Below are 72,089 nucleotides of genomic sequence, written 5' to 3'. Positions count from 1 at the left end.
AAAGCTGAAATATTTTTATAAGGCTGTCATTATATCTCCAGTAAAAGGTTATGGAAATTAAGATATAATATTCCATTTTTCTTTGCTTGAAAAACTGATGACAGCCAGAGAATGTGTTCCTCCTCTATTTCCTTCTGCCTTGATGATCTGCTCAGTACCCTGTCAGTCTGCATATTTAAATGGCCTGTGTGTTTCTAAAGCCTCATCTAGATGGTTCAGAGAGTGCATCAAACCGTCCTAACAACCCTGTCCTTCTCTGTTTTCTGGTGTGTTCTTTGCAGAATGTGAGCCAATAGAAGCAATAGCCAAGTTTGACTATGTTGGGCGGTCGGCCAGAGAGCTGTCCTTCAAGAAGGGCGCTTCCCTGCTGCTGTACCACCGCGCCTCCGAGGACTGGTGGGAAGGCAGGCACAACGGGGTGGACGGGCTCGTGCCTCACCAATACATAGTGGTGCAGGACATGTGAGTATTCCAGGGAGGAGGGCGCCCACGCTGGCTCCTAAACTCACACAGTCTCATTAGGCAAGATCTCCTAACTGGACCAAGTTCTTCACCTTCCTAGTGGCTCTTTGCTAACGGTACTTCAGGACCAGCAGCTATTCATTTCCCAGACTCTTACCGGGAGGGTTGGAACAAGAACTGGTGAGAGAGAGCTTTTGAAGCTTTCAGGTTATTAGGAAGATAACCTGTGCAGAGAAAATGATTCTAAGAACTGAAGTGACACTGGTAGCTCCCAAACAGTGCTGTTCTTCCCTCGATGTTGACCTTTTCAATCCCAGGTTCCCAAGAGGGGAGAGACTTGATGGTCTAAGGGAACCACTTCTGGGCTTTTGTTGTTTTCATTTTATAGAAGAGAAAGCTATAATTTCACAAGTATATAAGAACATGGGAACCCTGGTCATAACATATTAAGTAAAAGAAACAGGACACAAGGTGTATAGTATAATCCCTGTTTTCTAAGTACAGTATTTAACCACACATTATCAATTTAATAGCAGCTTTTTTTCCCAAGGAAAAGAGAAATAGACCATTTGAAGTGTATATGATGATTCAGCATAGTTTTAGAAATGTTAAGCCAGGCATGGTGTTGCATGTGTGTAATCCCAGTACTTGGGAGGCTGAGACAGGAGGATCCAGGTTCATGGCCAGCCTCATCTACTTAGTGAGGCTCTCTGCAACTTAGACCCTGTTTCAAAACCTAAAAGAAAAAGAATAGAAAATAAGAATGGGGGGGTAGCTCAGAGGTAGGATGCCCCTAGATTTAATCCCCAGTACCACAAACAAAAGAAAAAAAAAAGAAATATTAAAATGTGTAGGTCAGAATCCAAGAACCAGTGTGTGCATCTATAGATAGCAGTCATATATCTAAACTACCTAAGCATGGCTATCCATAGTAGCACACACCATGCATAGATACACACAGTCATTGATATGCATTCCTGACATAAGAAAACAGTGCAGAAGAATATTTCCTAAAAATCCAACAGTGGTTTTCTCTGGATATTACATTATAGGTGATTATTATTTCCCTTTTTGTTTTATGTATTTTGAAAAGGCTATCACTTACTTGTTGTTCTTGCTCATCTAGCAAAAGATCCTTACTCTTGATTCTCGCTGTTTTAGGGATGATACATTTTCAGATACTCTGAGCCAAAAAGCCGACAGTGAGGCCAGCAGCGGGCCCGTCACTGAAGACAAGTCTTCATCCAAGGACATGAACTCCCCGACTGACCGTCAGACTGATGGCTACTTAGCCAGGTGAGCCAAGTCTGCTAATCAGGCTCATAATCCTCCCGTTCTCCGAGGGCTATAAGGAGCTACCACACCCTCAGCCTCGTAGGACTTTCTTGTGTGCTAAGCTCTCCTATTTTTTCTTTTTATGATTATCTAGACAAAGAAAAAGAGGAGAGCCACCCCCTCCGGTAAGGCGTCCTGGCAGGACCAGCGATGGCCATTGCCCCCTCCACCCCCCGCACGCTCTTTCCAACTCCTCAGTTGATCTGGGGTCCCCAAGCCTGGGGAGCCACCCCCGGGGCCTGCTGCAGAACCGCGGCCTCAACAATGACAGTCCTGAGAGGAGGCGCCGGCCCGGCCACGGCAGCCTGACCAACATCAGCCGGCAGGACTCCCTCAAGAAGATCGACAGCCCTCCCATCCGAAGGTCCACGTCATCGGGGCAGTACACGGGCTTCAACGACCACAAGCCACTGGACCCCGAGACCATTGCTCAGGTACAGTGCTTATAACGGAATGTTGCATTTTAAGTCCCTGAAGGATGTGTATTTGGCAGCTGTGTTTTTGTATAAAGCCAGCTGAAGGAAACAGAAAGGCAATTTACTCACTCTTTAAGGCCAGGCTGGAGTTGCTTCTGAAGAACCATTTGTTACTGGAAGGACCCAGGCATATTAAGTTCATATTGATTCTAACAGAGACAAGGCAAAGCGTAGAAGCCAGGATGGTCAAACCCATCTTGGGCAAATCACCAGGAAGCTTTTGAAAAAGAAGAATTGGAAGGACTAGCCCTAATGCATTCTATAGCTAGGAAAATGGGAAAATGGATAGAACATAATGAAGAGCCCAGAAAGAGAAAAAAAAATTGGTATATGACAAAAGATAACATTTTCAACTTGGGAAACAATGAATTTGACAATAAATAATGTGAGCAACAATGGTTAGTCATTTGAGAAACAGTGAAACTGGATCCTCTGTACCTCCTCAACACACACATCTCTTCTCAACACCGGCTATGGAGAGGCGCTCCATAGTTTGTTTCTAATGATTGGAATTGAGAAAGTAAAAGTAGAACAATATTAATGAATTTTACCACTGTCCCACCATTTTTTCCTCTGGCTCTTTTTATAGCACAGGACATCAGGAGATATGTTTCTAGTAGTGACAGGAGGTTAAATGGATTCAGGATTTGACATTTGAGTAATCTAAAGCATCTCCCAGCTATCACTGAAGCTTACAAAACCAAATAGATAAAAGAGAGAGAATATAAATTAGAAATGGGTGGAACAAATACAGGCAAGTAGTAAACATGAATGATTCGTAACAGAAAGCACCCAAGGAAACCTGCCCTGAAAGGAGAAATTTCTTAGCTATTTTGAGTGCTGCACTAAAAAAGAATTTTGTATAGCAAATTAGATTGTGTGAGGAGTTTAATATGTTTTTGAAAAAAATTAATTTTAAGTGCACAACAGTTTCTCAGCAAAAATCAAAAAGGCTTTGGGAATTTTTTGTTTTTTCTACTTAAAGTGTTATGCCAGGCCCTTTGAGACATATTTAGAACTGGGGATACTTGATTATAGCTGAATTTAATACTTGATTATAGCTGAATTTAATCATTTGAGAAACTCATAGCATCGCTGCTGGTAAGAAGCAGGTGGAAGATGATTTGGGTTAGGGAGACAAAGATTTCGGAGCCTGGGGGGCAGGAAGACATGATAAGGTCTGTGCATCTAGAACCAAGAAATTCTTTTATTATAAATCATAAAAATAAAGACTCTCTCTAGATAAACCAGCTCTACCTATTTTCTCTGGGGTAAATACTTGTAAAAAAAAAATCCATATGTTTAGCAGCAAATGGAAATCACATATGAGAGTAATCACTTGAAAAGTGATGTCACCCTCATGAAACAGCTTCGTCTTTTGTTTATCTTTCCATCTCCCGTCTCCAGATTTCCCCTTGAGAACAAGTGAGCCTGCCATCGCGGTAATCATACAAAAACATGCAAATAAGTTGGTGGAATCCCTGATGGAGATTTTTTTTTTAAGGGACACAGTATCGGTATGCGATCATCATGTTTTGACTTACTCATCTACCAAGCCCTATTGAGCACTTAACTGCATACCAGGTCCCTTGCTAGGCTTTCTAGATGGAGAAAACTAAACAAAAGCTGCTTCCTCAAGGCACCTGTGCTACCGTGGGGGAGAAGGGTATGGAAAGCGATTGCCGTTGTGAGGTGGTATAAAGGATTTGGTGCCAAGTGAATAGAAGAAGCCCTAGGAATACAGGGAAGAGACATTTCAATCAGACCAGGGCAGGTTTTCTACCCATCTTACATAAGACTCTGCCTTTTTCTTAAATTGTCATAAAAAAACTCATATAAAATTTATCATCTTAGTTGAGCATGAGGGCACATATCTGTAATCCCAGTACCTGAGAGGCTGAGACAGGTGGATTGCAGGTTCAAGGCCAGCCTTGGCAACGTAGTAATACCCTGTTTCAAATTAAAAAGTAAAATCAGACTGAGGTATACATCAGGGTCAAAATGCCTTTGGGTTCAATCCCCAGTACCATATAAAAAGGAAATTGCCATCTCAACCACTTTTAATTTATATAGTTTAATAATAAAGTATATTCCCACTCTTAAAAATAGCTCTCCAGCAAGTTTTTATCTTGTAAAACTGAAACTCTCTCCCCATTAAACAGTTCTCCCTTCCTCCAGCCCCTGGCAGCCACCACTCTGCTTTCTGTTTCTTGGATTTCACTACTTCAGATGCTGCATACGAGTGGAATTCTATTTATATATTTTGGGGGACTGCCTTCCTCCTCGAGAGCCGGCTACATAGCCTGCAATGCCTGCATGTTCCACAGCTACCAGCCCACAGTGCCTGCTTGTGCCTATACCCTGGGAAACAGTAAGCCAGGTGGTGGCCCCAACCTCAACAAAACTGTCACACCACTCCAGTAGCACCAACTGCAGCCCAGGACAATGATGCAGCCACAGGAACTACACAGAAGTCATTCTTACTGAGTTCATCTAAAATCAAAGCACCTATCCATACAAAACTCAATCTCTCTAAAAAAAAAAAAAGGTGATTTTTGCAATAGATACACAGATATTGACATAGAAACAAAAGAAACAGCACAATAATTCTATAGTAGCAGACCCTAAAGAGAAGGAAATTTATAAAATGCTTAAAAACAAAATAATCCTAAGGAAGCTCAGTGAGATACAATAAACAAAAATTCAGTGAAATTGGGAAAATAATTCATGATCTGAATGAGAAATTCAGCAAAGAGATCATAACTCGTGCTGCTATGGGCAAATTCAATGAAAGAAATTAAATACAACTGAGAGCCACAATAAGAGAATAAATGAAACAGAAGAAGGAATTTCTAAACTTGAAAATAGGTCTTTCAATCAACCCAACCAAAGTTAAAGAGAGAGAAAAAACAACAACCAAAAAAGTAAAAAAATCCATGAACCTTTGGGACACAAGTAAATGAACAGACACATTATGTGAATTCCAGGAAGGTAAGACATAGAAAAAGGCACAGAAATCATATTTAATAAAATAATAGGTGAAAACTTCCCAAGTCTTGAGAGAGAGTTGGATATCCAGATCCATGAAGCTCAAAAAACACTACTTAGATACAACCTAAAAGTCCCCTCTAAAGTACATTGTATTCAAGTGTTCAGATAAAGACAAAGAATTCTAATTGTGGCAAAAGATAATGTCAAGACATATAGGAGGCTACTTAGTGAGGCCCTTTGCAACACAGTGAGACCCTGTTTCAAAGTAAAGAATAAAAAATAGGGCTGGGAGTGTAGCTTGAAGGTAGAATGTCCCTGGGTCCCATCCCTCGTACCACATTAAAAAAAAAAAGACATATAGGAGGGAATCCCCATTATACTATCAGATTTCTCAGCAAAGACTTTGTAAGCCAGGAAGGAATAGGATGATATATTCAAAATACTGAAAGAATAAACTTCCAGACAAGAATAATATACCCACCAAAGCTGGACTTCAAAAAATAAAAGAGAAATATAATCTTTCTCAGATAAGCAAAAACTGAGGGAATTATCCAAACATAGTGGTACACACCTGTAATCCCAGTATTTGGGAGGCTGAGACAGGTGGATCATAGGTTTGAAGGTAGCCTCAGTAATTTAGTGAGATCCTTCACAATTTAATTAGATCCTATTTCAAAATTAAAATTAAAATAGAGCCGGGGGATAGCTTAGAGGTAGAATGCCCTTGTTTTCAATTCCCAGTAACACATACCCCCCAAAAAAACAGAGGAAATTCATTATGATTAGACCATCCTTACAAGAAATACTTGAGAAAGTCTTACATCTCTAAGTAAAAGGTAGATAACTACCATCATGTGAAAATCTAAAATTTAGTAATAGCATAGATACACAAATGAAAAAAGAAATCAAACTTCATCACTACAGACCACTACCAAACCACAAAGATTAATAATAAAGGAGGAAGAAAAATAAGGATATACAAAACAACCAGAAACCAATTAAAATGATAGAAATCCTTACCTATTGATAACAACCTTGAATTTAAACAAATTATATTTCCCAATTAAAAAGAGATAGACTGGCATAATGGATTAAAAACAAACAAAACAAAAAACAATATGCTGCCTACAAAAAACTGACCTCCCCAGTAAAGATATGCAGACTATAGGTGAAGGGATAGAGGAAGATATTCCATGCAAGCAGAAACCAACAGCAAGCCTGGCATGGTAGTGCCCACCTGTAATACCAGTACTTGAGAAGCTGAGACAAGAGAATTTCAGGTTACAGGCCAGCCTTATCAACTTAGTGATACCCTATTTGAAAAAAATAGGGCTGGGGTTGTTGCTCAGAGATTGAATGCCATTGGATTCAACCCCCAGTATAAGAATAAAGAAGGGAGGGAGGGAAGAAGGAAGGGAGGGAGGAAGGGAGAGAGGGAGGAAAGAAGGAAGGAAAGAAGGAAGGAAGGAAGGAAGGAAGGAAGGAAGGAAGGAAGGAAGGAAGGAAGGAAGGAAGGAAGGGTGAACAAGTAGGAGCATCTATACTCAGATAAAAACAAACTACATCAAGAACTGTAAAAAGAGACAAGGTCATTATATAATGATAAAAGGGTCAACTCAGCAAAAGGACATAATGCCTGCAAATATATATGTACCAAAAATTAGTCCACTTAAATATATAAAACAAGTATTATTATATATAAAGGATAGAATACAGTGCAATCATAGTTGGGGACCTCAGTACCCACTTCCATAAATAGACATCATCCAGACAGAAAAACCAACAAAGAAACAGCAAAGTTAAACCATACTATGTATGGCCTAATATACATTTGTAAAACATTTCATCAATAGCTATAGAATACACATTTTCTCATCAGCATGTGGAACATTCTCCAGGATAGGCCATATGTAAGGCAAAGAAGTCTCAACAAATAAAAAAAAAATGAACTCATATGTTTTCTCTGGCCACAATAGAATAAAATTAAAAATCAACAAAAAGAGGAACTGTGGTTATTATATACATGCATTATTTTGAAATGAAACAACATGCTCTTGAATAAGCAATGGATCAGTAAAGAAGTAATTAGGGGAATTAAAAATGTCTTGAAACTAATGAAAATGGACTACAAAATATGAAAAGCTAAAGGATACAGTAAGACAGCATAGCAGTAAATGTCTACATCAAAAAAGTAGATTTCAAATAACTTAACAGTGTGTTATGGTAGATCAAAGTCTCATGTGTTGAAGGCTTTGTCCTAATGCAGCAATGTTCAGAGGTGGGCTTTGGGGGAAGTCGTTGGATCCTGAAGGCTCTGACCCTGAAGTTGGATCGGTGGATTAATGAATTACTGGAACGTAGTAGAAACTTCAGATTGGGGGGTGGGCATGGTTGGAGGAAGTAGGTCACTGGCTGCATGCCCCAGAAGGGTGTTTCTTGTCCTCGTCCCTTCCCTCTCCCTCTCCCTCTCCCTCTCCCTCTCCCTCTCCCTCTCCTCCTTTTTCTTCCTGGCTGCCATAAGCTGAGCAGCTTTCCTGTGATGCTCTTCCACCATGATGTTCTGCCTCAGCCCAGGTCCAGAGCAATGGAGCCCGTGAACCAAGAACTAGAACCTCTAAAACCATTAGCCCTCCTCTAAGTTGCTCTTATCAGGTACTTTGGTCACAGGAATGAAGAACTGACTGACGCACCATGGAACTCAAAGAACTACAAAACCAAAAACAAACCAAACCTAAAATTAGCAAAAATAAAAGAAATTGAGACTACAAAGGAAGAGAGAAACAAAAATTCTTATTTTTTTTATTTATTTATTTATTTATTTATTTATTTATTTATTTATTTATTTTTGGTGGTACTGGGGTTCCTGGAAGCCCTTCTAGCTCTGGGCTACACTCCCAGACCTATTTTTACATTTTTATTTGGAAACAGGGTCTCCTAAGCCAGCGCCCACGGCTGGCTTCGAACCTGTGCGATCCTCCTGTCTCTGCCTCCCAAGCACTGGAATTACAAGCATGCGCCACCACGCCCGGCCAAAAATTCTTATTTTTAAAAAACATAAAATCAACAAATCTTTAGCTAGGTTGAGGAAAAAAGAGAGCAGAACCAAATAAAATCAAAGATGAAAAAGGAGACATTTTAACGGACACCAAAGAAATACACACAATTGTTAGGAAGAGTCAACCAACAACTGTACAACAACAAACTGGAAAATCTAGAAGTGGATAAATTCCTGGATGCAAAATATCTGCCAAGGTTGAACCATGAAGAAATAGGAAATTCAAACAAGCCAGAAATGAGTTACGGGATTGAAGCAGTAAGTAAAGTCTCCCATCAAAGAAAAGCCCAGGACTTGATAGTTTCACTACTGAATCCCACTGAACGTTTTAGAGAATTAATACCATTTCTTCTCAAGTTATTTCAGAAAATTGATGAGGAAGAAATTCTTTCAAACTCATTCTATAAAGCCAACATTACCTGAATATCAAAATCAGACAAGGACACAAAAATAAAAATACAGACCAATTTCTCTGATTAACATAAATGCAAAAGTTCTCAACAAAATACTAGCAAACCATATTTAGCACATCAAAAAAAGATTATGTACAACTTGATCAAGTGGGATTTATCCCAGACATTCAAGAATAATTTACTATATACTAATCAATGTGATATAGCATGTCAATAGATTGAAGGACAAAAACCATATGAACCTCTGAGTAGACACAGTAAAAGCAGGTATCCCTTTATGATAGGAACTCTCAACAAGCTTAGTAGAAGAAACATAGTTCAACACAATTAAAGCCATATAAAGGGGGAGGGACAGGAAGGTGGATCATTGGGTATTAAGGTTAGACAAGAGAGAAGTCCTGGTGTGCTATTGACTGCAGATGACTATGGATAAAGGTAATGTAGTATACATTGCAGAAGGCTAAAAGAAAGAATTTTGAAAGTTTTTGCAAGGTATGGTGGCTCAAAATTGTAATACCAGTATTTGGAAGGCTGAGACAGGAGAATTCCAGGTTTGAGATCAGCCTCAGCAACTTAGTGAGACCATATTTCAAAATTTAAAAAAATAAAAATCAGGCTGGGGGTATAGGTTGGAGGTTGAATGTCCCTAAGTTCAATTCCTAGTACCCCCTCAAAAAAGAAAGTTTTCACCATAAAGAAATGATAAATGGGCCAGGCGTGGTGGCACACACGTGTAATCCTAGTACTTGGGAGGCTGAGACAGGAGAATCACAGGTTCACAGCCAGCCTCAGCTACTTAGTGAGGCCCTCTGCAACTTAATAAGACCCTGTTTCAAAATAAACAATTTAAAAAATAGGGCTGGAGGTATAGCTCAATTGTACAATGCCCCTGGATTCAATCCCCAGTACTGCAAAACAAAAAAAGAGAGAAAGAAATGATAAATGTTTGAGGAGATACATATATTTAAACTGATTTGAACATTACACAATGTATACATGTACTGAAACCTTACATGATACCCACTAGTATTATAATTTTTACATTTTTGTATCAGTTAAAAATAAATAATTGCTGGGCGTGGTGTTACACACTTGTAATCCCAGTACATCGGAGGTTGAGACAGGAGGATTGCAAGTTCAAAGCCAGCCTTGACAATTTAGTGAGGCCCTCCACAATTTAGTGAGACCCTGTATCCAATAAGAAATAAAATTGGGCTGGGGGCTTAGTGCAGAGGTAAAATGCCTCTGGGTTCATTCCCCAGTGCCACAGTAAATAAATACATACATACATACATACATACATACATACATGCCTCACCTGGGCACTGTAGTATGTGCCTATACTCCCAGTTCCCAAGAGGCTGAGACAGGAGGATTGCAGGTTTGAAGACAGCCTCAGCAACCTTGTAAGGTCCTCCAAAACTTAGCAAGACCTTGTTTCAAAATAAAAAAAAAATAATAATCTGGGTGTAGTAGTGCATGCTTGTAATCCCAGTAGTTGAGAGGCTTAACTAGGAATATTGCAGATTTGCGAACAGCCTCAGCAAATAGTGAGGCTAACATGAACCTAATGAGACCCTGTTTCAAATAAAAATAAAATAATAGGGAATGGAGCTGGGGATGGAGCTTGGAGGTAGAATGCCCCTGGGTTCAATCCCCAGTATCACAAAACAATAAAAATAAAAAATAAAATAGGACTGAAGGTGTAGCTCTGAGGTAGAAAGCCTCTGCATTCAATCCCAGTACCACGGGGGTGGGGGCAGGCCTCAGCTATATCCTCCCACCCTTTTTCATTTCCTTATTTTTTATTCTTAAACAGGGGTTCATTAAATTGCCAAGACTGACCTTGAACTTGCCTCCTAAGTGCTGGGATTAAAGGCATACACCACTGCATCCAGTACACTATGTTTATGCCCTACGCAGATTATATTCTTTGCCGGCCTGTTTGCTTTAAAATGAAGTATCTGGGTTTCCGTGTATTAGTATTAATTATCAGTCTGCTCTTTCCCTCTGGTTCTTTTTCAACAGGATATTGAAGAGACGATGAACACTGCTTTGAATGAACTCCGAGAACTGGAGAGACAGAGTACAGCAAAGCATGCCCCCGATGTAGTGCTGGATACCTTGGAACAAGTGAAAAACTCTCCCACCCCTGCCACCTCCACGGAGTCTCTCAGCCCTTTGCACAACGTTGCCCTCAGGAGCTCCGAGCCTCAGATTCGACGCAGCACTAGCTCCTCCAGTGACACCATGAGTACTTTCAAGCCGATGGTGGCACCCAGAATGGGCGTGCAGCTGAAGCCCCCGGCCCTTAGGCCAAAACCTGCTGTTCTTCCAAAAACAAATCCAACCATAGGACCTGCCCCGCCTTCCCAGGGTCCCACAGACAAGTCTTGCACCATGTAAAACCAGCTGAGCCAGGTCATGAGGGGAGGCAATTTAAGAGAGAAACAAACGGATTCACGACAAAAGTCAGTGATCCATGGCGTTCCTTAGTTTTGTGCTTATAACTGGAGATCCCTTGGCTTTTCTATGTCGTCGAATGTAATGTCTGAGACTAGCTAAATTAACACGGGCATTTGTATTTTGTAGTTGTTTTTTTTTTTTTAAGTAACTGGACATATGTCATTTTAAAGACAATAGAAACATGTAGACTTACTTGAAAATCAATGCTGCACCGTTTGTAATGAAGGCAACACCGCTCCCTGCATTGCCCAGTGCTTCGGACTTAGCGGAGCCCAGACGAGTCTCCTGAGAGCAGGAGAAGCCGAGTGCCAGGCGTGCTGTAGTAGAACCAGTGTCGGTCTGTGGCACTTGGGGTGAGAGCTGAGAGGTGATCGTGGCACTGTTTGGCAGCTGACAGTGAACACCTCCAATTCCATCCAGAGTGGGGGCCCAGCTCCTGCTAAGACTGACAGCTGTCACATTGGGACACTTCTGGTGGGACCTTCGGCTCTTGGTTGGATGGGTTGAATTGTTGCCTCTTCCTCTACCAACCTTTCTTTGAGTCCAGGTTAAAGACCAGTGAAGGGGTAGAACCTTACAGTCATTGCTTAAACTGAACTTGAGGAAGGAGGAGGAGACCCTGTCTCCAAAGCTATGATGTTAATCTACCCATGAGCACATTCAGGCCCCAGAGATTTCCAAGTCCATTCCCTGAATTTACAAAGGACTCCAACAGCCTAACTTTAAAGACTTTCTAGTTACCCCCACAAACTCCCACAATGATCTATTGTTCAATAACTGCCTAGAAAATATTTCTATCTCTTCTAAATCCCTGTTCCCCTCTGTGGAAATGGAGAACACAAAAAGAACACAAATCCTTGATTCGCTTAGTATTTTCCTCTGACTAAAGTACCTTAGTTCCTTTAAATATGCTATATAGGTGATCCTGAATTTGAAATCTCAGCTCTTCTTCTCTCCATTTCTGTCTTTGAGCCAATCCAGAACTCTCTATGGTACTTAAGCAAGAGCCATGCTGGACCATCGTGGGAAGATTATCCCATGGCCCCAGGATGATCTTTTCACAATTTTGTATCTTGGAACCATGTCTCTTTTTTTTTTTTTTTTTTTTTTTTGCATGTGGTTTCTACATAACTCACAAAGTCAACTGATCTCAACTAGGGACCTTCTTTGTCATCCTATCACAGAGACAATTTCTCCTTAGCCCATATTTTTACTCTATTTCTCTATTTTAAAATTCAATTTTTGGGGTTCTGTGTTTTGGTTTTGGTGCTGAGGATTAAACCTAGGGCCTCATGCATGCCAATCGCCTACTTTACCACTGATTTATAACTTTGCCCTCACCCCCAAAACTGTCTCAAATGCAACTGTTTTTGCTAAGGTACAAATCACCATTATCCTAGCATCTAACACCCTCTTCAGACCTATGAGCATTTTATCTACACTATTATTGAACTTTCTGATGAAGAAAAATGGATGCTTCACAATAGACCCCTCTGGGCCACTGTCGATTTCCTTCTAGGTTTAGTTTCAAACTGGCAGCCAATTGCATGCCCACCAGAGCTGCACAGCATGGACGTCAACTCATCAGCCCAGCGGTGAATGTGTCCTGCAGAAAGGAATCAGGATCTGTACTAAAGTCAAGAGCATTACTTTGATCTCTACCTCAGTTTGCCAGCCTGGTCAATTCTGCTGCAGAAAGAGATTAAATTAATGAAATACTACCTTTCAAAGTCATACTACTAGTAGTTTGCCTGAGGCCTAATTTCACAAATGAATTTAATGGTATGCCCCCTCCCAGTTACTTCCAGGTGTGGTAAAGCTTTTGTTGTTGTTGTTGTTATTGTTTTAAGTTATTTTTCTCAGAAAATCTCCACAGGCATTCTTTTTGGCCACTTTGTAAAGTAAGCTCCACTCACCAGGCATGGTGGTGCACGCTTATAATTCCAGCATTTCGGAGGTGGAGACAGGAGGATTGTGGTTCAAGAACAGCCTCGGCTACTTAGTGAGGCCCTTTGCAACTCAGTGAGACCCTGTTTCAAATAAAGAATAAAAAAATAGGGCTGGGGGTGTCTCTTAGAGGTAGAATGCACCTGGATTCCATCCCTAGTACCACACACACACAAAAATTTTTTAAAGAAAAAGAAGCTCCACTCAACATCCATTCAACCCTGACCATTTCTCTTGAGTTCTGTGGTCAATCAGTCCTTTGGACACCATGGAGACACTGCCAGGACTGAGCTTTGAATACCACCAACTTTTTTAAAACAGTTTTCCTCAATTTCCCCGAGAAGCTTAAGCCTTCCTAAATAATTCCCCAGTTCTTTGAAATAATTATTCAGAAAACATTTTCTCTTTTTTGGGGGGAAGGAGTGCTGTGGATTGAACCCAAGGTCATTCTACCACTACACTATACCCCCAGTCCTTTTTGTTTTTATTTTGAAACAAAATCTCACTAAGTTGCCCAGGCTGGCCTGGAACCTGCCACCCTCCTGTCTCAGCCTCCCGAGTACTGAGGTGACGGGTGTGCACCACCATGCTCAGCCATTTTCCTTCTTTAATGGAAAAGCAAGATGTTAACAGAAGGCATGAGAAGGAAAGAGGTATTCTGAATTTATTTTTAAATGCCTTTTACAAGCTTTAACGTTAGCTTTTCAGGTCTTATTCCTGCAAGCTCACTCCTTAGACATCTCCCTGTTCACACTTAACAGGGTCTCCTCTCTTGCCTTTCTGCCGCCCAAATCAGGACTCTGCATCCCTGGGTGACAGAAGACACGCTGCTGTAGGTCTCAGAGGCTGTGCCTTCTTTCAGAAAACAGCTATTAATACACTCCCAGCACTCCCTCGCTTCACCTGCCTCCATCTTTTCTCCCTGTGCACCAATTGTCACCTCTAGACTTTTTTTCTGAATGGCAGGTAAAGAGTGTGGCCTCCGACTTAGTAAGGACTCAGTAAGTACTTACCTCTCCTCACTTTGTTTAGAAAAAGTCTGCTGATTCCAGGAACTGGACAAAGCGGCTACATCACAGCGGACCCAACATAACATCGAGTAAAGCTCAGTAAAAGCTGCAGCAGCTAAGAAGGGTGAACCTGGTACACCGCCTTCTGAGGGCCCCAGGACAGAAGGCAGGCACGGGGAAGAGGGAGAGAGAAAAGGAACTGAGTCCCAAAGATGCTCTTCCCCTCCGCTCCATTTCAAGGATTTAGCAGCCCTCATGTACAGTTTGGGAAGGGGGTCATTTGGATGATAAGTATATTATGATTCCATAAAGATTACCTGACTCTACCTACACATAAATGTGTTCACAGCTGAAATAACTATATGTTCAGATCCTATCCATAGAACTCACTGAAGTGGATTTACCAAGCTGGCCTTTTGGTTTGGCTTTGGGGAGCAGACTTTTAGGAGAGAGAGAAAGGTACTTGGTACATTTTCTGACGAGTGTCATATAAGCTGTTTCAGCCGGTTGAGTGGCACTCTGTAGAGCTTCATGTTTACATTTAATGTCAACACCACCTTTCAACAGTTTTACACATCTTTATGCAACATGATCTGATTTTGGTGCCCCATGAGCCATCCACAGAATAACGTACAACAGGGTCCCACTTAATCTACCACAGAGGTCACGAACATCATCCGCAGACATAAAGCTCCAAGGGCCAAACTGTGTCCTTTAAGAGTTTTCTATGTATTTTTGCCGTTCCCAAAATGGGCTTATAAATTAAGGACAAAAGGGGGTGGGTTGACAGCGCTGCCCTTAATATTTAGGAATGACATAGCCTCCGATGACTGCAAACCGAAGAAACTATAATAACGATAGCCCCTGAAATCCAAAGTGAAAGCGCCCATGGTCTGTTGAGGGGGTTAGAAGACTTCAGACATGGGTTGAAATGTGTTTCTTCCTGACCATAGCCATGAGAGGCCGTGTATGCAGGAAATGCATTTGGGACTCAGCCATGCTCTCAGTTATCCAGTCCCTGAGACACAGCAGCATAGAAGTGAAGGCTCTATACATGTGGAGAGCTCCCCTACCCAGACCACCTCCAGCTGGGCTGGAGCATCGGGCTTGGTTCAGGGTGACTTTGGCACAGATGGGTAAAACAAGCTGGAATTTGAGCTTTCCTTTTTACCCTAGTATACTTTCTTTAGAAAAGAAAATGAAAATAGTCTATGTGGTATAATCGAGATGGGTACCTGTATCATTAAATTACGTAGGAAATTTTATATGTTTAAATAATTGTACTGGGTTCCATAATGATTATCTTAGCAATTGTTTAGTAAAAGAAAAATATATAAACCGTGCATTTGTGAATGCCCCCCTTAGAGCATTCATCCAAGTTCAATGTGTAGTGTGATGGTTATTATAGATATTTAAAGTATAGTAAGTGGCTGTGTAACAAGAGAGACTGCTATTTACCTGCGTACTTAAGGGGTAGCTAATTAAATCAGTATTGTCCTTTCCTGTCGGTTTGACCAATTGCAGTACTGGTAGCTTCCTGCTCGTGACTGTTACCTAATTGTGTCAATGTACATCTGTAGTATGTACATGTGAAAGTGCCTTTCTATTTTAGAGGACTTTAGCCTTGCTCTGGTACTGTTGCCCCGCCTGCCCGCTGCCCTCCCGAGTGTTCTGAAACTTTCTCCACTCCTTCCCAGCCCCCTCTCCACCCCCACCTTCCTGGGCCTCAGTGTCTTGTGTCCTTGTCCGTCATAAGACTGTCTCGTTTTCCTCGTAGACGTAGACGTGAGCGTGCCTTTCTCGCCCAGCAGTGACCCCCAGTGTCCCCCTGTCCCACGGGTCCGCGCCCAGCTCCCAGCTGCTGCCCACCCACCGTCGTTTCGCCCCACGCACCGTGCAGCCTCTCACCGTCGCATCCCCTCCTCTCTGCGGTGAAAATAAGGGGAGATGTTTTTACAGTTCTGGAAGAAAAAAAAAATGTTTGTTAATCTGTTGTGACAATGCACTTTTATGTATAGTACTGTACATTTTGGCATGTACCATTACAGGCTTCAGTATACAGTTGGGTTTGTTCTTCACGGTGTATCTTTATAATAAATAAGATAGTTCTGGCTGCCTTTGTCTGCTTGCAATTTGGTGTGATTATCCGTGGTATCGTTATTCCTTTCGTTTCTCCCCCTCCCCCTTTTCACCTCCCCCTCTCACCTCTGCAGAGAGCTGGGTTGCATTAAATAGTGAGTTTTGTTGTTTTTTTTTTTTTTTTTTTTTTTTTGGTACTGAGACTTGAACCCAGGGGCATTCTACCTCCAAGCTACACTCCCAGCCCTACTTTATTTATTTTTTTTTAATTTTGAAACAGGATTTCACTAAATTATGAGGGCCTTGCTAAATTGCTGAGGCTGGCTTTGAACCTGCAATTCTCCTGTCTCTGCCTCCCAAGTACTGGGATTACAGGCCTGCATCACCACTCCTGGCAATGTAAAATGTTAACATTTAAAAAGTTTTGGAGGTTTTGTTTTTGTTTTTGTTTTGCAGTACTGGGGATGGAACCCAGTTTTTTTTAAAATCTCACTTTCATCTTTGTTTATGCATTTTCATGTGTTTTATGCTTTGAAGATGAAGCATCATACACAAGACCTTGTCTAAGAAACCGTAGTTTTCAGTCATGGTTTAGGGGCTCCCACCTAGCAAAGGAAAAGGCATTGGAGGGTCTGAACTGAGAGCCTGAGATTACAGTTCTCCTAAACATGCACCACAGTGAAATTGTCTCTTTGAGGACTTATTGGCATAATAGAAGTTGTCAGGCTGATCTTTTGTTTTATTTGCATATACTGAAACACAACACTTAGGTATTAACGCTATGTAGAATTTCCCAGGGTGTTTGTTTGGTTTTGTTATGTAGCATTGGGGATTGAATGCAGGAGCATTCTACCTCTGAACTACACCTCTAGCCCTACTTTTGATTTTGAAACAGGGTCTAAGTTGCCAAGGGGCCTCACTAAGTTGATAAGGGTGGCTGCAAACCTGCTCCCAGTACTGGGATGGCAAACACCTGGCTATATTTTTTTCTTAAACACAAAAGCTAACCTTTGAAGTAAAACAACACATAATAGTTTTGTCAAACTACACTAGTGGTGTGCCCGATTTTTTTTTTTTTTTTTTTTTTTTTACGGTACTGGGGATGGAACCCAGGAGCATTCTACCTCCAAGCTACACCCCCAGCCCTATATTTTATTCTTTATTTTTTTTTGAAACATGGTCTCACTGAGTTGCAAAGGGCTTCACTAAATAGTAGCTGAACCACGATCCTCCTGTCTCAGCCTCCCAAATGCTGGAGTTGCAAGCGTGCACCACCACACCCGGCTCAGATTGAATGTTTTTAAGAGATGTAAAGTTTTAAAAACTAACATATAAGTCAAAAGTAACTTTTGATTTGAATGTAAAATATATGAAGAAAATTGCACAAATCACTAGTGTAATAATTTTCACAAAATAATATACTAGGACTGATGGTATAACTCAGTAGTAGAAAGTACATGCTTAACTCAGAAAGTAGAAAGTACATTCTTAGTATGTGTAAGGCCTTGGAATCAATCCCCATCAGCAAAGAAAAAGTTAATACACTGATGTATCTACTACCCAGATCAAAAAATAGCACATCAACAGATCCCAGTAACTACTTTGCTCACACTTCTCCAAAGTCGATCAGTATCCTGAGGAATCACACCATGTTTGGTTTTCCTATCATTTTAACTTTATATAATCACACACGTGTAGTTTTTGTGTTTGACAGGTTTGGTTGAAATTTATGTTTGGGGCTATATAATATAATGTGTGTGTGTGTGTGTGTGTGTGTGTGTGTGTTTGAGGCTGATATATCAGTGATAGAGCACTTGTCAAGGGCAAGACTCTGGGTTCAATCTGCAGTACTACAGAAGAAGGAGGAGGAGGAGAAAGAGGAGGAGGAGGAGGAAGAGGAGGAGGAGGAAGATGAGGAGGAGGAGGAAGATGAGGAGGAGGAGGAGGAGGAGGAGGAAGAAGCATCCATCGTCAGGTATGGTGGTGTACAGCTATAAGTGCAGTATCTAGGAGGCTGAGATAGAAGGATCACAGATTTAAGACCAGCCTTGGCCCTTAGCAAGACCCTCAGCAGCTTACTGAGACTGTGTTTAAAAATTAAATACAGATAAGAGGTAGAATGTTCCTGGGTTCAATTCCCAGTAACACACACACACACACACACACACACACACACACACACACACACGAAATATGTTTATGAGAGTCATCATTGTTAATCTAGCAATTTTTCCATTTTTATTGCTTCGAGAAATTCTATCTCAGGAATATACTCAATATTATATCTTTTAGTATTTTTAATTAAACTTTGAGTGCTGTATGTATAAATATTTAAACCTAGAAAAATGATTGAAAAAACAACAATAATCCCACCTATTCAGCTAAGCCATTGACAGAAAGATCTACATGAAGGTGAGGTGCATTGCTTTTATTTCCTCCCCACCCAATCCAAAAAGAAAAAAAATATTGTCCATTCTGGAGGCAAGAAATATTTTCAGATGACACTGAAACTAGTATAAGTTTTATTCGATACTACAAATTTGGGACCAAAGTTGGGTTTAGAGGCTGCCCACCAGGAACAAATTCCCAAATCAGACTGTAGAATTGTCCCAGTAAAAGCCCCACTCTTCCCCATCTCCTTCCTGTTACGTTCCAATCCAGAGCCTCAGCTTGCCACCACCTGCGTGTGCACCTGCATCCTCACATCTCTGGATTCGGAGCTGCTCTGGTTGGGTCTGGTTATGTGCACCCAGAGTTCATATGCCTGCACCTGGCAGGAATTGTAGGGAAGCAGGGGAAGGAATTTGGGTCTATTTTATGCATTTGGGACTCCTATGAATAAAAATTCCTCACGTTTGATCTAGAGTATCAAAAAGTCCTGGAAGCCGAGCCTGGTAGTGCATGCTTGTAATCCCAGCATTTGGGAGTCTGAGACTGTAGGATCACGGTTCGCAGACAGCCTCAGCTACTTAGTGAGGCCCTTTGCAACTCAGTGAGATTCTGTTTCAAAATAAAGAATAAAAAATAGGGCTGGGGTGTAGCTTGGAAGTAGAATGCCCCTGGGTTCCACCCCCAGTACCACAAAAAAAGAAAGAAAGAAAGAAAGAAAGAAAGAAAGAAAGAAAGAAAGAAAGAAGAAAGAAAGGAGAAAGAAAAGAAAAAGAGAGAGAAAGAAGGAAAGAAGAAAGAAGAAAAGAAAAGAGAAAGAAAGAAGAAAGAAAGGAGAAAGAAAAAGAAAGAAAGAAAAGAAAGGAGAAAGAAGAAAAGAAAGGAGAAAGAAAGAAAGAAGAAAGAAAGAAAAGAAAGGAGAAAGAAAGAAAGGAGAAAGAAAGAAAGAAAGAAAGAAAGAAAGAAAGAAAGAAAGAAAGAAAGAAAGAAAGAAAGAAAGAGAAAAGTCCAGGAAAGCCCAAACTCCAAATTCCATTCCACAAGCCTTCTATCCCCATTTGGATTTTGGAACATTTGGTCACTATACCTTGGGAAACAATCACCATGAAGTTCATCAATTCTTTATTCACCTTTTATCTGTTCTTACATGGGAGATAGAAAACTTGCTTTCCACGGTAAAGACCACTGGTTTTCTCAAGGTCAAGCCTGACTCTCTTGCTGGGACTGGGCTGAATATCAAGCGTGGACATGTGTGCACAGGTGTGAAAACAGGGGGAGAAGGAGAGAGAGTGTCCCTCCCAGAGCCTGAAATAACATGCTTCATCCAGCATTGATACCTTAAAGAAAATTATGCATGGCCCAGCAGATCTCCTGCTCCGGGGTATTTGCAATCCAACCATGGCAGGTGGGTCCTCTCCCAGTACCCATCAGCTTTCTAGCAGAAGAGCTCCTGTGCATGAATGGCTTCCTTTAAGCTGCCTGGTGCACAGCTGAAGGGAAGACTGTAGGTGAAATGCCCTCTCAACAATGATGAGTTGTACTGTTTTATTTATTTTTTTTTTTTGGCTTTGACATATCTAGGAAATCCCTTGTGTGAAAAGCCATTTATTTATTTATTTATTTATTTATTTATTTATTTATTTATTTATTTTTGGTGGTACTGGGGTTCCTGGAAACCTTTCTATTTATGGGCTACTCTCCCAGACCTATATGTGTGTGTGTGTGTGTGTGTGTGTGTGTGTGTATTTTTTTTTTGGAAACAGTGTCTCCTAAACCAGCAAGGCTGGCTTCGAACCTGCGCGATCCACCTGTCTCTGCCTCCCAAGCGTGAGGATTACAAAACGTGCGCCACCATGCCCAGAAAAAAATCCCTTTAAATGAAAGTAGATTGTCATGTCTATAAGCTAGAGAGGGAAGCATCACCAATAATCTTGTGGAATATTCAAAACCATGTAATTATAGGACATTACCTACCTTGAAAATTAAGTTGGAGGTGTTGAGCCTTTAATAGATTGCAACCATGAAAATAAAAAAGCAACTTGTTCTCTTTCAAATCTTGGTCAAGATTTGAAATACAAATCACAACTTGAATTTTGGTCTATGAGACAAAGATTATTATTGCATTAGTAAAAGAGTATTAGTAGATGTATTAGGAAAAGAGAGAAAAGAAATTTTAAATAAGCCAACATCTATTATCTGGCCCTCATTTGAACTCAAACTCAGTTACTAGACTTTAACAAATTACCAACCCATACCTCAATTTCCCGAACAGACACTCCATAGGGACATTTTTACTAAAATTATCTTCTAATCCTTACACTGTATTTATTTTTAGAGTTATACTCATATGTGGTATGTAAGTGTGTATCCTTATTGGGTTTTTCTTCTTCGCAACAGTTCACATTAGAAGTCTCAGTATATGGGATTTTTTTTTTTCAGTGCAAGTACTTGAACCTAGGACCTTGTGCATGCTAGTCATTAAGCACTCTCCTACTAATGAGCTACATCCCCAACCCAAGAAACTTTTTTTGGAAATTGGGGATTGAACTCAGATGAATTCTACCTCTAAGCTACTCCCCCAGCCCTTTTATTTTTTATATTAAAATAGGGCCGGGCTAAGTTACTGAGGATCTTCCTAAGTTGCTGAGGCTAGCCTCAAACCTGAGATCCTGTCTCAGCTTCCCAAGTACTGGGATTATGGGTGTGTGCCACCATGCTGGGCTCTAGGAAAAAGAATTTTAATGGCTTCACAGTATTCTAACATATGAACAAACCATAATGCATCAATTTTCTCTCATTGAGAAATGCCTGTTTTCAGGTTTTTTTTTTTTTTTGGTTGAATGTTTATTGTAAGCAGGACTATACAGAATAATTATCTGCATTTAGATCATTAGGTTAGTATTGACTCCAAAAGTGAAGACACTAGATTAGAAAATAGGAAAATCTCTAGGGCTCATGACAAATAATTGCCAAGCTGTTTTCCAGAAAGATCACAAAAATTCATGCTCCTGCCTGAAATGTATAATAGTCTGCTAGAATAAAATATTGTCATATGTCTCTTTGCCGATGTAACAGGAGAATGAGTCCAACTTAAATCCTTGGTAGTCTTTGATAATGTGCACACTGCATTTACAAAATGCAAATCCATGTTTTGATCACCTTGGTGCCCTGGCCCTCAGACGTTTACCTATTTCCTCATCTGAACATCAGTGAATACAAATTTTCATCCGGCATCAAAATCAAGAGATCCAAACACTAAATCCATTTTCCTTCGTTCCAAAATATACTGGGCACCCTCCACACCCAGCCTGTTCCAGGTTGTTTTTTTTTTTTTTTAACCTCCACTATGACCTAGTTTTTCCTTCCTTCACTTTTGCCTCAACTACTGCAGTGACCTAGATAGCATCCCTGAGCCCATCATGCTCCCCTTGCAATTACTATCTACACTCTTGCTAACCATCTTTCTGAGAAAAAATGCCAGGGGCAATGGCACATGCCTTGAATCCCAGCAACTCCGGAGGCTGAAAACAGAGAAAGTTCAAGGCCAGCCTGGGCAATTTAGAAAGACTCTGGCTCAAAATAAAATGGGCTGCAGGTATCGCTCTGTGGTAGATCTCCCCTGGGTTCAATTCCAGTAGAAAAAAGGGAGGAAGGGAAAAAGGAAAGGAGAGAGGGAGAAGAGAGAGAGAGAGAGAGAGAGAGAGAGAGAGAGAGAGAGAGAGAGAGAGAGAGAGAGAGAGAACACCCCCCCAAAAAAACACCTTACAATCCTGGGAAATACAGGAGGAGAGACATTGTTGTAAACATGTTACATATTAAAAGCAATACAGAAAAGCAAGCATGTATTGAGGGACAGATCTATGCTACTAAGTTGATGAACTTAATATTCACAAGAAAAACTAGAGAGAGCTACAATTAAAATTATCATCCTTGCAAAGGAGAAAATTATAGCCACAGAGGGGTGCAGAACTTGTGGTCAAAGAGCAAGTCAGTGGCACCTCCAGGATTTGATGCAAGCTTCCGGAGGCCATGCTTGTTACCACTGCTGTATCCTGAGCCTGTAAGGTGCTTTTGCCATTCCTCTGCTCAAAAGCCATGCATGGCTCTCCACTGCTGCAGGCCCTGCACTGTCTCTTTCATCTTTTTATCCTCCAACCAAATGCATTCCTGGGTAACTAGAGAATCAGTAGAATAGAATAAACACAAAGTCTCTACCACCCCAGAGCCCTACCTGTCATCTCAGCCTGCTTATCCCCACTTCCTTCTGTATTTTTAGTTTCAGTCACACTTGTTCATTTTTCCCTAAACACCCTGGGCTGCATGTTCCCTCAGTGTATTCACTGCTCATCCTGAAATGTCCTCTGTCTCCTCCCGGTATCTGCTTGTAGATGGAATATTCATCCTTCAAGCCCCAACTAAAATGTTACATCCTGCAGGAAGTGGTCTCCAAACGTCCCATCTGGCGTTAATTGCTCCTCCTTCACGCTTCTGTCGCATTTCCTTTCCATTCAATCAGGCTCTCTTCTGGAGATAAAGCTGGGAACAGGACACATGGGACTCCTGGTCTCATGAAGTGTACTTCCTAGTGAGATAAAAAGCACTAAACAAGACAACAACTAAATCGATCACTCCAGATGCCAACGACTGCTAAAAAAGCAAAACTGAGACAAAACAGGGTAATGCAAGTTAGGGTTGTCTAGGATGGGACTTCAGATGGGACAGCTCATGTGACACCTCTGAGGCTGTAGAATTTGAGCTAAGATCTGAGTGATGAGAAGAAACCAGCCGTGTGAAAATGAAACTCAGCCAGGCAGAGAGAACTGCACGTGCAGTTAATGCCACTCTCAGAGTGGTTAAGGAGTCAAAAGAATTTCAGTGAGACTAGAGCACCACAGGCAAGAAGAGCTGGGGATAAAAATGAAGGGCTCCAGAGTGGACAGAGTCAAGACAGACTCCAGATATAGATGTCATTCTAAGTGCAAAGAAAGTTACTGGGAGGCTCCAAGCAGGAATGTGACATCCTCTGTGTTTTTAAAAGATCATGCTACCAAACTAGAATAAGATACCACCTCAAATCCATTTGGGATGGCCGCTATCAAATAGACAAAAAAAAAAAAAAAAACCTAGAAAATAATAGTCTGAGTAAGGATGTGGAGAACTTGGAAACTTTGTGCACCATTAGTAGAAATAGAAAGTATCACAATCAAGCCAGGAGTGGTGGCACACGCTTGTAATCCCAGCATTTGGGGGGCTGAGACCAGAGGACCGTGGTTCGCGGACAGCCTCAGCTACTTAGTGAGGCCCTCCACAACTCAGTGAAACCCGGCTTCAAAATAAAAACTAAAAAATAGGGCAAGGGGTGTAGCTCGGAGGTCGAATGCCCCTGGGTTCCATCCCCAGACCCACACCAAAAAAAAAAAAAGTATCACAATCATTATGGGAAAAAGTATAGAAGGTCCTCAAAAATTAAAAATAGAATTATTATATGATCCAACAATCTCACTTCTGTATACATATATAGAAATATGTATAATAATATATTTCAATAATAAATATATATTTTATATATAATTTGAAAATAGAATCTAGAAGAGGTATTCACACATAATCTCATAATGTTTACTGCCACATTATTTACAATAGCCAATGAATGAAACAACCCAAGTGCCTATTAATAGATGGATATATTTTTAAAATGTGATGTAAGGCCAGGCCTGGTGGCACACGTTTGTAATCTCCATGCTTGGGTGGCGGAGACAGGAGGATCACGCAGGTTCGAAGCCATCCACACTGGCTTAAGAGACCCTGTTCCCCCACACACACACCGAAAAAAATGTATAAAATAGGTCTGGGAGTGTAGCCTGGGGGTAGAAGGGTTTCCAGGAACCCCAGTACCACTAAAAAGGTGATGTATACATGTAATAAGATAGTATTCCACCTTTAAAAAGAAAATCTTGCCAGGCATGGTGGTGCATGCCTGTAATCCCAGTACTTAGGAGTCTGAGATAGGAGGATCCCAGATTTAAGATCAGCCTCAGTAATTTAGCAAGGCTCTCAATAACTTAGTGAGACTCTGTTTCAAATAAAAAATAAAATAGGAGTGGGAGTGTAGCTTAGAGGTAGAATGCCATTGGGTTCAAGCCCTAGCACCAATAAAAAAAAGGAGGAGGAAATATTTTCATATGCTCTGACATGGATGAACATTGATATTATGCCAAGTGAAATGAGCCAGTCATGAAAATGTAAATACTGTATGATTCTTATATGAGGCATAAAACATAGCCAAGCTCTTAGAAACAGAAAATAGATTCATACTTGCTTAGGGTTAGGGGAAAGGGCTGGTAGGGAGGAATGTCTGCTAATAGACATGAAATATTTTTAAGGGCAATGAAATGATCTAAACTTTATTGTGTGATGGTTACAGGACTGTGAATATATTAAACATCGCTGAATTATATTCATTTTGTGAACTGTATGAGATGTGAATTATCTCTCAATAAAGCTGATACCAAAACAGCTGACCAGACGCTCTGTTACAAAAGAAACAAATAAATAGTGACTCTTTTAAGCCACAGAATCGCTGAAGCATCTCTCCGGTAGCTAACTAATGCACTCTGATTTGCTCCCTCTGGAGAGTAAATTTCCAGTTTTCTGCTAGAGCAGAAAGGGCATATTTGCTTGGCCACGTGAAGCTGGGGAAAATATATATATTGAGACCTTACACATCTCCCTCTTTTCACTTGACATCTCTTGGATGAACCAACTGCAACCAATTTCTGAGTCTTGGGGAAGGTTTTGCAGCAAAAGAATCAACTTTTTCCAGATGTTAAATCAGTTACTTTGTCTCCTTTTTATCTTCCCAAACCTATTTGCTGTTATTTGCTCTCTTATTCTCATTGTGTATTTATGTTTATGTGTTTGTGTGTGGGTTTGCAACTGCACAACTGCACACACACAGGCACCATGCAGAGCCAGCCCAGGGCGCAGCGCATGCAGCAGGAGTTCTGAGCCCCAAGCCCAACTAGCCTTTTTTTTTCTTTTTTGGTACCAAGAATTTAAGCCAGCGGTGTCTACCTCCAAGCTACACCCCCAGCCCTATTTTATTTTTTTTTTTATTTTGAAATAGGATTTCACTAAGTTGTGGAGGGCCTCACTAAGTAGCTAAGGTTGAACGTGAACCTGCAATCCTCCTGTCTCAGCCTCCCAAGTACTGGATTACATGCATGTACCATCATGCCCGGCTCTAACTATGTATATTTTTACATGATATATATATTATTAAATATAATTTTTAAAAATATATATATATATGTATTTTGCAGTAATGGGAATAGAACCCAGGGGCATTCTACCTCTGAGCTACACCCCTAGCCTGATTTTTTAGTCTTTTTATTTTTTTGTAACAGGGTCTCACTGAGTTGTGAAGGGGCTTGCTAAGTAGCTGAGGCTGTCAGTGAACCTCGATCCTCTGGTCTCCGCCTTTCGAGTGCCGAAATTACAAGGCTTCCAAATACACACACACACACACACACACATATACATATATATATACGTATATATATATATATGTATATATATACATATATAAAATATATATGTATATATATATTTTATATATTATATATATATTTTATATATATATTTTATATATTATATATAATATATATAATATATATATAATATATATATATATTATATATATTTTATATATTATATATATTTTATATATTATATATTATAATATTATATAATTATATATATATATAATTATATATATATATTATATATATATAATTATATTATATATATATAATATATATATATAATTATATATATATTATATATATATATTATATATATATAATTATATATATAATATTATATAATATTATATAATATTATATATAATATTATATAATATATTATATAATATTATACATATTATATATGTATATATATACATATATATAAAATATATATGTATATATATATTTTTTTCTTTTCTTTTTTTTGTGTGTGTGGTACTGGAGTTCCTGGAAACCCTTCTACCTCCGGGCTACACTCCCAGACACCTATTTTTTTATATTTTTATTTGGAAACAGGGTCTCTTAAGCCAGCAAGGCTGGCTTTGAACCTGCACGATCCTCCTGTCTGCACCTCCCAAGCGCAGAGATTACAGCATGCACCACCACGCCTGGCCCAACTATATTTTTTAAAATAAACTTTAGGAAGAAAAGAGCAGGTGTTGGGAGCTGCAAAGGCAAATACCTCCTTCAAATCACCACCTTTCAACAGAAATACACCTTTGGGGTTTTTTGTTGTTGTTGTTGTTGTTGTTTTGTTTTGTTTTTGTTTTTGTTTGAGACAAAAATCTCAGTAAGTTGCTTCACTAAATTGCTGGGGCTGGTCTGTCTCATCATCCCAAGTTCTGGGATTGCAAATGTACACTATCAAACCTAATCCCTTTAGCCTCTTCACAATTCTTTCTGCCTAAATCAGCCAGAGATAGTTTCTATTGCTAGCAAATAACAGCCCTGATACAGGTACTAAGAATTTCCTTCTTAACAAAGGTAAAATAGCTCTGATCCTAGAGGGTGAGCAAAACTCCGAATGCTAACAAGGTAACTGCCAGTCAGGACTAAGGTATGGTTTGACCAGGGAGACCACAGTCATTGCAAAATGGTGCCCATCTGCATCAGCAGATGGCAGCCTCCCATTGATCCTTCAAGAGAAGATGGATTGGAAAAGACCCAGCCAGAACTGCCCTTGCTTTGCATTGTTTAATCATGGTTACATTTAGAAATAAAAAGCCGGGCGTGGTGGCACACACTTGTCATCCCAGCATTCAGGAGGCTGAAACCGGAGGATCGCGGTTCGCGGACAGCCTCAGCTACTCAGTGAGGCCCTCTGCAACTCAGTGAGACCCGGTTTCAAAATAAAGAATAAAAATAGGGCAGGAGGTGTAGCTCGGAGGTCAAATGCCCCTGGGTTCCATCCCCAGACACACACACAAAAAAAAATTAAAAATTAAAAATAAAAAAAGTGGGAGAGAGTGTTTTGTTTCATCTTGGAGGTATTTTAGTTTCTCTTTTTACAACCAAAAATATTGTTAAAAGGAAAAGATAAAGAACCGGAAATGAATAAAATGTGCTTCGCGTGGTGCGAAGCAAAATACCCTACAAATGCTTATTGAGAAACAGAACACTTGACCAAAACAGCTAAGCAAAGTGACCTGACCGTCTTAACAGCTCATAAATTTTTACCTGGAAAAAGGAAAGTCATACACTAGCCTGTTTAGTATAGGAATGTGTTAATGAACTTAAAAATAGTAAGTTTTTAGCCAGACGTGGTGGCACACACTTGTAATCTCAGTACTTGGGAGGCTAAGACAAGAGGATCAAAAGCTTGATACCAGCCTCAGCAACTTAGCAAGAACCTGTTTCAAAATTAAAAATAAAATTGAGCTGGGGGTGTAGCTTGGAGGTAGAACATTCCTGAGTTCAATTCCCAGTACCCTCCCCCCCACATACACGATTAAGCTTCATGGCCAGAGAATCAAGTGCCTCCAATGATAGAGACAGGAAGAAGAGATGCAAATGCATCTGATTATGCTCTTCAAAAATCACCTACAGGCTCTGGAAATCATTTACATTAAACAGAGGAGATTTCAAAATAGAAATTCATATGTAGATCAAATACTGGTCATGAGTTTTTAAAGTCTACTGGAATTGAAAAATATATTCAGAATGAAGATGTTATAAATGAAACTTGATAATTCAAGATGATTGGAAATGGTTATGTAAAATAATCCCTGGGAATTTCATTACATGGTAAAACATTGGTGTAAGTGAAAACAAGAAGTGTTGTTCAGTGGGCATGGTGGTGTATGCCTGGAATTTCAGTACTTGGAGTCTGAGATAGGAAGATCGCAGGTTCCAGGCCAGCTTCAGCAACTTAGGGAGACCCTCTGCAACTTATCAAGATTCTATTTCAAAGTGAAAATAAAGTAGGGCTGGAGGTACACCTTGGAGATAGAATGCTCCTGGGTTCAGCCTGTGTGTGTATACCTGTATATAGTATGTATTCTATATTATATAATATTAGCATAATACATAGTAGATAGTGTATATATAGTATAATATTAATATATAAAATATTTATATACCTATATATACCTATATACTTCTATATATTTAACACACACACACACATACACACACACACACACACACACACACACATATATATATATATATATATATATATATATATATATATATAGTTCAGCCACCTAGTGCTGTGGTGATACAATCCACCCTCATTACATTCCTAAGAGTTAAATAGTCTTTCACAAATAAATAAATAAATTGCCTAAAACCCAGCCTCCAACTGCCAGTCACAGCAAAACTTCCAAAAATCCATCTACTTTCTCCCAGGCTCTCATTCCTCCCATATTATGAGCCTAGAGGTTCCTTCTTGCTCCCCAGCACCTCGGGGAGTGCAGCGGCCCTCTGGCTCCATCCGGTATCAATATGCCCAGGAAGACAGAGGAGCACCAATCGCTTAGTAGCCGCTAGCCTTTGAAGGCTGTGTCCAAAGCACAGAGCTGAACAAACTCCCTGTTCTGAGAGCAGATGCAGGTGCTAAGACAGCAGCAGGCTCTGAAGTCCCACATCTAAAATGGGCAACGCTGATGCAAAGAAACAGGCACATGTTGGCACACGACTGAGATGTCCAAACAATTTCACTGAAGGAGTAAATACGTGCTGCAGTAAAAGCAGATGCTAGCGGCAATGTGCATTAAATCATACCCTGTAACTGGGCCTGCCTACCTTCCCTTGCAGCAATTATTTGCCAGTCCAATGGGCAGAAGAAATGAGATCATTTTCTCATTTTCAACTATTCTAGGGAATGCTCTTAAGGGAGTTGACTTAAAATTTAATGTTATTTTAAATTATGCAAAGTATATTAAATTGCCTTGTTAACATGTAAACTTCCTATTTGTCTTTTTATATATCAAGAACATTGGAAATGAAAGAATTATATTTGCTCAAGTCAGGACAAGAACTCTCATGAGTCATAAAATAACTACCCCCTTCCTGAGCTAAAGAATCTGAAACCTAGGGAATAAATGATTTTTAAAAATTAATGTTGCCGGGCGTGGTGGCGCACGCTTGTAATCCCCGCGCTTGGGAGGCGGAGACAGGAGGATCGCGCAGGTTCGAAGCCAGCCAAAAATATAAAAATAGGTCTGGGAGTGTAGCCCGGAGGTAGAAGGGCTTCCAGGAACCCCAGTACCACCAAAAAAAAAAAAAAAAAAAAAAAAAAAATTAATGTTAAGCCGGGCGTGGTGGCGCATGCTTGTAATCCCTGAGCTTGGGAGGCGGAGACAGGAGGATCGCGCAGGTTCGAAGTCAGCTGCGCTGGCTAAGAGACTCTGTTTCCAAATAAAAATATAAAATAGGTCTGGGAGTGTAGCCCGGACGTAGAAGGGCTTCCAGGAACCCCAGTACCACCAAAAAAAAATAATAAATAAGTAAATAAATAAATAATTAATTAATTAACGTTAAACCAGGCATGCTAATGCATACCTGTAATTCCTGTACTTGGAAGGCTGAGCCAGAGAATGGCCAGGTTCAAGGCCAGCCTTAGCAACTTAGTGAGACCCTCAGCAAATTAGAGAGATCCTGTTTCAAAATACAAAAAGGTTGGGGTGTAGCTCAGAGCTAGAATGTCTCTGGGTTCAATCCTCAGTGCCCCCCCAAAAATCAATATTAAGTTCCTGCATCCAGTGGAAGCAAAATTGCATTTTGAGTAGCTCAAGGCTTTACTATTTATACGGGCATCCTTGTTTTAATGCACATAGTATAGATCTGTTGTAACTTGGCTCTTAGCACCTCACAACAGTATGCTTGTCTCAGTCCCTTTGCATCTGCAGCTGTCTGAGATCTTTGCTGAGAAAAGGCTTTTAGGGTAGATGTTGATGCTGCACTTAAGGAATTCTATCTGCTCTGATGAGCAAGAAGGATGGTTAAAGACCAAGAACATAAATAAATATTTAAATAAATAACTAAAGCTAGTAATCTTCTAGAAGGCGGGTACACATCACCTCTCTTGCCCACTTAAACTCCCTATGACTTTGAACTTTTAAATGCAAATGAATCTAAAACTAGATATAACTTTTGGATTCGTTGTTGGGTACTCCTAACACATTGCCTTTTTTAACTCCAGGTAGTTTAAGTTGGGTTTCTTTCACTAGACACGGAATTACTAACATTATTATCTTCAGATATTTAATAAACAAAAAGAGTACAGATGCTTACTTATTTTCCCTTTGTTTATATAGGCTTTGTTTTGTAGTACTGGCAATAAATTTACTAACTTTGCAATTAAAAATTAAATTTTGCAAAGAAAAATTAAGCCCGGCATAGTGGGACCAGTTTATAATCCCAGAACTTGGGAGGCCAAGATAGAAGGATCACAAATTCAAGGCCAGCCTCAGCAACTTAATTGAGACCCTTAGGAACTTAGCAAGACCCTGTTTCAGAATAAAAATACAAAGGGCTTGGGGTGGAGCTCAGAGGTAGAGCACCCCCGGGTTCAGTCTCTAGTTACACACACACACACACACACACACACACACGCACGCACACACACACGCACGCACGTATTATTTTAATGTCTCAAAGGAGAGAGAGATAACATTACTGGGGTTGGAGGGCTGACAGATGCTCCATCAATCTAAGAAAGGGCTTTGGACCTTTCTTGGCAATCTCCACTCCCTACTCCATGTCCAGGGTTATTCAGAGATACAAAGGATGGTATTGATAACTTCTAAAGTCTCTGCCAAGTCTGGGATTTTCAAAATGACTTCTATTCCTGCTTGGGTCATAATTGGACTCTAATTAAAGCTAATACTGGTGCTCTGTTTTTCTTTGCAGGAGAAAATCGTGAGGCAAGAGAAATTCCTTTTCTGGCCAATAAACACTTTCATACTTACTTAAATAAAACAATACTATTGATAGGACTTTGGTAGCTGGAAAGTCTATTAAGTTGAGTTTGAACATGGTAAGTACCTTTCCACCCTCTCCCCGACTATGCCTGAACCCTCACTGTATAGAGAATGGGAAAGGCTTTCTGTCTCACCCATGAAGCTTATCACTATTTCTTTTAAGTTCTAGCCAGAGGGTTGCTGGAGACAATCAATCAATGATGAAAATAACAAAATGTTCTCGGATTTATGGGCTGAAACATGTCCCCCTAAAATTCAGGTGTGAACCCCTAACCCACAGCACCTTAGAGTGTGACTGCATTTGGAATCAGGGCCTTTAAAGAGGTGATTCAGTTAAAATGAGGCCAGTAGGGTGAGACCTAATACAATCTGCCTGGTGTCTTTTTAAGAAGAGGCGACTTGGACATACATGAGATTCCAGAAATGTATGTGTCTAAGGCTGTGTGAGGATGCAGAGAGGAAGTAGCCACCCACAGGCTGAGGAGAGAGGCCTCGGGAGAAATCACACCTGTGGACAACTTGATGTTGAACTTTTAGGCTTAGACAGTGAAGGGCCAGGTGTGGCGACGCACTCTTGTAATCCCAGTGCCTGGGAGGCTGAAACATGAGGATCCGGGTTCGCGACCAGCCTCAGCTGCTTAGTGAGGCCCTGTTTCAAAATAAAGAATAAAAACATCAGGCTGGAAGCCCCTGAGTTCAATCCCCAGAGCCACAAAAAATAATAATAGTAATAATAAATGAATAAAAGTGGTGAGAAAATAAATTTCTATTGTCTAAGCTACCAGTCTTGGCACTTTGCTGTGGCATCCTTAGCAGGCTAATGTTAGACACTAGAAGAAAGAATTAGCAATAGAAAAGGGAGAATCCCAGACAGAAAGGCTGGTCCTGTGCCTTATGCAGGATGGCAAACCCTGAGGTCATCATGCCTGAGTTTGAATATAGGATGTCTTCTCTTGAGCCTCACCGCATCATCACATGTGGAGTAGTGTGTCTGCTTTGATGGGGAGTGACAAATTATAGGGAATGCTCTTTGAGGTTTCTTTCATATCCACAGGGGATTTTCTGGCACAATGGAGTTTGAGAATTACTGTCACAAAATCTTGTAAAAAGTCTTCAGTAGCAAACTCTGGAAATAAAAATGCAACCAAAAGGTCTTCTCCATAGAGTTCATGTCACTGTACCAAAAGTAACCACAGGAAAAAAGAATTGTGAGGTCTATGAATTCAAACTTATCCCAGTATATCTTCTCTAAATTCTCCCCAAAGCCCCAAATTTAGCTCAACTGTTAATATGATGGCTTTTTTGTAGCCCCCCAAATAAGCCGCTGAATTAATTCCTTGGGAGCAGTCAAGAAAAAGATCAAAGCTGTGTAACATGGGAACAGTAACAACATACATTCTCCATTGGCAAGCTCAGACAGTGGGGGGTCTCGGCAAAGAGGAACAAAACCTCCATTGGCCCCGGGAGGGAAAGGAACCAGGCTTCTGCTGCTTCTCAAAGCTTCCGCCTCTCAGAGTGAGTCTAATAAACATATCAGTGAAAAACAGGTGAGAGTCATCTTCATCATTTACAGCTCATTATAGTTATTCTGACCTATTTCCCACCAGAATAACTTTGGAGGAATGCAATAGAGTTTGGCAGAAACCCTTTGGAGGGGATAAAGAGAAAACAGGCTGCTGAGTTCATTCTTTAATATGAGCCATAAAAGACTGTAGGGGGCAGCGGGTATCTACTCACATCACAGAGCTGAAAGGACTTAAGCCAGGAGATCTGAGAATAAGAAAAGATTAAATAAATCCTGAGATGTATGCAGAGTATGAAAACAGACCCCCTCCCTTCTAAAAGTTCTACAACATGGTCAAACTTAAAGGAAAGAAAGACAGGGCTTAATGAATCCACCTCTTCTAAAGAAAGTGGTCCCCCAAATTTCCATTTCATCACCATGACAACTAGTACTCCATCATTGCCATAGTAACCAGCTGAATAGCATTAGTCTAAAGACAAGCTCTCTGATTGGGTGACCAACAGAAGCCATTAAGAACCACACAACAATGCCGTCCCACAATCACATTGACCTTCCAGCTTCCAAATGTTTGGAGGAAGAATCAGTCCTGAGACATGTATAATAATAATTGTATTCCAACAAGCCACTGCTAAATCCAAGACCATGTGTTTTCTAATATGCTAAAAGTGTGGTCATGTATTAGAGCCACACCCTCCACCATGTCTTGCCATTTAATCTGGATCTCCCCTCTGACATAGCAACAGGGCATGCTAGACACATCTAAAACCAGATGTTGGTTGCCGGTGACAACAAGCTGCTGTCTTTGTTTGATGAGGCCACTGACAACCCAATGGCAAAAGAACTGTGAGGGTGGGGAGCTCCCAAGCTGTAAAATAACAGAGGAGAGAAGGATGCATGCATGTGGCAGTGATCTGTGCATACACACAAACCAGTACTTGCAATGTATAACTGGCTTTTTAAAAATGCTGTGCATTCAAAAAGCTGTTGAGCTTCTTAAGAAAAACATTTTTTTTTTTGCTTTTTTTTTCCCCAGCTGGTAATTTTGCTTGGTACTTGCTCAAAGCAAACTGCTTATATGTGTATGAGCATTCATCGAAGGCTCTTGAAAGCAGGGGAGATATCTTGGGGGGGGGGGGCGTCTATTGCACCTCCAGCCCACTGCTTCCCTGCAACTGGCCAGGTGCATACTTTTGGGAAACTTTCTTAAAATGTCCAGCTGTTGACTCATAAGTGAGGACCAACCATGGTCAGCACCAGAGTTGCTAAAGCAACTAGTTTGAAAGTGTAATCTAGGTAGAAGATGGAGAATCAGGAAAAGAAGGAGGGAACTTGCCTTGAATGTGGGTTTGCAAAGCATATACAACTGAATATCACAGACCAGTGAAAATTAAGTTTTTTCAAGATGTCTGGGCACTTGCTGCATAGCAGACACTCTTCTAAATGTTGGAGACACACAAGTGAGCAGACAACAAACTCGGCCTGACCTCATGTTCACATTCACATTTGCATTAGACTGAGAAAATGGCAATTTTCCATATCCCAAAATAGAACCATTTTGTGTGGGGCGATGGGAATATGGGGGCGCTCCAGGTCTGAGCATTCCTGGGTTTTGCCACTGGTGTGGGCTGTGTCACGGTCCCCATGCCAAAGGCTGCAAATACAAAGGCTAGCGAAACGGCCTTGGACCCTGGTTTCAAGAAGTTCACAAAACAGAGAGGAAGAAAGCTATTCAGACGAGTGGTCGTTCACCTACAACCACAATCAAGGCTTCGAGGAAAGGAACCTGAAAGCGCTCAGCCACGGGAGACTGAACAAGGCTGGGCAGGGAGGGCTGGGGCTTCCTGAGGAAGTCATGATGGAGACATGAGCTGAAGAGTACAGGACTGGGGGGTAATACACGACTGAGTGTGAGGAAAAGCATTTGAGTCGCAGAGAAGAGCATGAGCCATGCCAGGGGCCCAGAGCGAGCCAAGGAAGCGTGTGTGACACAGGCTGGGGAGGGCACAGGGCCGCACACCCCAGACCACACTCACCACAATGTTCATCGCAAACTCTATCCTTAGGTCTTTAAACCACCCACTGTCAGACTTTACTCCCTAGTTAATTTAATATGATTTTAGTTTAAAATCTATACATGAAAAATAACCTTTGGTTTGGGTTGGGAATAATTATAAAAGGATTTTGGTTTGGTTTGAGATTGGAATAAATAGGATTTCAACTCAACAAACAATTCTTAATTTTGCCATTTTTCTAGTACCTGCCATTTACATGACAAAAAGAGATATATAATACCCAATACCTGCATCATATGGTCTAGTATACACAGTGAGCCATACACAAATTCATCTAGAATATTGAGAAGGTGATTAAAGAGAGGTGTGTGTGTGTGTGTGTGTGTGTGTGTGTGTGTGTGTGTAGCAATCTTTACCCAAACACTTGCTGCTAGACACATGGAGGAGAAATGCTAGCTACCATTGTTAGACCACTGCTTTGAGAAAGTAGACAAAGGATATCCTTAGTGAAGATCAGGGCTTTATTTGCAGATCTGTTCTGAGACTTCAGAGAAAAACCCAGTTTTTCTCTCCCAGGAAATACTTTAGTAATAGGAGTTTCCTATCTAGCCACGGTAGCAGAAACAGTTCATTTTAAATGCATAAATGAGAATAAAAATTGAGGTATAGCTAGCACCAAGAGAACATATATATAATCCATAAAAAGTGAGTTAAAAGCTTAAGACTATGTCTTCTATAAAGAGGGAAAAGGTGTAATCGCTGCTATTAATTCAAGGGAATCTCTGACCCAAAATGAAGAATCCTACCCACAGAACGACTAACGTTAATGTTAGGTCAGAGGGTACATGGGGCCCTGGTGGATCTCACAAGCATGGCTGCACCATAATAACGCAGGGCAGTCCGACCCAATCTAAGGAGCAGTTACCAAAATTAAGAAAACAGTCACAAGGGGAAATACTCCAACACTGACCACCAAGGCCAGCCCTCACCACCCGTGAGCAGCTGTGTCTGGCTGTTCCCAGGACCTCCCTTGCTCTTTCCAATATAAAGTTTCTTGCTTCCTCTTAGTGTGGCTGCTCTCCTGCGAGAGACAGCCCGGCAGCTAACCTTGCCTGCAATAAACTTTCCCTAAATGGACTGATCTCTGGGGTCTCTTGTCTCTTGGGTTGCACCCATCATCTTGCAATTAACAGATGCATTTGGTCTTCTCCAAGCCATTTAGAAATAAACAGCACTACATGCAAATATTTATCACCATCATTGTTAATAATTACTGTTTTGCTTTTTCCATTCATTTTCTGAACATGACAGAGTTACAGATTCCACGATTCAGACGAGCTCAGCAAGGTGGAGACAAAAGGCCTGACCTGGAACCTCAGAGCCTGCTGCCACTTCACAAAGCTGTAGTCTCTGCCAAGCAAATGAAATTCACAGCACAGGAGGTAACAATGCCACAAACACCGTTCCTGTGTGACAAGCAAAAATGCCCTGCTGTGGGTCTGTTTTAGAGGGTTGCAGAGTTTTTCGCTTGGAAGGAAACATACACGCCCCGGTAAATCAACCTCCCACCTACATAATCACTGCCCTCTTCATTGGATTAAGAAAGCAGAAGAAAGACAGGGAGGGAGAAAGGAGAAAGGAAAAGGAGACAAAAGACGGGGGGTGGGGGGGAGAATTTGGATGAATTAAATGGTTATTGTAGAGCTGGGCGTGGTGGCGCACGCTGGGAGGCTGACACAGGAGGATCACACGGGTTCGAAGCCAGCCTCAGCTACTTAGTGAGGCTCTCAGCAACTTAGTGAGACCCTGTTTCCAAACAAAGTATAAAATAGGTCTGGGAATATAGCCCAGAGGTAGAAAGCCTCTGGGTTCCACCCCCAGTACCACCAAAAAAAAAAAAGGGGGGGTTATTGGATGGAATTAGATTTCTGCACCTAATTCTATATCTGCTTTCAGGTTGATTTCAAATTACTGATACTAAGAGGTCTGACTAGGTATAAATAAACTGTACTGTAGTAAAGGCCACAATGAGTTCATCCTATCTTTAACAATAACCCTAGAGTACTACATCAAAGCCTTTGTAGATCTAGGCACACCCTCAAGGGTTGTGACCTATACAACGATTTTACCAGTGCCCTAGATTACATATACTGTGTAATTACCATGAGCCAATGGTTACCTTTCTGAAATTTTGCTGAAGGGCCACCGTGTAACCTACTTTTTAAATGTAAGTGGTTTTTTTTTTAACCAGGATAAAGTCTATTTTGATGTGCAGCACTGAGGAAGGGTATTAAGTGAATAAACTACGTGTTCTCTTCCATGATTAAATTTCACGCTGCTAAATAAATTTCCCTAATGAGTTCTCCTTTAAAGTTTCTTTCCTTCCACTTTCCCTTCCTTTCTTTCACAAACTATAAGACATCTCCTACCTTAGAGAGCTCACAATCTAGTAAAGGAGAGAAGATATTTACTCCTTCATGGAGGCTGGAAATCCCATGGCACTCCCAGTGCCGTGCATGATTCAGAAGGCCAGAGCTCACGTTGGGAGCCAGTCATATTGCACCGCAGTGACCGTAATACAAAGTAGAAAGCTGAAAGTCATGAGAATGGAATGAACACATTCCGACATCAGTTCCTGAAGAAGAAAAAATTTCTTCCAGAAGGGTGAAATTTAGAGAAATAGAAAAATAGAGAAGGGGGCCATTTCCTGGGTCTTCAGTAGGTACAAATGGCATGAGGTTTTCAAAGAGCCTTCGGGCTTGTTACAATCAGGATACTGGAGAACTTACTAGAAATGCAGACTGTAGGATCTGCCCCTGGACTAGTAAATCAGAAATGAATCTCAATGTTGTGTTGGCATCCAGGCTATTCTGATACATACTCTGATCGCTGTGAGTTATCTAGATTTAAGGTTCTCAACCTGGGCTCTCTGAAACTGGATAAAGAAAAACTATATCTTTATTTCCCCTAACCTCGAACAGAAGCATTTCCTTCCATTTTAGATGTAGGCAATAAACCATTATGCTAATTATTAGGATCTATTCTCTATCTTGTTATTTAATGCATTAATTTTAAAAATAACACACGAGCTGGATGTAGTGGCATGGGCCTCTAATCCCAAGTGCTTGGGAAGCTGAGACAGAAAGAGCTCAGTTTCTTGGCCAGCCTCAACATGGGTCACCAAGCCAGCCAGGAATTCTTTAAATAGGGACAAAAATCAAGGCGGTAGAGATACAATTGGATTAGGATTTATAAAGAATCCAGGTGTGGTGGCACAGGCTTACCATCCTAGTATCTAAGAGGCTGAGATGGGAGGATCGCAGGTTCGAGGCAAGCCTCAGCAACTTAGCAAGATGCTGTTTCCAAATAAAAACTAAAATGGGGTTGGAGATGTAACTCAGAGGTAGAATGCTTCTAGATTCAATCTTCAGTACCAAAAAAAAGTAGTTGGTAAATGTAAGGATAGTTAGAAAGAAAAACTAAGTAGTGAGAGATGAGAGACAAGACTCCTAACAAGTCTTGACTAACAAAATCCCAAAGTAAGAAAAGAAGATGACAATGAAAATGGAAACAAAAGGTTTGAAAAGGCTGGACGTGACAGTGCTCCAGCGATTTTAAGTAATATAGAAATTTTAAAAATGACTCCAAAATTTCAAGTGAAGGTCAATGGAACAGCTGTTACACCAAGGAAAAAAAATCAGAAACCCAGGTGGAGCGAGTGTGGGGAGGGAGCTAACGTGCTGAATTGCCTACAGATTATCCAGGTGAAACATTCAGCAAGATACCAGCCTGCATGGTTTATACTTGCATTTCGACAGCTTCTCCCATCAGGCTCGTTGGCCCTAGGGGATTTAATGAACTAGTGAGATGATAACAAATTGCGTTGGTGTTCCTGCATACTTGGGAAGAGATGCATACTTTCAAAATAAATCCAATTGTGTATGATTCTCCCACAAAACGTGAAGTCCTCTCTCTGTCCTTCTAAACACTCTCAGCAAGGCGTGCTAGTCAGCTTTTTGTTGCTGTGACAAAACACCTGAGGCACAACTTAAAAGGAGGAAACGCTTTGGGCCTCGTGGTTTCAGTCCGTGGTTGGTCGGCATCATTGGGTCCATAGGGCAGGGCGGGTGTGGTGGAGCAAAGCCACTTAGCAAGTTGCTTAGTTGCAATTACAGGTCAAGAAGAGAAAGAGGAGGGAGCAGGGTCCCAGGAGTCCCTTCAGGGGTACACCCCACTGACACGACTCCCTCACACTAGGCCCCACCTCCTAGAGGTGCCTCCGTGAGCTAGCGAGCAAGTATTCACACATGGGCCTTTGGAGGGCATTTGAGAGCCAAACCATAACACATGGAAAGACTCTTGTCTGAAATCTTGAGGAGGAAAACATGAGTCTCAGAGCAAACCAAGAAAGCCTCAGGAACGAAGCAGTAGAGAGATTACAGTCATCTGTGAACGGTCCTGAGTCAGGAGGAGCTCGCTGCACAGTCACCAGAGGAGGAAAGAGTTGTCTTGAATAAAATTCAGTGGAAATGACAGTACAGTTTCTGACTCATCTCTTGAACCAGTTGCCTGAATACCTGTCTCTACAAGAGCAGTCATGAAAGGCTCACTGTAAATGCTAAAAATGGTCATATTTGTAATAATGCCTGCACTGCTCAGCTTTCCACTTGAAGAAGCCAAGTGGCACAGGCTGCCCCAGAACAGAAAGCAAGCCAGAGCCAAGGAGCTATGCGCTGCTTTCATGTCTCCCCCTACTGGCCACTGCCAATGTGCTCTTCAGAGGGCCACTCCCTGCCTTGCCAAAGATTTGGCAATTATGCCTCTTGTTTGTTTGTTTGTTTTGTGGTACTGGGGGTTGAATTAGTACCACACTGTGCCAATCTATCTCTAAGACACACTCTCAGACCTTTTTATTTTTTGTTTTTGAAACAGGGTCTTCTTGCTAAAGTACTGAAGTTGACCTTGAACCTATGATTGTCCAATCTCAGCCTCCCAAGTACTGGGATTATGTGCCACCACACACAGTTTTGTTGTTGTTGTTGTTGTTGTTGTTGTTGTTGCTGTTTTGATACTAGGGATTGAACCCAAGGGCATTCTACCTCCATTCTACACCCCCAGCCCTTTTTATTTTTTATTTTGTAACAGGGTCTTGCTGAGTTGCTGAGGATTTTGCTAAGTTGCTGAGGTTGGCCTCAAACCTGCTGTTCTGTTTCAGTCTTCCAATTGCTGGGATGCTCCTGCCCAAAACAATATGTTAAAGTCCTCAGGTATGTACCTCAGAGTGTGACTTTATTTGGGAATAGTATTGTTGCTAATGAAGTTAAAATGAGGTCATACTAGAGTAGGGTGTGTCCCTGGTCCAATAAGACTAATGTCCTTACAGGAAGAGACTCAAGTGAAAACAGACACATGTGAGGACAAAGCCCAAGACTGGAGTTTTCTGGGCCATCCACATTGGTTTTGTGGGAAATAGAGCTCAGGGAACCCAAGAAAAATGGTGACATTCCACCTGCTGTAGTAACTGCCTTGTGTCTTCTGACAGCATCCATGACTGTAGCAAGATAACCTGTTAGCCAACACACAGGGTGAAATCATAAACCCTTGTTCTTGATACAAGGTATTACTGCAGGGTATAAAAATTTTGTCTACCAAGCAAAATAATATTTAGACAATTTAATTAAGTCATCATAAATAATATACATATTCATTTCATTAAAAGATGAACTTCAAATTAAATGTAACTTTATGTTAAGGGTTTATTAACATTTCTAAAATACATATATATTAGATATATTAGATAGATGGATGAATAGATATCATTTGTTCATTGAATTCTTATAGCCTTCCAGGCATGGTAGCTCACACCTAAAATCTTAGTACTTGGGAAGCTGAGACAGGAAGATTGCAGGTCCAAGGTTAGTTTCAGCAACTTAGTGAGACCCTGTTTCGAAATAAAATAGGGCCGGGGTTGTAGCTCAGGTGTAGAATACCTGGATTTATCTGAGTGGTGGCCTAGGCTGGTAGAATATGGCTGGAGAAGGTGGGTCCCTGGGCTGTGCCCTTGGGGATTACATATGGTCCTCCTCCCCTCATGAGCACAGGATCTCTCTCTCGCTCTTGCTCCTGGCCTCCAGGATGTGAGGAGCAGTCTATGTGCTCTCCTCCACTCCCTGTGGCCATGCACCAAAATTCCCAGTCCCCAGCCTCACATGGGTAGAACTCCAAAACTGTGATCTAATAAATCTTCCTTCCTCTAAGTTGCATGATCAAGTCTTTTGGATTATAGTTGTGGAAACGCTAACTAATACAAGTACAAAAAGAAAATAAACAACCCAGAGAACGTCCTGAGAGTCGATGGTACAAAGAACATTTACATAAATAATATGCTAAGAAGATTTAACAGAATGAGCAATAAGACTTTTAAGCAAAAATAAAGCAATTTAAAAACCCCCAAAATCATCCATGGAAATTGAATAAAGTTCATGGAGCAAGGGAGTGATAAAATATTTTCATCTATTACAAAGCTTGTTAAGGTACTTTTTCTTCCTTTCTCCTTTCTTTCTTCTTTCTTTTTTTCTTTCTTTCTTTCTCTCTCTCTCTCTCTCTATTTTTGTGATACTGGGGATTGAACCCAGGGTCATTCTACCTCTGAGCTACATGCCCAGCCCTATTTTTTAATTTTTATTTTGAAAAAGGGTCTTTAGGTTGATGAGAGTCCCACTACTTGCTGAAGCTTTCCTCAAACCTGCTCTTCTGTTTCAGCCTCCCAGGTACTGGGATTACAGGCATGCTCCACCACACCTGGCTCAATAAGGTTTTTTTTTTTTTTTTTTTTTGCAGTACTAAGGATTAAACCCAGGAAAACTCTCCTCTGAGACACACCCCCAGCCCTATTTTTTATTCTTTATTTTTAAGTACGGTCTCACTAAGTTGCAGAGGGCCTAAGTCGCTGAGGCTGGCCTCAAACCTGTGATCCTCCTGTCTCAGCCTCACAAGTACTGGGATTACACCACTCCCTGCTTCAATAAAATTTTAAATATGGAAAACGGTATTTACCAAATCTTTATTGTACTGAGATTTCATGGGACCTAAAAGGATAATTAAACCGGGTTTGGTGGTGCACACTTGTAATCCCAATACCTGGTAGGCTGAGACAAGAGGATTGAGAGTTTGCGGCCAGCCTTAGCTACTTAGTGAGGCCCTCCACAACTTAGTGAGACTCTGTTTCAAAATAAAGAATAAAAATAGGGCTGGGGGTATAGCTCAGAGGCCCCTGAGTTCCAACCCCACTACCACAAAATAAATAACAAAAGTAAAAATAAAAGGCCAATTAAATTTTTATTTAAAATGTCAATATCTGTAGTATATAATAAAATGCATCTTTAGGGGATAATACACAAAATGATTTTACTTTTTTGGCTGCGTTGGGATTTGAACCCAAAGCCTTGTGCATGCAATCTACCACTGAGACAGACCCCAGCCCCTAAACAGTGTGATTTTGGATGTCTTTAAAAAATACCAGAGTACCATAGTTTTGCCAAAATTTATAGGGAACTATGCAAGTGCCACACGTTTAAAGACTGTTCAGTGTCTTACTGGTTACAGCCCTTTCAGCTCTGGCTGCCTCTGGGTAGCTAGGAACAGACCACCTTACTGTAAGAACCAATCAAGAAAGTACCACATTGGTCTAGGTAAAGGTATATCACCACCCTTAGCATATTTGATTTTTAATCGTTGTTAAATGAATGAATGTTGAATACTAGGAAGGAGTCATTTACATCCTGTCTTCAACTGTGAGGTCACCTCTAACACTGGCCTAGCCTGGAGTGACTGAGACCAGGATGGCCACAGAGGGAAGAGGTGTCCTGAACCTACCAGGTCTTGTTAAAACAAGTGAAATGGGTCTAGACCTAACCTAGAACGTCTACCAGCCGAATCATTGTAAGCCGCAGATTCAATCACTCATCAGATTTTCCAATTTAACTCTTCCAAAATTACTCTGCAGTTTCCACACCCTAGGGACAAAGTGAGCAAAAATCCCACTATCTTCCTCTCCTAGATCAAGGTCAAGAGCCGTCCTGCATCTCTTCCTGCTGCCACTGACTATTAAGCAGCCCTCTTGCAGAATGCACTGCAGGGCAGCTGCCTTTCAGGACCCTTCCTGGGTTACAGCAGGGCTCAGAGCCCCAACTCCAGCTTCTGATGTCAGGTAGAGGACTACAAGAAGAGATTCCACTTGTCCCTCTCTATTTTCTAGCATTGATATCCTACACATACCATATGGTTTTAAACTTAGAGTATCCCAGAAATAGACCTTGTCATCAAAAGCCCACTGAAAAAAACATGCAGACAAGTCAAAATACTTCCATTAATGAAGCCTTATGGATTTACATGATACCAAGAGAAGTCTCCCAAGGCAGAAGAGCACATCAAGCCCATTTCTTCTGACTCATTTCCTCTGGAGAAGCTGCTTTGCATAATTCAGGCAAAAGGCCATGAAATAATTGCATTGGAAACAGGAACCTGATAGAAAAGTAGAGAGGGAATTGCTAAATTAAAACTCTACCTAAAGGGCTTTCTTGGAGAATCAGAGGGTATGAGTTTTCTTTTTCACTTAAAAATCTTTTTCCTTTAAACCTAAAGAAAAAAAAATCAAAGGCTAATCTAATGCCTGTATACCCTGAATAATTGGAGAAAATAGACAAAAAATGATCCTTAATAAAACATTTCATAGTAAAAATTACTTAGAAAGATTTTAGTTGCAAGTAATGTTTTCTGCCAAATTACTTTCTAGCTGCAAACAGCACTGGTGGGCTATAGTTAGCTTAAGGTCTCGAGTGTTCATGAAGTGGCCACACTTCCTTACAGTCACCCATGAGTGTCAATATTAAATCCCCCACACACACACGTATGCTTACTGCCTAAAATGCCTAACTGGTTATAAAAACAATCAAAATGAGTCTTCTTAGATGCTTCCCATTAACTGGGTCAGAAACCAGGCTCTCTGAGACATACATGGCAGGGATGGGAGGTGACTAACAGGGAACTGGTGAGAGATATCAGAAAATAAGGGAAGCCAGGCGTGGTGGTGCACACTTGTAATCCCAGCCCCTAGGAGGATGAGACAGGAGGAGAGCACAGGTTCAAAGCCAGCCTCAGCTGCTTAGTGAGGCTCTCAGCAACTTAGTGAGACCCTGTTTCCAAATAAATTATAAAATAGGGATGGGGGTGTAGCCTGGAGGTAGAAACCCCCTGGGTTCCATCTCCAGCACCACAAAAAAAAAAAAAAAAAAAAAAAGAAACAAAGAAAAAGAAAAAGAAACAAAGGGAAGGCCAGGTGTGGTGGCACACGTTTGTAATCCCAGCAGTTGGGAGGCTGAGACAGGAGAATCGTGGTTAGCAGACAGCTTAGTGAGAGTTTGCGGGCCTCAGCTACTTAGTGAGGCCCTTTGCAACTTAGTGAGACCATGTTTCAAAATAAAGAACAAAAACAGAGCTGGGAGTGAAGCTCAGAGGTAAAATGCCCCTGGGTTCCATCCCCAGCACCACAAAAAAGAAAGGAAGGAAGGAAGGAACTAAGGGAAGGAAAAGGAAAGGAAAGAGGGAAAGGAGGGTTGGAGGAAAAATAGTCAACAGTTGTGATGAGCAAAACCAGAAGGAAGAAATGAGGGAAGGTCATAAGACTTATATAAAAGGAGCCAGGCTCTATAGTGATCCCAGTACTTGAGAGACAGAGATAGGAGGATTGCAGGTTTTGTTTTGCTTTTGCAGTACTGGGGATTGAATCCAGGGATATTCTAACTCTGAGCTATACCCCCAACCCTATTTTTCATTCATTCATTCTTTCTTTCTTTCATCATCATTATTATTATTACTACTATTATTATTATTAATTATTATTATTATTATTTTGGTGGTACTGGGGTTCCTGGAAGCCCTTCTACCTCCGGGCTACACTCCCAGACCTATTTTATGTTTTAGAAACAGGGTCTCTCACGCCAGCGCGGCTGGCTTCGAACCTGCACGATCCTCCTGTCTCCGCCTCCCAAGTGTGGGGATTACAAGTGTGCGCCACCACGCCCGGCGTCATTCTTTATTTTGAAACAGGGTCTCACTAAGTTGTGGAGGGCCTCACTAAGTCGCTGAGGCTGGCCACGAACCCGGATCCTTCCGTCTCAACCTCCCAAGTATTGTGACTACGAGCGTGTGCCACCACACCCAGCAAGGACTGCAGGTTTAAGGTGGGTGTACACTAACTTAGGAGACCCTGTTTCAAAAAGGGGGAGGGGTTGGAGTGTAGCTCAGTGGTAGAACCCCTCTGGGGTATGCCTCCCACAATTACATAAAAGTATCTTGTAGTAAGAGAGGTAGTCGGCTGCTGTTTCAAATTTGGGGTTAAAAGTGGCAAAAATCCTTATAAAATTCTCCAATGTCTCTGGCAGATGCTAAGAAACTAATTCATTATTTTAAAAACTGGTTTTAAAAAGGCCAAAATATCAGATCTGTTCATTTCTTTTTTTTCTTTCCTTTTTTTTTTTTCTTGGTACTAGGGATTGAAACTGTGGGTATATGACCTCTGAGCTACACACTCCAGCCCTTTTTTGAAGAGGGGATCTTACTAAGTTGCTGAAGCCTCAAATCTGCAATCCTCCTGTCTCAGCCGCTAAAGTACTAAGATTACAGGAATGTACCATCACACCTGGCTTTACCAAACCATTTCTATATATTTATATATAGAAATATAAATTTTTGTACTTCAAGGTAACCAAATAGTTGAAAGTGAAGTGTCTCTTTATAGAGAGATAGTCTGGCTAACAAAAAAAAAAGGAGAAAAATAATGGAGATTCTATAGATGAGCAAATAAGGAGACCTAACTGAGGGGATGGGAGGGGGGAAGAGGGAAACTTTCTAAAGCACATGATGTACTTAAACATATCAAAGTCAATCACTAAGCTAAACATGGGAAGGAGGGATGGGGAGGGAATGGGGTGGGGATTAGGTATGGGCTAAGTGGGTGATGTGTGCATGTATGTCTCCAGAATCTTTTATCCCCTTAAGATATATGAATACAATGCATCAATTAAAAATTTTTAAAAGAATACTAAATTAAAAGAATATTAGAGTATCACCAGTTTGCAGCCTCTAGTGATTTAACCTATCTAGGCAAGGCCTAGAAGACACAGCCATCATTACAGCTGGAGTTTTTTTTGTTAAGAGATTTTTCTTTTTTGGTGCTGGGAACTGAACCCAGGAGTATTCTACCTCCAAGCTATACCCCCAACTATTTATTTATTTATTTATTTATTTATTTAGAAACAAGGCCTTATTTAGTTGCTGAGACTGGCCTTCAACAGGCAATCCTCCTGTGTCAGCTTTCCAAGTACTGGCATTATAGGCGTATGCCACTGTGCCTGGCTACAGCTGGAGACTTGAATATACTTCTAAAAAAAAATCAGCGAATATAAAAAAAATTGAAATGATGCTATCAACCTACCATAAAAAATTGGGAACAAAGAACCATAAGGATTCTAAAAGAGGAAGAGTGGGTGTGCCGGTTAGGCATTTATCTGCCTCCTCTTCTAAGCCAGTTCTTTAAGTACTGTTTGAACTTCATGACTAAGCACAGGTTTGCATGGACTTGGAAGAGAAAGAATGCCAGAGATGTCAAGCTTTAGGGAAGAGAGGCTCATCTTTCATTTATGCAGCTTTCAAGCCCCAATAAGTTTTTAAGGGCTTTTTTTATATACATGATCTTATGACAGCTTTCACGATCCTTTAAAAAGAGAAACCCACATTTCTATATTCCCATTTTACAGGCAGGGGAATTGAACTCAAAAGGCTAACTTGCCAAAGAAACAACAACAACAAAACAAAACAAAACAAAACAAAAAAACACCCAAGTCAAGAGGTAGGTAAAAAGGGAGAACAAAACCATGTCATTTGCAGAAAAATAGATAGAACTCAAGAATATTATGCTAAGAAATATCAGTCAGTCACAAAAAGTGAAGGGTCCTATGTTTCCCCTCATATGGAAAAGCTAGGGAGAAACTGGGATACAGAAAGGACTCCAGACAAAGAAAGAAACCCCTGTAGAGAGGAGGGACCCTGGAGGAGGAAGGCAGGTGGGGAAAGACTTGATGAGGTAAACACTACAACTGGCATGATGTCCATACACAAGATTACCAATGCCAGTATCAGAACTGTGCATGAGGAAGGGGAGGAAGCGGGGTGAAGGGGGGGAGCTCACCAAGCTGGAGTGCATGTAGGTCTCTATCGCTCTCAAATTCATCATGATGGATCGCAATGCACCAATAAAAATGGAAAAGAAAATAAGGTGGACAGAGTGTGAAATCACCTAAGTGAGCCCCCCAGAGTGCAATGAAGTGCCAGTTACCTTCTCTCTCAAAAGCAAATTTCTACCAATACGTGCAAAGGTACAAAGCTATTATAAAAAGGGCACTGGCTCCTCAGCTAAGAAGTTGGCTTTCTTTTAACACACTGCCCAAAATGACACATCCCATCAGGACAGACTCAAGAGAGGACAAAGCTGTAAATGTTCAGCTGGTGTCCAAACAGTACCCTGAAATGAAACACCTTTGGCAAACTTAGTGTTGACCACAGTCCCATTTACCCATAAAATTTATTAGGCTGGGGCCCAGAAACAAAGTCCAAGTAGATGGTCTGCAGAAATGTACAGACTTACTCTCCCAATTCAGGAAGCAGAGGTTACAGATCATCTCATTACTATTTAGAGGAAAAATATGACAGTGAAAAATGAGTTTCTTTGCTTGAACCAAAATGTTCTTTTAATATAATTAAACTTTAGTGAAAAGCTTAAGAAATGATTTAAGTATCAATACTTAATCTTCAAAGATTCTTCCAGTACAGTCTCTGACAGCCGCAGTGATTTATTAATTTATGTCGTCTTAGACTCTCTTAACATTTACATCTGCCTTCTGTTCTTTGTAAATTGTTTCAAAATAAATATGAGATTCATTTATGTCTATATTTGACTATTTAATTATAATACATATGTTTACACCCCTCTCTATGTTCTACTGAAGCATATATTTCTTTAGGTACATGGGGGACCCTGTCCTTAAGGCTAATGGTGGTTTTATCAAGAAAAATTAATACATGCACACCAAGAAGTATTTTTCATTTCCTTGGCAAAAGAAAAGGGAGGAAAAGCTATTTGACTTTTTAGTTCCAGTTGTTTTCAACTTTTTAAGTAAGGTCAAGGTTGTAAAATCTGTTCATATTTTTATAAAACCTGAGTGAATAAAATGCAGAGATAAACCACTATTTTCTAATTAAAGCAAACTTGCTTTTTACAAATCATGATGAGAGAAATAAAGAAATGAAAAATAAATGTTCTCTCCAGAAAACAGGCCAGTGGGTTCTTCTACCAGGTAGTCCAGACTAGGTGGTCAGCCCAGTCTTCCCACAGGCTGGGAAGGGCGAAGGCTCTGCTGATGAAGCTGGAACGGCTGCTGTGGACGCCCAGTAAAACAGGCTCCATGTAATCATGAGAAACAAGACTTCTGTGACCATTCCACTTTACACAAGCTTTGAAAGAACTATCAAGTAGTAACAACTCAGTTATTCTTTGTGACTTCTTTTTACTCTGAATCAATAACAGAAGTGAAGGAAGGTCTCCACAGTCCATTATGCCTCCCTGATGCATCTCTACTTCCCATTAAACACTTACTGAAGAAAAAAGAAATGAGGAATACGCTAAGACATAGCACAGCCTCTAAACATATATGTCTGTGGGGGGGAAGGGGGGTACTGGGATGGAACTCAAGGTGCTTTCTACCTCTGGGCTACACTCCCAGACCTATTTTATATTTTTTTTTATTTGGAAACAGGGTCTTACTAAGTTGCTGACAGCCTAAGTAGCAGAGACTGGTTTCAAACCTGTACAATCCTTCTGTCTCAGCCTCCCAAGTACTGGGATTACAAGTATGTTCTACCACACCCAGCTGTGTCAAAACTAATTTGTAAGAAGCAGGTATGAAACCCAAGTTTGGATGTGCTTAAGTACCAAGCTGATTACTCAATGATGAAGAGGTCTTTTGAAAGCACAATTGATTTTTTACAAGTTTAAAGTATCAAGACGCTCATTTTGATTTTATAAAGTAGGCTACATTGCATGAGAAGCTAAAAATGGCTGAAAAATCAAGACTGCATGCCTTCTAAGCCTAAAAAAATCAGAAAATGGAGCCAAACACGAACATACATTTCAGCAGAAAAGTGATATACAAAAAGTCAAGGAGATCATATGCTTAAGAATGAAGAAGTCCACAAGATAGCTTATGCTGACTTTAAAACAGTGAAAAATTTAAACTTTATAAAGGTGAACAAGTGTAGGTGAACCCTCCAAAAGAACCCCTGGCCATTACAGTTGGCATGATGATCTTCTGAACTGTCAAACCCTGACGTACTACCAATTGGTTCACCTTCAATAACCAACAGAAATTTTGTGCCAAGATCCTAACTGTGGAATAAAAAATATTAATCTGTACATCACAGTTACAAAACTATTAGCTCCATGTTAACTGGACAATTTATGAGATATACCCATGTAATACTTTATCCCAATTACTCTTCCAGGAAGAAAGGGAAGAGAGAGTTTGCAAGTGCATTAGAACACAATGCTTAAAATAATAAAAAAAACATCTGGAAAGAAAAATCAAATGCCAATAAATACTCAGTCCACATGAAACACTGGAGAAAATACTGAAGCAAATTTGCCATACCATGGAAATACACAGTAGTACCATGATCATTTCCTAGATTACTCTTTGGATGCTTAATTAAATTGGCCTTAATTGCTTATAAAGTGTGCAACACAATTATGGAGGATTTGTCTTTAATTTAGCTCTGAAAGAAGCATGAATGGATGTAAATTCTAGTCATAGACCAATGTAGATCATCAGAGCAATTAACACAATTTCCAGTCTTGAAAATCTTTCACACAAATCACTCATTAACCTTTGGATCCAGGTTTCAGACTTGCAAAAACTTTAGGGTTCTTAAGGGCAAGTGAGAGCTCATTGAGGAAGGAAATAAAGTGGGAGTCTCTTTCAGATTTCTTGGACTCAAAAATGACGACAATAGTAAAATGAGGTTCTGGGCGGGTTAGGAAGTAGGTGCTCTGAACTTTGTCATCATAGAAGTGGACCACTTTCTCCAAGCTGTTCAGGTCGGTCGTGCGGTCCGTCATGATCATAATGACATTGGGCCAGTGCATGACTGGCCTGTCGCTGGGCAGGGAAACCACGGCTGGGTACTGGTCCACACCCTTCGGGGCCTCTCTGTAGGAATGGGGGTGGTGATAGCCGTGACCCTGAAAGCTCTCTGAACCACGGTTGTCAAAAATTAAGGACACATTGGCAGCATCGTATTTCCTGATGAAGCTAGAAATCTTTCCAAAAAGGTCTGGGTTGGCTTTTGCAGTCAATGCTTTCATTTCTGAAGCAGTAGTTTGTCGGCTCAGTGCCTCATGAAAGTAGAAGCTAAACTTGGCCAGGAGCATGGTTTTCAGTTTCATCAGCCAAAGGAAAAGGTGTGGGGGCTGAACGGCCTTCTGAGACTGCCCTCCAAACAGATGTTTCTTGGTCTCCCGCTGCTTTTCAAAGATCTGGCCCCAGGTTTGCAGCTTAGTGTGAGCACTGTGCAAGTTAACCAGAGATGGGAGGAACTTCCACTCTGAAACCTGGGCCTGGGCCTTCAGGAGATGACTCAGGACATCAACTTCCAGCTGGAAACTGCTCTCCAAAGGACTAAGGATTGGGTGGTGAAATCTAAAAGAGAGGAAGATTAGAAATAAGTGCAAATGTTACTCCACATTGCTATTTTCTACCCCAAAGGAAAAACAAAATACATGGGCAAATATTGCTTTTGAGAAGAAAAGATGGAAGAATTCTATGTTGACTTATTTTAAAATCTTGATATGACTTCACCAACTCAGGATGATATCAAGATATTCTCCTCTGGAAATAGCCTGGAGTTTTTTGTTTTAATTAGTGTAGTGACTTAATTCTTTTCAAATACAGAGAAATTCATTTTTTGTTTGTTTGTCTTGGGTAGTACTAGGGATTGAACCCAGGGGCATTCTACCTCCTATCTACATTCCCAGCCATATTTTATTTTATTTTGAAACAGGGTTTCACTAAGTTGCTGAAGATCTTACTAAATTGCTGAGGCTGGCCTTGAACCTGTGTTCCTCCTGTTTCAGCCTTCCAAGTACTGGGATTACAGGCATGAGCTACCACCCCCAGCTAATTAGTTATAACTCTTTCTTAAGTTAATTATTTTGAGCTGGGCGTGGTGGCACACACTTGTAATCTCAATACTTGGGAGGCTAAGACAGAATTTCAGGTTCACAGCCAGCCTCAGCTACTTAGTGAGGCCCTGTTTCAAAAATAAAGAAGAATAAAAATAGGGTTGGGGGTGTAGCTTGGAGCTAGAATGTCCGGAACCCACACACACAAATTATTTCTCTTGGAAATGGTATAACTAACATTTATCATCAAAACAAGGCATTCTCTTTTCAGGGTGTGATCCTAAAGAGGTGGAATTTTTTTTTTAAGTCACTAAAACATTTGTTGATTGCATACATAGCACAGATAACCTATTTACTGTTTATAGTAACTCCATCAAGCATTAAACCAATTGTACAGAATATACACTATAACCCTATATCTGGAACCTAGTGGACAATCAATAAATTTTTATTAAATGAAGAAAGACAGGACTTACCAGACAGCCCCTATTTAATCCTAGATCCCAAATGCCCTTCATAATTAATTCTGGTTAAAAGCAAAATGGTAGCCAATTAGGAAATATCTAACATGTTGGTCACTTCATTTTTTTGGTTTGTTTTTTGTTTTGTGATACTAAAAATGGAACCCTAGGGGCATTTTACCTCTGAGCGACACTCCCAGGCCCATTTTATTTTATTTATTTATTTATTTATTTATTTATTTATTTAGTGATACTAGGGATGAAACCCAGGGGTATTCTACCTCCAAGCTATATCCCCAAGCTCTATTTTTTTATTTTGAAACAGGGTCTCACTGAATTGCACAGGGCCTCACTAAGTAGCTGAGGCTGTCCATGAACTTCAATCTTCCTGTCTCAGCCTCTCAACTGCTGGGATTACAAGTGTATGCCACCATGCCTGGCTCTATTCTTTTTATTTTGAAACAAAGTCTCACTAAATTGCTGAGGCTAGCAGCAAACCTGCAATCCTCCTGTCTCAGCCTTCCAAGTACTGGAATTACAAGTGTGTGCCACTACACATGGCTTCTCTTCCCATTTATGATAAAGTCTAAAACCCATAAGAAAGCCTATAGCAAGGCCTTAAATAATCTAGTTATTTTTCAACTTGAGCCACATTCTTATTCTTTTTACTTTTTCCAGATATTAAATAAATCATTGAAAATGCAATAATATGACAAAGAGGTTAAGACAGCATGTGATTTTATTCCCACTTGTCTTAGACAAAATATCTTTAGAACTTTTTAACTGTCCTCTGCAATAAGAAAGATACTTTATATGGTGGCCATGTATATGCACACATATACAAATAAGTTCTATTCTACTTCTTATCTGCCATATGTACAATGTTCTCGGTATTTTGCAATTTGTAATATATACATGCACATTTTTTTTTTTTGCAGTACCAGGGATGGAACCCAGGATGTTCTACCTCTGAGCTACACCCCCAGCCCTATTTTTTATTCTTTATTTTGAAACAGGGTTTCACTGAGTTGCAAAGGGCCTCACTAAGTAGCTGAGTCTGTCTGCAAACTGTGATTCTCCTGTCTCAGCCTCCCAAATGCTGGTATTACAAGTGTGCGCCATCACACCCAGCATGTGCACATTTTTAAATCAATCTGGTATTTACTCAGCAGGTAATTCTGTGACTCATGAGCTTCTCTCTAACTCACATATAACATACTCCCCTGGAGGGGAAGGGACGACCCGTGGGATGATCCTCCATTCCTGGGGAGAAGGGCGCAGACACTATGGCAGGCCAGAGTGGAACCTTCTCATCAGTGCGTCTTCCTGATTCGTCAGGGCTCCTCTGCCATTCACTTCCTTAGAAAGTCTTTTCTTAGCCAGGTGTGTCATCTAGTTTCTTTTTTTTTTTTTTTAAGAATTTTATTAGAAAGATAGAAATACAGAGGGTAGGTACAGCTCCATACCAGACTGGCATGGAGGGGTGACTTGAATGAATACACCCTCATCTAGTTTCTTAATAGCCATCTTCCACGGGAGTAGCTTCCCATATCATTTATGAGGCAAACTGTGACACAGGGTAACTGTGGCTTTGTGCTCCTTCTAGGAGAAACAATAGCTGCCTACTCCCTTCACGCCTTTCTCTCTAGAAAAGATGGTAGGCTGGGTCGGTAGCTTAGTGGTAGAGCACTTGCCTAGGATGAGGGAGACCCGAGGTTTAATCCCCAGTAACACACACACACACACACACACACACACACACACACACACACACACACCATGAACAGATGACCAAAGTAGGAATCCAGTAAAGGAGGTAACGGACTATGTTAAAACCTGAACCTTGCCGGGCATGGTGGCGCACACTTGTAATCCCTGCACTTGGGAGGCAGAGACAGGAGGATCATGCAGGTTCGAAGCCAGCCACGCGCGCTGGCTTAGGAGACCCTGTTTCCAAATAAAAATGTAAAAATAGGTCTGGGAGTATAGCCCGGAGGTAGAAGGGCTTCCAGAAACCCCAGTACCACCAAAACTAAACAAAACAAAACAAAACCTGAACCTCTCTGCCTGTTAGATTTGTCTGTTGTTTGTGACTTAAATGAAGTTCTGTAACAGTGAAATAAATTGGCTAAAGAGAGTCCTTTTTGTATGGGCCACTTAGAGCCTTCTTGCTCAGATTTTTCCTTCTGAGAAAAATGTCCAGGGGGCTTCACTGTCTGCCAGGCTCCCTTTCGAGAAACCCACATCAAGCCCTTACACTTTCCTAGAGACCCAAAGCTACGGGAGCCCCTCAGCAAGCGACCCCATTGTCAAGGGAGGAAGAATTTGCCTTTCTTGAGTGTATCTTATGTCCTAAGCACTCTGGAGATGATTTATAGGACCGACCCCTCTAATGTAATTGCTTCACCGATAATAAAACTGACATTGCTCACACAGCTCTGCACTGCCTCCTTTCTAACAGAAAGATGTTAGTCACCATTAAACAACTGGGAAAAAAATCATCATGAGTGTATGTAGAGTTTTAAAATTAACACATGACTAAAGGGATTAGATTAAGAGAGTCCAAACTAGACCAGGTTGGACATTATAAGATAGAAACTTATTAATATATGAAAAACAGAGGAGCATGCCAGACTTCTGGAGAAACCGGGCCCGGTCGTAAGACCCTGGGTCCCAGGCAGGGGTTGGATGGGGCACGCTGGACCCTGGAACAGCTGGGGCCCGGGTCGCAGGACTCTGGGCCCCGGGCTGGACCGCTTGGAGCACGCCAGACCCCTGGAGAAACCGGGCCCAGTTGTAAGACCCTGGGTCCTGGGCAGAGGTCGGGCAGGGCACACCAGACCTGGAAGAGCCGGGGCCCGGGTCGCAGGACTCTGGGCCCCGGGCGGGATCGCGCGGAGCACGCCAGACCCCTGGAGAAACCGGGGACCGGTTGCAAGGCCCTGGGCCCCGGATGGGGGTCAGGCGGAGCACGCCGGACCCCAGGAAGAGCTGGGGCCCAGGTGGCAGGACTCTGGGCCCCAGGCGGAGTCGTGCGGAGCACGCTGGACCGGGCCGGGTCACAGTGCTACTGAGTGCCTGATCCCACAACCTCCTCAAACCACACATACTGTCTTCTCTTATTAAAAAAAAAAAAAAGGAAAAGAAAGAGAAAAAGAAAAAAGAAAAAAGAAAAATATCGGAGAGGGGTCAAGAAGTCCGTGGCAGATGCCAGGATACTAAAGATGCAGACAAAACTTATCCAAATGAACTAGAACTTTTGGAAAAATTCCCCACGAAGGAGGACTGCTTCTTCTCTACATTGTTAAGACTCTTGGACATCACCTGTAAGGAGAGAGTTTAGCAGAGACCAAGGAGAAAGGCGATGCTGAAAGCGGTCTCCACGATGGCAGTGGAGACTTGTATTCAGGAGAAGCAGAAATCGGATCCTACCAACCTTATTTTTTTGGAGAAATTACACCAAATGTTGAATGCTACTGTCGCACATGCTTAGGAACAGTGGACAACATTCAGAGTGGAAAAAGAGCTTGGGAAAGATTTGAAATGGTGGAGGCAGTGGCAATGGCAGTGGCCAGTACTCAGGGAAGGCAGAAATCTGATGCATTATACCTGGAACCTTTGAAGTAATAATCCCAGAGGCAGAACGCTACCACCACGCACCCTCGAGAACTTGGGACAAATGGTTGGGCGAAGAGGGTGCTCGGATTGGAGTCTGCCGAGGAGTGAGGCCAGTGACGAACACAGCTAAGCTGGGATTGGAGCCTATCATGAGGTAAGGCCAGTGCTGGAGCCTCCAAGGCCAGGATGGGAGTCTGCCGAGGGGTTAGGCCGGTGCTGGGGCCAGTGAGGGCAGGATCGGAGCCTGCCGTGAGGCAAGGCCGGTGCTGGGGCCTCCGAGGCGGGCCTCCGAGGCCGGGATCAGAGCCTGCCGAGGGGTTAGGCCAGTGCCGGGGCCAATGGCCGGCATCGGAGCCTTCCGTGAGGCAAGGCTGCTCCTGAGGCCTCTGAGGCCAGGATCAGAGCCTGCTTTGAGGCTAGACAAGTGCTGGGGCCACCGAGGCTGGGATCGGAGCCAGCTGAGGGGTTAGGATGGTGTCGGGGCCAGCGAGACCAGAATTGGGGCCTCTCATGAGGCAAGGCCGCTGCTTGAGCCAGCGAGGTCTGGATCAGTCCACCGGGTAGCCAGGCCACTACTTGGGCCGTCAAGAGTGGGATCGGTACTTGCAACGCAGCACACACAGAGAAATATTGCAGAAAATAAAAACCATATGCTTCCCCTAATCAGCAATAACTAGGAGGAAAGGGGCAACAGGAATAGGTTGAGCTATAGAAAGGGCCCTATAGGGAAGCAACTAAGGTGACCAATCAGAGGGTGTGGAATAGGAGAGGATGGAGCCTCTTTGGTGATCAAAGTTAGTCACCAAACAAGCATGGGATCGAGGGTGGAGGAGGGAATGAGATGGGGGCTGGATGAGGGTTAATTTGATGATGTGTGCTTGTATATCTTCTCAAGTCTTGTATGCCAATGTGATATATGATTACAATGTACCAATAAAAATAAATAAAAAAAGAAAAAAGAAAAATAGAAAATAGTTATCTACATAAAACATCATTTTCATCTATTATCCAGTGTGTGTGTGTGTGTGTGTGTGTGTGTGTGTGTGTGTGTTGTTACTAGTGATTGAAACCAGGGGCAATGTATCTCCAAACTATACCTCCAGCCCTATTTTTTATCTTAAAAAAGTATCTTACTAGGTTGATGAAAGTCTCTGTACTTGCTGAGGCTGTCCTTGAATCTCTGAACCTCCTGTCTCAGCCTCCTAAGTACTGGGATTACAAGCATGTGTCATGACACCTGTCTTTTTATCCACATTTTAACTTCAACATTTATTAGTGTTTGGATATGCAATGTACCCCAGAAAACCTCATGTGTTGGCAATACAGAAATGCTCAGAGGTGAAATAACTGAATCAGAATCTCATGGTGAATAAATCCACTGCTGGGTTAAGGATTTGAATGTGTGGTAACTATAGGCAGGTGGGGCCTGGCTGGAGGACTAGGTCACTGGGGACATGGCCTTGGGGACTAGGTCTGTCCCTGGTCCCTTCCCTTCTCTCTCAGTTTTCTGGCTGCCCTGGGCAGCTTTCCTCAGCCATGCCCTGCTACCATGATGTTTCTGTCTTAGAGATGGTGGAACATGGACTGAATTTCTGAAACTAGGGGTCAAAGAATCCTTTCCTCCTTTTCAGTTGTTGTCAGGTATTTTGGTCCCAGCAACAAAAAGCTAACTAATACAACATCCTTCAGCTAACTAATACAACATCCTTCAAGATGGGGAAGTTAAAACATTAGTGGAGGGTCAAGTCTAATTATATACTAAAAGAAAAATAAACTATATCTGGAATCTTTGAACTCCTCAAACATTACATGTTTTGCAATAAACATTCAAAAGCCTACGCGCACGCGTGTGCGCGCGCGCGCACACACACACACACACACACACACACACACACTAGCATAAATGTCCTGTTTTCTAAATATGAAGGCTCCTACCACCCTAGCCTTTAGACCCCTTGACCCACACTTATGAGCTTTAAATTATGAGGAAAATCTGCCAAGGATACAAACACAGAAGGACAGTTAAGCAATGGGAAAATGGTATGAGGTTGGAAAAAACTCTGGCAGAGATGCTCCTTGACTTACAATGAGGTTATGTCACAACAACCCCATCCTAAATTGAAAATATCCAATATCCTAGGTTAAAAATGCTTTTTGGGTTTTTGGGATTTTTTGCGATACTGGGGATGGAACCCAGGGGCACTCTACCTCCGAGCTACACCCCCAGACCTATTCTTTATTCTTTACTTTTTGAAACAGGATCTCACTGAGTTGCAAAGGGTCTCACTAAGTAGCCGAGGCTGTCCACGAACCACGATCCTCCGGTCTCAGCCTCCCTAATGCTAGGATTACAAGCGTGCGCCACCACGCCTGGCATTAAAAATGCTTTTATACACCTATAGAACATCACCGTGCACTTGGCCAAGAGCAGGCTATCTACACTGGTGACCAGGTGGCTGACTAGGGAGGTGCTGACTGCCACTGTCCAGCGTCATAGGCGATTACTGTATTGCACATCACTCGCCTGGGACAAGATGAAAACCCCAAATCTAAAGTGTTGTTTCTACTGTGGTACTGCTTCTGCAACACTCTAAGGTTGAAAACGTCCTAAGTCAAACCATCCTAACTCAGGGACCATTTATACATATAATATTTCTGTTGTTTTTCTACTGTTTTCAGGTGAAAACCATCATTTATCCAATGCTCTCCTTGAAAGGACATAAATTCCCTGTGCAACCTTCAGAAAGAATTCTGAACAAGCTCTCCCACCGCAACACACTAAAAGTGTTTAAATGCTCGACATTTATTAAAGATGAACGTGAATGTCGAAGCTATTTTTCATCCTCAAAAAGAGCTAAAAATTCACATTAATGTTAGTCTGCCAAGACATGGAGATTAGTCTTATGATGCATCAGTTCCCTGTTTCCACTCTAATGTGTGCCTCATAGTTATTCACAACTCATATTATGGGGGAGATCTGTTACACGGCTGCAGTCCAAAAATACACACCTAAACTACGGTGGGCAGCTTGAAGCGAGTTTGATACAGAAGACACTGACAGCTATTTGCAGAGAACATTTGCTCTACAAAATAGAAGGAAGGAAGGGAAGGAAGGAAGGAAGGGCGAGCTGACACGCTCCACAAAACGGAGGAAAATATAAAGTAGGTTTGTGTAATATTTTAACACAAAATTCTACTTCAGAAACACTACCTTTCAGCCAGGTGTGGCACATGCCTATAATCCCAGTACTTGGGAGGCTGAGACAGAAGGATCACCAGTTTAAGGCCAGCCTCAGCAACATAGCAAGGCTCTCTGAGCAAGCTTGTGAGACCCTGTTTCAAGGTAAAAAATTTAAAAAGGGGTAGGGTTATAGCTTGGAGGTAGAACGTCCCTGGTTCAATGTCCAATACCACACAAAAAAAGCATTATTTCTGAAAATTATAGTCTTGATGCAGGAGAGTACATATGTACATTTTTTAATGTGGTACTGAGGATTAAACCCAGGGCATTTTAGCTCTGAGCTACACCCTCAGCCCTATTATATTTTTTTTTATTATGAAACAGAGTCTTACTAAGTTGCTAAGGCTGGCCTCAAACTAGTGTTCCTCCTATCTTAGCCTCCAAGTACTGCAATTACAGAGGTGTGCCACCATGCCCAGCTTAATTCACATTTATAATCTGTATTCCATTTTTGTTTTAACTATGAAATAGAAAGATTAGTAAAAATTTTCTTTTATGTCCACTGTACAAAACAGGTAGATAAATGCAAAACAAAGTCTACAGAATCTGAAGACAGAATAAACACTTTCTACCTCTTCTCAATTATATTCAAGGAAGAGCAAACACTCCAATCCTGTACAAGCTAATTTTGTGTTTCTTCTAAATGGCACACAATGAAACTCTTACATAATTAATCATTATATTATTCATATAACTCAATTTGTTAATAATTCACTTTGAAATTCAGCATCACAAATGACTGTGATTCTTAAATGAAAATTTACATTTGCCTAATAATGTCATAAGCTTACCAAAAGAGGAAGCTTTTAAAGCCATTGCATTGTACTCTGAACACACTGGCTCCGAAAATAAAAAACAAAACCCACTTTCCGTTCATCTCTGAAAGCAGATCAGATACTGCAATAACTCACATGAGATCTGCATTTTGCATCAAGGCCAAAGGATTAGATTCCATGGTATTCGTCACACTTGTTAATTTTTTTTTAATGCAAAGGCAGTATACTATTTGAAAGATAACCCTATTCACAAAATTTTTGTAAGAGTTTCTTACATGGATCAACTACATCAGGGCAAATAAACATTTTCTTAAAGGCAAATGGGTCCTCTGGGAAGAGGACTAAGGTTTTGAATAGAACAGAACACCAAAATATGAATTATTTCTCTAAAGCCCTGGAATCACATAAGAAATGTTTGGTATAGCACAGGTGCCAATCAAAAAGCCTACCAAAACTAGGACTTTATCCTAGGAAAAGGCAAACCATGTTAATCTAGACCCAATTCAATAGAGAATCTTGAGGGGGGGGAGGGGAAGGGAGAGAGGAAGGGAGAGAGGGAGAGAGGGAGAGAGGAGAGAGAAGGGGTGTGTGTTTTACTGGAGACTGAACCCAGAGGATATTCCCACAATTTAAGAAATTCAGTACAAACTCTCACCCTGAAACACAGCTATACACTCTAATTCAACAAGCATCTAATGAGCACCTCCTATGTGCTAGGCTCTGCTCTGGGCACCAAAACAGAAACTAACATGGAGCAAACATTTTTGTTTTGGAAAACAAGAAAGAAACAACACTCTAAGTGAATAACAGTAATTTCAGATGGCAAGGAGTGCTATGAGGAAAACAGAGCAGGGGAACAGGATAGTCACCCAAAGAGGGATGCTCTGGTAGGAAAGTAAGAGAAGACCTCTCTGACATTTTAACCAAGGCTTAAGGATGAGAAGCTGTCAGGCATGATCACCCATGCTTCTAATCCCAGTACTTGGGAGGCTGAGACAGGAGGATCAAAAGCTGGGGTCTAGCCTTGGCAACTTAACAAGACCCTGCCTCAAAATAAAAAATAAAAGGGCTGTGGATATAGCTCATTGGGAGAGCACCACCGCATCCAAATGCCAGTACCACAAAAGAGAAAAAGAAAAGCTCAGCTGAGATTCTATTTCCTCCATGAAGTCTCTTAATCTCCCTGCCTTGTTCCCACCCCGTTCCATTAGCCAAATGGATACTGTTGTTTATTTGGGAAATCTCTATTAACACATCTACCTTTCTGTTTTAAGGAAGCATATCTGAATTCACATATCCAAAGGAGTGGTATCCTTCAAAAAGATCATTCTCTACTGTCCAATCTGCACTTACGGACCACCTGCTGTGTGCAAGCCACTATGCCAGACTCCAAGGAAACAAAAGTAAAACTGGTTCATTTGCCTCAGTGATATTGGCAATGCTTCTAAAATTATTTTGGTATTGCTTCTTGGATCAGGCAGTGGGCTATACATCACAACCAGTTTCATTTCTTTATATGTAGTGATATCCTTCAAATAAAAGGATTTTTCCAATTGGTCAATATCCTTAAAACAAAACAAACTCACATCCAAATAACTTTTTGACTAATAGGGGAAAAAAGGAAGCATATCTTCCTCAAAAATGTCTGTCTCCACTATGGAAGTATAAAACAAAAAACTATATACCATGGATTCTGAAAGCAATTAAAAAGGAATTTCCAACAATAGCTACATCAGAAGAAGAAGAAAGGAATAACGCTTATTTAAATAATAGTTTTTTAAAAGTCCCATTACTTTATATACATTTCTCTTGTTATGGAACTCTTTTCTAAGTATCAAAGGCAGCTACGATACAACTTTGGTGTGTGCATGGGTGCATGTGTGGTACTGAGGATTTAACCCAAGGGCATTCTATACCCCCAGGCTTTTTATTTTGAAACAGGGTCTTATTAAATTGCCAAGGCTGACATAGAACCTGTAATCCTCCTGTGTCACTCAGGCTTCCAAGTACTGATATTACAGGTGTGCACCACCATACCCGGCTTAGAATACAACTTTTTAAATTGTGTGTGTGTGTGTGTGTGTGTGTGTGTGTGTGTGTATGTGTTACTGAATCCAAGGGCATTCTACCTCCATGCTACACTCCCAATTCTATTTTATTTTTATTTTGAAACAGGGTCTCACTAGGTTGTTGGGAGGCTCACTATTTGTTGAGGCTGTCCTAGAACCTTCAATTCCGATCTCAGCCTCCCAAGTACTGGAATTACAGGTGTGTACCACCATGCCTAGCTCATAGTTTTTATTTATTTATTGGTATTAAGGATTAAAACCAGGGGCATTCTACCTTCAAACTATACCCGCAGCCCTTTTCATTTTTTATTTTGAAACAGGGTCTTGCTAAATTGCTAAGGCTGGCCTGGAAGCTGTGACCCTCTTGTTTTAGCCTCCTAGGTACGAGGATAACAGGCATGTGCCACCACACTAGGCTTTTATAAATACAAGTGTGTGTGTGTGTGTGTGTGTGTGTGTGTGTGTGTGTGTTGTTATTGTTGTTGGGGATTGAACCCAGGGGCATTCTACCTCTGAGTTCCACCCCCAGCCCAACTTTTTATTCTTTATTTTGAAACAGGGTCTCACTATAAAGACAAATGGGTCCTCTGGGAAGGCCTCACTATAAGTTATTGAGGCTGGCTGCAAACCTGCAGTCCTTCTGTCAGCCTCCCAAGTACCGGAATACAAACCTGCGCCATCATGCCCAGCTTATTTTTTATTTGGAAACAGGGCCTCACTAGGTTGCTGACAGTCTCACTAAGTTGCTGAGGCTGGGTTGGAACCTGCAATCCTCTTCTCTCAGCCTCCCAAGTACTGGGATTATAAGCAGGCCTCGATTATAATACAACTTTTAAAGATTACTTCATTCTCAGGCTTTGCTATTATTTCTAGAGAAGTATCCACCCAAAACGGTATTAACTAAACCCAAAGTTACCTCATGCATACATGTTAATTAACTAATATGAATAAAATAGGATAGTCATTTCTCCATCAGTTATTTCACTACAGATCTTCCTAAGAGTGGGAAAGATCTCAGAACCTGTATGGGATTAAGAGGGCTGCCACAAGCCAGGCGTGGTGGCACACACTTGCAATCCCTGCATTCAGGAGGTTGAGACCGGAGGATCATGGTTCGTGGCCATCCTCAGCTACTTATTGAGGCCCTTTGCAACTCATTGAGACCCTGTTTCAAAATGAAGAATAAAGAAATAGGGCTGGATGTGTAGCTCGGAGGTAGAATGCCCCTGGGTTCCATGCCCAGTCCCCCCCCCCACACACACACACACAAAGGGGGCTGCCATATCCTCTCCCTCCCTCCTGCCCTATACTGACCTAGAGCTGTACTTCTTGAGGATGGTGTCCAAAAGGCCAACGAGCTCTTCAGCATTGATGAACTTCTGCGTGCTCAGGGTGTACATCTTCTCATAGAAGTCTGCGATCTCCATCCGGGCCTGAACGAAGAAGCAGAGCTGCTCTGACAGGTGGGAGAGGAGTTCTTCAACATGCGGAGCAGTCCCACCCTGGGTGCTGCGGCCAGTCACCACCTTCTTCAGCTCATTGTGCAAGGAAGTGTAGATGGTGCGGATGGAATCCTTCCTGCTGAAGAAAGATTGGCCCCCTGGTAGCAAAAGACACGTGGACAAGACAGGTCAGGATATGAATCGGAAGTACCAAACACCTCCAGTAGCCAAAAGAAAGACTGAAACCTATAAAATTCAATGAGTTTGCATCTACCATATTCCCTGACTCTGTGACTAGGATACAAATACTTTATGATTCATAACATCTCTGAGGAATAAGCTAAATGAATACCTGGTATGATTCATTGGTGCAGCAGATGACCTGTGGAGAAGTTGACCTGTGAAGGGTTTTCTTACTTATGTTCCAATTCCCCTTTACTCCACTTTTATGACCATTCAGATTTATTATGAAGCATAATTATCCTAACAAATAACATTAACTTGGATCTTAAAAGCCCTTCTTTCACAGAAATATGTTTAAAACAAAACAGAACGCCTGAATCATTAAACATTTTTGTTATTTTTGGTAAATCAGAAATTTTTCCTGTTTCTCCTTTAGAGTTGCATCTTCCTTTGAATTTTTTCTTTTAGGCCATACCAGAAAATGGAATACATACACAGACAACCCATTTATGCAAAAACACATTCTGGGATCTCAGGAAAAAGAGAAAAAAAATCTCAGCACTCTTTACAAGGTTGATACTATAGGTTATATATAATATAATAAGCATCACAATGTGAATTATTAAGCCCAGGAACAAATTTTAAGTATTGCTACTGCTACTGTATCAAAACTTCCAAAAGAAATAAGCAAAAATTAAGACCAACTATGTTCTTTATGACAGTCAGAAAGGATTAAACAGCAGAGATATCATATATTTACTTCTGTATTTATACATGGTCAATTATTTTCTAATTAGAAAGCCAGCTTCATGGATGTTTTTATCAAGTCAGCATCCCATCAGAGGGCTAGAAGCAAGACATTAGGGGAATGAAAAGAAACAGGGCATGTTTAAAAACATGATTTCTAGGAACAACAAAAACAAAAAATCTCAGAGACGGGCGACAGTTTAAATTTTCTCCCGATAAACCCAGAATGCTGTAATGAATGCAGTACTATTCTAAACATATTAATCAGAGTTGAAAATCATTTACCAAGGCACTTGTAAAGTATCAACACAATAAATGAACTATTTCACAATACTGTTTTTAGTTCAGTGTTTATGTTTCAAGAAATGAATCTTACATCCCTCACTACCAGGGTGATCAAGTTTACCCAGGACTTTTCGGGTTTAGCCATGAGTTTGGCTTCCTGAGATATTTTTAGTACATATAATTTTGTGGGTTTTTTCTTTTTTTTTTCTTTTTTTTTCTTTTTTTCTTTTTTTTTTTTTTGAGGTGGGGTTTGGCTATGTTGCCAGGGCTCTATTCATGGATTTAAGTAGTCCTCAAACCTCAGTCTCCTTAGTAGAAGAGCAGGTGTGGACTACCACACCCAGCTTAGTCCAAGTTTTAAAACAAAGTCCTGTCTTCTGGGAACCACTGGCCCTGGACAAACTTGAATGGTTAGTCATCCTTGTAATACTAATTCCCTAGACAAACTACTAGTACGTAGAAAGTGTTTTCTCTAATATACTGTTTAAACACACTGAGTAATTTTTTTTTTTTTTTGGTAGAACTAGGGGGTTGAACCCAGGGGCATTCTACCTCCAAGTTACAGCCCAGCCCTATTTTTTATTCTTTATTTTGAAGCGGGGTCTCACTAAGTTTCAGAGGGCCTCACTATAGTGGCTGAGACTGGCCATGAACCTGTGGTCCTTCTAAGGAGTCTCAGCCTCCCAAGTACTGGAATTATAAGCATGTGCCACCACACCCTGGCTCATAATGAATAATATTAACATAATTTCTCCTACTAATAGCAGCAAAAAAACATATGATACAGGTGGATCAACCATGACACCATACATATTTTATCTGGGTCTGTACCCTGGAGGGTCTGCTTCCTACCATGCCTATATTCAGTCTAGTTCTGAGTTTGTAGAAGGAGTAAGGAATCAATAGGCATCTGTACTCATGTCTGGGACCAAAAAAAAAAAAAAAAAAAAAATCTCATAGCTTAGGAAGGTAACAAAAATACCAGGTAAAACTCAAAAGCTTTGGAAATCTGAAACCCTTGGTTTCAAATCCCAGCTCCCAAACTTAAAAAGCTGTTTATTGTACAGACTACCTAGCCACTTGGAACTTTAATTGTTCTTGTAGTTGTTAACTTAAACTAGCAATACAACCAGGCGTGGTGGCACACACTTGTAATACCAGCACTTGGAGGGCTGAGACAGGAGGATCACACAGGTTCAAAGCCAGCCTCAGCTACTTAGTGAGGCTCTCAGCAACTTAGTGAGACCCTGTTTACAAATAAAATCTAAAATAGGTCTGAGAGTATAGCCCACAGGTAGAAAGCCTCTGGGTTCCACCCCCAGTACCACCAAAATAAATAAATAAAAATAGAAAACTAGTAATAGAGTTGCTAAAAAGACAAAACGAAGTAATATTTGTAATATGTCTGGAAAGCACATGCTCAACAGCCTAGTCCCTTCCCTTTCCACGGATAACTGATATAAGAAAAGTCCAGCCAGGCGTGGTGGCGCACCTTGTAATCTCAGCATTGGGGAGGCTGAGACCGGAGGATCACGGTTCGCGGACAGCCTCAGCTACTTAGTGAGGCCCTTTGCAACTCAGTGAGACCCTGTTTCAGAATAAAGAATAAAAAATAGGGCTGGGGGTGTAGCTTGGAGGTAGAATGCTCCTGGGTTCCATCCCCTGTATTTCAAAAAAAAAACAAAAAGAAAAGTCCAATACATAATGGAGCTTTGGGAATTCAATGGTAAACTATCTACTTGACAGCTAGGCAACCTCAACGATGTGCTCACCTTCACCGTTAAACAGGTGGCCTTGATGAAAAGCTTAACTTTGCACTGAAAAATGGACAACTACCTTCAATCAGATTCCCCTTATCTAGGGGAATAGAAACAAAGAATACCTTTACAAACTTAAATTGATAAACACAATCACTAGCACATGAAACAAAAATGAAACCAATGCAAGGAAGAGAGAGACCACCGATGCATTTGTTTTTAACAGGTCTCTTTTCTCAAAACTTTCAGGAGCACAATCCCATCTATCCTGGTTTGGAATATCCAACTGGAACTGGTCCTCTTCCACGCTGGGAAACAAACGGTCAGAAACACCTGACATTTTTCTTTCCTTTTTTTTTTTTTTTTTTTTTTTTGTGGGTCTAGGAATGGAACCCAGGGGTATTCAACCTCCGAGCTACACCCCTGCCCTATTTTTTTATTCTTCATTTTGAAACAGGGTCACAATGAGTTGCAGAGGGCCTCACTAAGTAGCTGAGGCTGTCTGCAAACCACGATCCTCCGGTCTCTGCCTCCTGAATGCTAGGATTACAAGCGTGCCCGGCTTCAACTTTCTTCTTTTGAACTCATTATTTTGAATTTACAAAATACTATTTTGGATAGTTCTCAGAGGGCTCTAGTTATAAATGCCCATTATTTTTCAAGATGTCAACAGCTCATCTTACATCATGAAACTTCAAGTGTATTAGAGGAGTATGTAAAACATCTTGGCCATATTACTCTATTACTTCTTGCTAATGGTAATTGTTAAACATCAGTTCTCAAGTCATTTTCTACTATGCCAAATTTCAGCATTCATATTTGAGGAAACCTTCCAGTACTGAAACAAAGGGGAGGGAAGTACAACCTTCTAAAATCCTTTCCTGGCGTTGAGTCAGCATATTTAAATTGCCAATCTTCTCCCAAACAGGTCTTATCCTCTCCTCAAAGAGGAAGTGCCAAGATAAAGATCCCACCTAGTCTTTCAGTAACAGGGTGCCCCCAGGAAAAGAAGGTTCTTGTTAGATCTGTAATCAGGATTCTCGCTGCTATAGCCCCAAATCCAGTCCAAAGATTGAAGTCAAAAAGATTCTCTTACTTGAAACTTGCTAAGACAGTGTATCTTTTATAGATATAAAGAGAAACAGAAAATGTGAATGATAAATATATTAACTTGACTCTGATCACTTTGCAGTGTGTGTGTAAACAGTATATATACCAAAATGTCACATTGTTCTTGGGGGGGGGGGGCTGAGAATTGAACCCAGAGACATTCTACCCCTGAGCTACACTCCTAGCCCTATTTTATTTTTTATTTTGAAACAGGGCCTCGTTAAGTTGTGGAGGGTCTCATGAATTGGCTGAGGCTGGCCACAAATCTGTGATCCTCCTGTCTCAGCCTCCCAAGTATTAGGATTACAAGCATACATAACCATGATCGGCTAAATTGTACATCTTAGTATACACAAATTTGTTGATTCTACTTCAATGAAGCTTAAAAGACTTTTGAACCATTTTTAAGTATACATAAGCTTTTTGTTTTGCCTTATAAAGAAAATCATATAAACTTCCTAATTAGAAAAGCAGTTGTAGAACATAGGAAATGTTTTAAATGTGACATACTTTTTTCCTACGTTTTAATAGTCAACCTGATAATCATTAAGTCCTATTAGAATCACTTATGTTCCGATACAAAAAAAAAAAAAAACTAAAATATTTGCAGTGTTAAAATTTAAATTCTAGGAGCCAGGTGTAGTGGCACACACTTGTAATCCCAGCATTCGGGAGTCTGAGACCAGAGGATCACGGTTCGGTTCGCAGATAGCCTCAGCTACTTAGTGAGACCCTGTTTCAAATTAAAGAATAAAAACTAGGACAGGGGGTATAGCTCAGAGGTTGAATGCCCCTGGGTTCCATCCCCAGACCAGCTAAAAAAAAAAAAAATTTAAATTCTAGAACTTATATTTACTGCACTAATACTCTGCACATTTAACTAATGAGGTACGAAAGTTAAACATGTCATTTTCAACATTTACTGAGAAGTGAGATCGTCTGTAAGCCAACCAGTGCCTGCACATGTTTCATAGTGTGAACTGTTGTGAAGGTCAGGTTCAAGGACAGCCCTGGGGCTCAACCAAGCCAGCTGGGGCTCAAGCAGATCTCATCAGTTTACACAGTAAAGGCCACTTCACACAGCTCCATTCAGAGACAAAGACTCATGCACGTGTTCTAACACACAGAAAGACAGTTCTGGCTACATAAAAACTCGGCTGTTGTAATTTACAACTAGAATAGCAGATTTTTAAAACTGGAGTCCACAAACAGGACTTAGGAAATTCCACTGCACTTTCTCAGATTATATGTAAAATTATGTGTCATTTTTCTGGGATAACTATAAGTCCATAGCTTTCATCAAATTCCCTTGGATGAGCAAAGCAGAAAAAAAAAAAAAAAAGCTTTAAGAATCATGGCACTTGGACCAGTCACCATTATTTATAGGTAAGAAGAGTGCAGAAACAACCAAAACTGTCAGACTATGATCCACCTTCAATATTCCAGCTAGAATCCTCCTCCACGTTCATAAACAGTCACACAAACATAACACATATATTATATACAACACATTAAATTATATAAGTACACTCAGTCTGACAGTTGAAAGGCAACTGTTCAAGTGTGGTCTCTATCATCTACTCACAATGACGTACACAATTTGCTAACCTGTAAAAAGGGAATAACATCTTAGCATGTACATTTAAGAAAAGTGCCACTATAAAAAAAAAAGGAGGAAAACATACACGAGGTGAAGCTATTTCACCAATAAATCAACAGACTATTTGTTATCTGAAGAGCTATCACATAAGGCTCTCAAGAGGCCCTGTCCTTTGAGTGTTTAACAAAAATTCAATGAGTGGATCACCTTCAGGCAATACAATGGTGAAATCAAAATGAAATTTACACTCAATTTTACCTTTCTATTCTCTTTTGTATATTTGTGAATATTTGTGTGAACATTTCATTCGCACCAGATCCCCTGTACCTTTGGTAATTAAAGGAGCTAAGAGAGGCCAGAGTACTAAAATACCTCAAAAGCTCTGAGATTCGAACATTTGTTACTGTAATATTCTGTATGCACAGCCCTTGGCTCTTGCACTATTTCCTTATCTACTCACACCTACACATAGGAATTGTTTCTACTAGTTTAAGTCTGTTGAATCAGTCTGTGCATCTAATTTTCAGGGGCAAGAGTGACTAGGGATACTTGAGTGTTTACCATTTTCCCCTTAAGTCTCCTCTTGCTAGTGTTTGTCATATTTCTTGTCTCTCCTGGCCCATATTCATTTATTCTTCGTTCATTAAAATGATCCTGAGGTACTATGATGTGGTGGTAGGACTCCATCTGTAACACCAAGGCACCTTAATCGTAAGAGGTCAGTGTCCACTAATAAGACCTGGCTGTATCGCCGTTTACATCGTGGTGTTACTATTTATAAGAACAGGACAAATGAGTTTGGTTGACTTCTCATTTATAGCACCAATCCATGCACGAGCAAATGGTAAACAGATGGATTTGGGGCAAGGCCCTGCAAAAAAAAAAAAACACCCGCCCAGTCGGCCAATCAATCTATCAGCGCCACAGGGCGATGGGCGGGGCTTGCAGGGCGGTGGGAGGAGACCTGGGAAATGCACTGTCCATCCTGCCGCCAGGAGTGACACAAACAGGAAGCCCAAGCCTCAGCTAAATGGGGTCAGACCCCCTTTCCTTCCTCCTCCAGGGGCACGGGGGCGGGGCGGAGGTACCTAGTTTCTGCCCCAGGTAGGTGAGGCTGTGATAGACCTTCTCGGCCGCGGCCAGGTGCGCCAAGGCCGCCAGCAGCGACAGCCAGCTGCCCCCCGCGCTCTTGTTGGCCTCTCGTTCCTTCTCCACATTGTCCTTGGCCTTGTCGTAAGAGAAGATACCCAGATGAGAGAAGAACGTCTCCAGCACCGCCTGTTCCACCGGCACCGGGGCGGCCAGCGGGATAGCCTCCCCCATGCGAGCTGCGCTGCAGCTCGACCCACGTGGCTCCGCTCCCTCGCACTTCCGGGTTCCCGGGGGCGCGCGCGCCGGCGTGCGTACGCGCGCGGAGCCGCCCGGAGCGCGCCGGCGTGCGTGCGCGTGGCCGCTCGGAGCGCGCCGCCGCCGGGACCGCTCCTGGGCCTCCAAGGGCTGGGAGGCCGCCGCCCTCGACTCCGCCCGCGCTTCGGCTCCCGCGGCTCTGACCCCCGCGTCGAATACCGCGTCCTGGCGGGAGCGGACACGCCCCCCTCTGCGAGCCTGCGTCGTCTGGCGTCATGCTCCCCTGACGTCAGCTCCCGCCTGACGTCTGGCCGGGAATCGCCCCGGGCCGGCGGGGCGGAGCTGCAAGGGGAGAATTGCGCTTTGAATTGGGATCAGGCTCCAGCCAGGGCCCTAGTCCGTCTGCAGTGGCTTGTGGATGAGAGGCCCCGATCTTGTCCCCCATCACACGCCTCGGTCAGCAGTCACCTGTATCTCTTCTAGTCAGGTCAGGTCTGTGTTAACCATCTTCCAGGCAGAACTAGATCTCTTCAGCTTGCCCGGCCTACCCAAACTCCATTAGGCTTTCTAGAAAAGTGCTCAGAATGGAAGATAAATTAATGCAAATTAGTATGCTTTGTCTTTCAAATTAACTGCAACCACCTTTGACAAATTTAAAGATGGACATGCACCCCCTCTTGTTTCAAAGTATGTCCACTACTTTGAAACACTGTATATGCTAATTTTGTTACACATTTACACTGTAATCCTTTTTATTTACCTGTCTAAGTGGTGAACTGCCTAGGACATGGACTAGGGTTCACTTACCATTGCAGGCTTTCATAATGAATGTTGATGATGTTTGTTGAGCAAATGAGAGAATAACTTTTCTTTTTTCTCAAACTAGAGCTCTTTGGCCATCACCACCTTTTAATGCAAATCCACTCATCTAATTATAACGAATATAGGTTGTGGACCTGTTACCTGCCCTCAAGGATGTAGCTGGATAACATCAATCCTGTGTTTAGAACGCAGGATTTTATACATGATAAAGGTGACAAAGGGAAAGAAATCTTATCTTTTTGGAAGAACTAGGATGGTTTGCTGAAGGAGAATGTGATGGTTCTTGATAAATGAATAGAAGTCATCCAAAAATATATAGTACTAGCACCCAAACCCACAGACAATAAAAAAAACTTACAAAGCTCATAAGCCTACACAAGTAATATATGGGAATTCCTTATATAATAAAAGAGGCATCAGATATCAACGGTGAAGCTGGGCATGGCAGTGCACATTTGTAATCCCAGTACTTAGAAGGATGAGACAGTAGACTCGCAGGTTCCAGGATAGCCTCAGCAAGTAGTGAGACTGATCAACCTAGCAAGACCCTATTTCAAAATAAAAATAAAAGCTGGATATGGTTGTTCAAGCTTGTAATCCCAGCCTTTGGGAGGCTGAAACAGGAAGATCGCTGATCGCGGACAGCCTCAGCTACTTAGGTCCTTTGTAACTCAATGAGACCCTGTTTCAAAATAAAGAAAAAAATATAGGACTGGGGGTGTATCTTGGAGGTAGAATGCTCCTGGGTTCCATCCCCAGTACCACAAAAAATAAAATAAATAAATAAATAAAAATACATGTGTAAATAAATAAATATAAAATAGGGCTGGAGGATTAGGAGGATTAGCTAAGAGGTAGAATACACCTGGGTTCATTCTCTAGGACACACACACACACTTCACACTTAGTGAATTAGCACATTTCTTGGCTCACATGGTTATTTTTATGTGTATGAATGTTGAGAACATTTAAGATAAACTGTCTTGCCAAATTTCAATTATATATAACAACACAATATTAACTGTAGATGCCCTAATTCCATTAGATTGCTAGAACTTACTCATCTTATGGACATAAGTTAGTTAGTACCCTTTGGGCAACATCTCCCTATTTTTCCCACCCTCCAAATCCTGGCAATCACCATTCTACTATCTGCTTCTATGAGCTTA

The 72,089-nt window shown here is 41.3% G+C and overlaps 2 protein-coding genes across 4 annotated transcripts in view; one reads left to right on the top strand and one right to left on the bottom strand.

The window, feature by feature from the left end:
- Window positions 1-11,138, top strand: part of SRGAP1 (SLIT-ROBO Rho GTPase activating protein 1) — a gene marked incomplete at both ends in the record, with an annotated part of 316,091 nt that extends 304,953 nt beyond the window's left edge. For both annotated transcript variants that reach the window (XM_080706566.1, XM_080706565.1), the window contains 4 exons: window positions 282-462; window positions 1,624-1,758; window positions 1,892-2,231; window positions 10,761-11,138. In XM_080706566.1, the coding sequence (XP_080562692.1) occupies window positions 282-462; window positions 1,624-1,758; window positions 1,892-2,231; window positions 10,761-11,138 (1,034 nt within the window). The remainder of the gene's footprint in view (window positions 1-281; window positions 463-1,623; window positions 1,759-1,891; window positions 2,232-10,760) is intronic.
- A 32,482-nt stretch (window positions 11,139-43,620) lies between these two features.
- KICS2 (KICSTOR subunit 2) lies at window positions 43,621-70,074 on the bottom strand (the record flags this gene model as incomplete). Of its 2 annotated transcripts, XM_080705087.1 has the most annotated exons (4): window positions 43,621-43,694; window positions 50,169-50,980; window positions 62,942-63,227; window positions 69,840-70,074. In XM_080705087.1, the coding sequence occupies 4 exons, from the start codon at window positions 70,072-70,074 to the stop codon at window positions 43,621-43,623; spliced, it is 1,407 nt and encodes a 468-aa protein (XP_080561213.1). The 2 variants fall into 2 exon arrangements, with proteins under 2 accessions (XP_080561213.1, XP_080561214.1); XM_080705088.1 differs by lacking the exon at window positions 43,621-43,694 and having other exon boundaries at window positions 50,164-50,980; window positions 69,999-70,074.
- Window positions 70,075-72,089: the final 2,015 nt, after the last annotated feature.

This window comes from Muscardinus avellanarius (assembly GCF_963383645.1).
Source record: "Muscardinus avellanarius genome assembly, chromosome: 11".
Taxonomy (NCBI): domain Eukaryota; kingdom Metazoa; phylum Chordata; class Mammalia; order Rodentia; family Gliridae; genus Muscardinus; species Muscardinus avellanarius.
This window is presented reverse-complemented; position numbering and strand designations above follow the sequence as displayed.